Here is a 72,089-nt window from a genome sequence, read left to right as displayed (position 1 = left end):
ATGCAACAAAGCCACTGCAGTGCCCTGTATAAAACAAGATTCCCAGAACCAAGAGACAAACCATATTTGCATTAAGTTTTCCAATTTCCATATAGGCATGGAAAACTAGGGTTATGAAGCGCGAATGAATAAAAACCACAAGCACGCACAGCCTGCACCACATCCCAGAAGGGTGGATGGTTGCAAGAACATACTGTTCCCCAACTCCCCCCAACTGATACAAAATGAGACAGGAAAGTACCAGCTACCCATCAACCAATCCCTTACCAAAAGAATTGCAAAACAAAAGTTCATAATTGATAGTTCTTAGAGACTTCGAGATGCAAAGGGGGGCGTGTTTAAAGTTCCTTCAATTAACTTTCTTTAGTTTAGACTTTTAGCTATCTAACAACTTGGAGTCTTTACTCTAACCCACAAATATGTATATATATATATATATAGAGAGAGAGAGAGAGAGGATACATGGATAAACAGTATGATTTATCCCATCAACACCAATAAAATGGTTGTTACAGATTTTAATTAGTTTAGCAACAACCTCCTACCTAAACTATATTGTTAACATTTACTTTTGACATTATAGAAAGTATGAAAAGCAGACCAATTAGTTGATATCTTTCAAATCAAAGAATCGTGTGTGTCCATGAATATAAGTCAAATGAAACTGAAAGTATAGGATCCCTATAATACAAATTTGCCACAAACATTACCTTTTAAAAATAAAATGTACAGAATCATAAAACAATTTGAAAAAATTATAATAAAGGGAGAAATTAAAAGTTGGGCCTAATTTTGATCCGCCGTTGATTCACAGCTCTTTTATACTATCATCCAATCATCTGTCACATCATTAAAAGAGTTTGACCTCCCAGGTTGTTGTTATCATAGCCAAATTATTTAATGATGGAGTCATGTGACAAAACATAATTAGATGATAATGTAAAAATGTTTTATATTAACAGTAGATCAAAATTAAACTCTTAGCAATTAAATTCACCAAGACTTACTTGATGTAACATGAAGGACTCCCCCCATATATTGAGCTCAACATAATCATATCCAATTGATGTTTCCAACTTCCCACAAGAACAATGGAAAATCTTTCTGAAATGGGAAGCATTTAATCTGTCTGTCTCATCCGGTTCATATAACCATCTTGCACGAATCACTAAACTAGAGTTTTGACCGTTCAAACCATTGGATTCACACTGCTCTGAAGAATTGTGGCTCTGTTCCTTATCACTTAAAGTGGTTGGTCTACCACTCACAAAATCATCAACCTCACTTTCCTCACTCTCTGATTTACAAGCTGATCCCAAACTAGATGATCCTGTTCTGTCAGACATGCCACCATTTCCAGGTGATTGCCTTGCAAGGAATTTTTTCCTGTACTTAGACCGAACAGTATAATTATGGAAAGGATGCTCTCCCTACAACAATAATATCAACAGATACAAAAGTAAATAAATACCTAATTTTAAATATCTTATGCATGGATGATCCTCTTAACTTGTTAACAATACATAAAAAGTTTCCTGTCACAATTAAGCTTGTCTCACACGAACATAAAAAATACGTAAAACAGAGTAAGAACCTCTGCTTGACATAAATCTTAAATAAAGGGATCAACGTCCAGTTTGATGATGGTGATAACTACAATACCTCTTCAATACTTAATATTTTGTTCCAGCTCATGGGTTCAATGAGACAACAGAGCAAAATGTAACTGACAGAAATGTAAAGAAAAAGCCACTAGAAGAAGGTTAGAGGAGAAGGATTTGGGTAAGAGTGCAGGAGGTCAAGGTTTGATTCTTTGAGCCATCATCTACCCAAAAACGAAAAAAGATAAATACAAAATAATTAATAAAAATTTCACCATTATTATGCACATTATATACATCTTGCACAAGAAAATAAGGCTAACATGTTCATTATTTGGAAAGAAGAAATAAACTTGATCAGCACATAAATTTAAAGAGCCACAAAGCAAAATCTTTCAACTAGGAGCATGCTTACAAGATTCTAAGCTTACACAAGCTGACATGTAAACTAAAGAATTCAAATTCAGAAAAAACGACACGTTATTCAATATAAGCAATGAGGAGAGCTCTCTATCTTAACTAAGGTTTATCGTAACTAAATATAAATTTTAATTATATAAGACAAATGGATACCTACACAACAACAATAAAAAAAAAAAAATCAAACGAAAAAGAGTATACCTCAAAAACACCGAGTATACTATTGAACTCTGAAATATGAAAGTCAATTTCATCCTCACTAAAATGACTCTTGATTCCTATTATATCAGCAGGGAGGAGATAAGAATATTTCCGCATATTGCACTCCCTTCTAGAATCAAATCTCCTAAAACAAGCCAAAACTATAAAGTTAGAAACAATCATGAGAGAACATTAATTAAAAATCAAGGAACACTTTTAAATTGTGAGCCACATGAAAAACAATGAGTCATAACCAATAGTCCAAATGAATCAAAAAAAATTATTATTTTTTTTTTTTTTTTGTATATGCGGGCACGCACCCGCATAATCCCATGGATCAGCTCTACCCCCACCTAGTGGGATAAAGGTTTTGGTTGTTGTTGTAATCCCAATAAGTAATAACATTTTTAATCTGAACACTTGCATACAAACACAACCATAGAGGCCTCCATATAAGAGTTGCATGACATGTGAAGCAAATCGGGGATTTTAATTTTCTAACTGATTAGTAGAAGTCATAGTTTTGTGGCAGATACTAACTACACATTAGGCACAGAAATAAGAACGAGATCATATATCCTTACATGATCTTAGTTGAGTACTCAATTCTAAACTACTTTTGCTACATTATCAATTTCCTAGTTACAAACACTACTATGGCACTCCTTATCAAATATCTAATAAGTATAGACAAAATAATGCCGGAAAAAAATCTGTTTGATTTATAGGAGCACATGAATGTATAGCCACTCAATAATCAAGAGTTAGGAAGAGACCAATAGTCTTACTTCGTTGAAGGCAATATGCTAAAAACTCTGATAGTATTAGGAAGATGAGAGTTAATGTGGTTTGCAAGCAAGATGCCATTATCGTCTCCTCTCCATGCATTCTCAGGGATTTCCATCTTAAAGGATATGGTTGTTGCCAGAGAGTGGACCTAGCATGTGCAACATCATAAAAGTGAAGAGAAATCAAGATATATAAAAACAAATAACAAAAACCAATTTATATAATAAAGGGAATAACAAGAAGTATACTCCTTTATCAGTTCTGCTACTTCGGCCCCATTTAACTTTGTTAAGATTCCCAAAATTACTATCACGGATGCCACCGGCCTTGAAGATAGCAGTTTCCAGTTCTTTCTCAATAGCTACATCATGTCAAAACTCTAAGTGTAGGCCAATAGTCAGAGTTTACATTAAACTTTGTTCATTTGGAAAGAGAACAGAACCAAATTCAAATAACAAACACACATTAAAATTTCAGTACAGGTACTTACTAGATCATAAAACCAGATAAACCCTAACATTAGTCTATGCATCAAAGAAACATATCCACTTTCATCATTTTAAACTCATGTATGAACTTCAAACTCTTAACTGGTGATTTTCTACCGTATTCAACAAGATAACAAAGAAAAAGGGTCTTACTGGATAATCTATGTTCATCTTGTTGCTTTTGCAGACCTGCAAATAACATCAACAAATCAAATTACCACAAGATTTTAAAAAAATAAATCAAATTCAAAAGAAGAGGGAAGAAAAAGGAGAGGGGGTTACCTCTATAATCGGTTCCAACGTATCCGACTCTCATTAGTACCTTTTTCTTGAGAAAAGGGTCCCAAGAAGGCGAATGGGTTGGAAGGGACTGGGTGGAACAACAGAAGCACCTGAACAGTGTTGGAGGCAGAAGCAGAACCGGTGTGTTCCGGTTTCGGGTCGGGTTTGGGTTTATCGATGGTGACAGTGGGAATGGCAGAGAAGAATTGAACGCCATTGCTAGAAAACTGGGTATTCTGTTTTCTCTTGCAGAAATTGGAACCGCAGGAAAATGAGGCAACCAGAGAACACAGCTACTCATCACTTCAACTCTTCCAACTCTATCTGTTATGCATTAGCAACAACGTTCTTATATCACTCTCTTTTCAATATTAATTTATGTTTAAATATTATGCTAATGTTACAAATTAATTTGACTTCTTATTTATTGATAGGCTACTATGACATTTTAGAGTATAAAAAAAATGCTTTAATATTTCTACCGTAGATAAGCTATTTATGTTCCTTTTGGATAAACATAGATAAGTTATTTATGTTTATTCGCTTAAAAAATTATAATGAGAGCTCAATACTCATTATGAAAATGATGTCATTTTAAGTTAAAAAATTAGAATGAGAGCTCAATCAACGTGAGTAACTTATCTACGTTGACTACGAGGTTTCATAAAATGAATTTAAATATTAACTAATAAAATCACGTGAAAAGAAATATAGGCAAAGACTCTTATACAAGGTTTCATAAATTTTGATATAATTCACCTATTTCTTTTTGTATGTAGACAATTCTTAATATGTGAACATGGGAGAATTTATTTCCGGTGTCAAAGAATGTATGCTTACTATTTTTTCATGCCAGATAAAATAGTTTGATAAAGATTTGATTTCTAAAATTAGTTTTAGTTACTTTTTTATTTATTTTTTTGGTAAAAAAATAGTTGGAATTGCATAAAACAAGGAGCAAGTTCGTTATAAGTAATGAAAGATTCATGCATTAAGTTTTGACTTGTTCAAGAAACGGGTCTTCTTGTGTCTTAAACGGCTCCCAATGATCTGAAAGAAGTGTCAAAAGCATCGTGCACATGACTAGTTCAAATTGGTGAATTCGACTTGGAGTGTCATATGTTACAAATAATTGAGTATTAATTGGATATGATGAAGTGCTTTTAGAAGGTAAAGCTTTAAATTCTGTTCCACATGGCATTTGTGAGTTGACATGACTTTCGAGAGTTACCACTTCAACAAACAAATTCAACAAGTTCGTCATTAGCAAAGGGCCATTGGAGGGGTCCTGTACTTAACAGCACAGGCAATTAGGCCGCATGGGTTGGATTGCTAAAGTTAAAGGGTTCAGAGCAGCATTACAATCCCGGGATAATGCTTCTTACATGTTTTTGTAATCATATGAGAATAAGGTGGTAGAATCAAATTATAAGTCTGCACAAATTTTAATAGGTCTAAACTATAATCAGATAATAGAAACTCTGCATGCGTGATGTGATTAGCATTATTCACTATTGGTGATTATAGAAAAGAACTTACATACTGCCAGGAATTATGGAAAATCAAGTTAAATTGAAAAAAAAAATAAAGACTAAAAAAAAGTGTTCAAATAATGAATCATACAGTCTATGGTATATTTTAGTCAGAAGATAATTTGTCAGTGTGACATGAAAGTATACTTCCGTTTCAGAGGGTAAATGATTGCCTGTACCAAGTCAGAAGCCTCCCATCTCTTAACCCAACATGGAAAGATTATTTGTAGCTGTTTGAGGAGCCTGAAGACAATGTTTTCATTTCCTAGTGAAATTTTGTCAGCCTCTGAAGTTGTAATATCCTGCTCGGATGTTCCATTTGATGAATTCTTGAGGAATCATTTCCACGGGCCATTCAATCCAATTAAAACACATCTTTCCTCCCAAATTCTTCCATAACACCAAATAATGAGCCAGCATAATTGTCCATGGATTGATCCAAGGCCAGGTAAGCTGAATATTCAACTCTAGTACAGAAAATAAATGGACACTTTCCTGTTTTTCCTGCAAACCAACCCCACAATGTATACATGTGGTGCAGGACAATCAGAACAAATGTGAAAATGAATTCCTTCTCCATACAATAGCAAGAAACAGATAACCAACCAAGTGTTTTGGCAAGTGCAGAAAAAGAAAAATGCAGGTGCTGGCCAATGGAAGCTTTAATTAAAGCGTGTTAAGGGACCAAATTCAGAAGAAACTGATGAAAGGATAAGAAGAGTAATCATCACCTTTTTCCCTTCACTTACGATGGATGAGCACTAGTTGTACTTTCGAAATTTTCTTTCAACAAATTCCAAGCCTTCCTAACCTCATCCAACTGATCATTCGGTATGCTTGTGTGAGCATCCAATTTCTCAATCCAATCTTCCCAAGGAGATCTTGATGGATCCAAAAAATTTGAAACTTGAGGTAACATAGTTGATGTGTAAAAATCATTAACTGCTTTAATAATTTCTTCTGATTCAACAATTGTCATCATTTCAGGCCTTGTTACATTTCCTGGCCGTGTTCTTATTGAGAAGCTGTTTCCCCTTAATATTAGAACTTCTGACGGTGCAAGGGGTAAAATAATTCTCGAAAACTTTGCCAGTGACAGCATTATAATATCTTTTGGTAGTAACTTGCGTTTTACTGCCACAGCTGTCCCAACCATTTTTCTTATCTGGTGAGAGCGTATAATGTCATATCATGATGCTTGTGAAAAAATGCAGCAGAACACAACACATTTAACCAATTTAATTCATCTCCATAAGAAGCAAACAAAATGACAGTGGAGGACCTAATTTAAGAGTTGACAGATGAGGACGTCTAAAACAAGAAAATAGAGGTTTGTATTGTCAAACATTATCATTCATTGTTGAAGAATTGGATATTGCAACAAATGAAAAGGGAGAAAAGTTTAGTCATAGCATTCATTGCTTTACCAGTTGTCACTATGAACATTCAAATTAAGTACTTAGATTGAAATTTTCAAATAGGAAATAAATTCAACTTGATTAATTAGTATTGTGGTAAATAACTGTTTGGATCAAAGGAGCAAAGTTTGGCAGACTTATCATATGCATAAAAAGTTTACCACAAAATATGCATACCGGTATCTATTTATACAAACATAATCATGGATATAAGTTCTCTGAGGATAAAAAGTTTAAAGAAGAATAAGATGGAAAAATAAATAAATAAATACCTGATGTAACATGAAGGACTCTCCCTGTATGGAGAGCTCTATGTAATTATATCCAAGAGATTTTTCCAGCTTTCCACAAGAACACTGAAAAACTTTTCTAAAATGGGAAGCATTTAATCTATCTGCTTCATCAGGTTCATATAACCATTTTGCACGAACAACCAATCTAGAGTCTTGATCATGCAAACCATTTCCATTCTTATTGCTAGAGCCGATGACAGGTTCACCAAAATCACAAGTTTCTGAAGACTTTTGGCTTTGGCGCACTATATTTTCTGTTGCCTCATCAATTTTAAAATTTTCTTCCCCATCATTGTCCTCACATTCCGACTCGTAGTCTGATATACTCTCTATTGCTGATGTATCACTCCTTGATGGTGACTGCCAACGAGGAGACTGTTTCCTGTACTTGGACCTAGCAGTATAATTATGGAAAAAATGTCCCCCCTGTGAAAGGCAATTATAGATAGTAACTGAGATCTATCATAACAAATGCTAATATGCTAAACTGATAGAAACTGGTTAAGAACAGCAAGAATTACTGAGAAAGAATATATCTTTATAGAAGGGACCTCCTCTGGACAGCAAGAATGAGTCTTGCTTGCAGAACAGATATCAAATTACAATGGATATCTCTCAAGAAAAAATTCTCTGGCCCTCTCCTCTATACTGACTGTCTCAGTCTATCATTCCCCTCCTTTATATAGTGTCCTGCCTAAATCACTGACAGTCTAACTAATTTTCACAGTTCAGTTACAAGTCAGTTGGAATAATTCCAACTACTAACAGCCCACATGGCTGATGGCCCACATGCTGCTTATTTCTTCTAAAAAATATTTTCCTATTTAGGGGTTGCTAACACTAAGCAGGTCCATAAACAGCAGAGAAACAACACAAAAGATCAGAAAACCTCCTAATGTTGTCTTAATCTAAAATTTCTAGCATGCTTCCTGGAAATATATAGCCAGGCACAACTAAAAAATCTTGTACTAAAACTGACAACGGCTAGAGGAAGAGCCAGTCAATATCTTGTTTATGTGTAATACTTTTATATTGAACAGAAAATTTTGGGTGCAAAGACAACAGTGTGATACATAAAATATATGAATATACCATCAGAAATTAACTAATATTAGAAAAAAAAAGTTCATATTTAATACAAATTTCAGTAATTATGAACAAAATAAATGGAGAGTTCACTGTGAAATAGATAAGGGAAAAAATAGAGACTAGAACACCACACCTCAAAAGCATTAAGAATATCATTGAACTCTGATATGTGGTAGTCAGTTTCATCATTGCTAGACTGGCTCTGAATACCAATAATTTCAGCTGGGAGGAGGTAGGAATACTTCCGCAATATGCATTCCTTTCTGGGATCAAAGCTCCTGGATCCAAGAGACAAAATCAAACAATTTGAGAGGAGGACAAAAGAGCATCAGAAACACAGAAATCTATAAAAAAAAGAACATGCAAAACAAAAGTAAATATATAAATAAATATACAGTTCAGAGATTACTGTATATTATGAATACTTAACAATGAACTTGGTTTGAAGCCTTACCTTTGTGAAGGCAAAATACTAATAACTTTGATATCACGAGGAAGATAAGAGTTAACATAACTTGCAAGGGCAAACCCATAAGGGTCTCCGTTCCAAGAGTTCTCTGGGATTTCCATTTTAAAGGATATCATTGTTGCAAGAGAGTGAACCTAATATATAATACAACATTAAATAGGATGGAATAAGCAATCATACCCTGGCTGCATATGTACCAATATCAGAATAGAAAGCAATTTAAAATTTAAAATTAAAAGGAAGGGATCATGAATTACTCCTTTGTCAGTTCGGCTACTTCTGGCCCATCCAATCTTCTGCAAATCCCCAAAATTACTGTCACGGATGCCACCAGCCTTGAATATGGCATTTTCCAGTTCTTTCTCAATAGCTACATTTTTGAAATCATAGCATTTTAGCAACAGTATATCCAAACTAGCTAGGCAGATTGAATCACACACACGTGTATTCTACATTATATATCAGCAGAATATATATTACTTGTAATCACAAATTCACAATGTGTGGACAATAGAGTAACCAGTTCTGTTAACTTATGTGATGGCTTTCCACTTTCCAGTTTACCTTACCACTCACAAATACAAACTTTTCACTAAATTTTCCAAGAAACTCCAAAATCCTAAATATTTTCTTTTTTTAACTCTTTCAATAATTTTGATGGCCCTCACTGCTAGAGCATTTCTACAAACATCTTAGGCTCCAAAAACATACATAGTGAACTGTTTTTCTTCCCCCACCCCCACCCCTTATATATAGGGCACCTACCACTACCAACTAGGCCAAAGTAATTAGAGCAAAGAAGAAAAAGAAGCATACTGGAGAGTGCATGTTCATCTCGTTGCATTTGTAGACCTGAATGAAAAGTTGACACACAAGACATGAAAAACAAGGGATTGTGGGTTTAAACAAAAACAACAATAACATTTGATGGTAACGTTTAGAACGGCACGCGTGAAATGGGACCTCGGTAATTGGTGCCGACATATGCGACCCGCATAACAACCTTTTTCTTACGAACAGGTTGCCATGATTGGGGAGGAGAGGAACAAAAGCAACAATGGAACCTTCTCCTTCTCCTTCTCCTCCTGTCAATAGCAGGTGTAAGTGTAAATGGAGCATTTTTTAGCAGAGGAAACAGTGTCACTCGCAGAGATAAAGTAGCCATTTTCACAGTTCAGAGCTGATTATGTAAAATGGAACATAATATAACTGAAAAAAAAAAAAAAAAAACCAATGATTTCTCTTAGAATTATTTATTTTTTATGGATTTTTTTTATCATTTCCTATTATGTTTTCTATGCACTCCGTGAATTAAATTAGACTTTTCATTTTACAATATAAAAAGATGGGATTAATTATTTTCTACCCACATAAATAAAAATATGTGGGTTCAACTTCATATGGGATTATATAAAGAAAAGAAAAAAAAAATATAAATCTTATATATTTTCAAAAAATAAAATTAAAATATTAAACGCCTCTTTTTGCACTAATTGACATTACCATGATCATACGCACCGTTGAGAAATGTCGCAAATTACATGCCTACCCTCTAGGTTTTAGACCAAAATCGAAAAATACCTCACATTCTCTAAAGTAGCTGTGGCAATCACATTGTGCACCTATTCACATTTCTCAATTTTTTGAGATAAAAATTTTATAATGATTACATTAAATTAGTTTTTTAATTGAATTAGATTATAGTGAAGATTTCTTGAAATTAAAAGGCATTAGCTTTTTTTTATCCAACTTCACATTAAATTATACTATTTTTTCCTTGTATAAAAAAATTATTGTAGAGATAAGAATTCTATACTGCAATGTTATTTTTTTATTCAACTCTGATTGTTTTATAAAATTTATATTAGATTGTCAAAAAAACTTTTCATCCCAACAAAATTGAGATAAAAAGTACAATGAAAATTGCAGTTAATAACTAATTTCTATCTTCCAATAAGATAATATTCACAATATTGTTAATAAGAATGAACGCTTAGAACTATTACTTTTCTAATTACAAATTTATATATATATATTTTTTTTGGTAATCAAATTTATATATCTTTAATAAAACTAATATGTATTTTATTCATAATTATTTTTAGTAAGAGTTAAATTTAATTCATGTTATTTGTATTTTAACTCAATTGTCTTCTCATTTAATTTTTCTAGATTTTCATTTTTTATTCGTGGTCAATTTTCTTCTCATCAGTGTGAATTTGCTCATAACTTTAAGCGTAATATTGTTGAGTATTCACACCAATAAACCAATCTATTCTTCTTCTTTTTTGTAGACAAAAGGGCTTAAAGCCCAGACAAACAAACAAAGAACTGAAAACTAACTAAGAAGAAGAACATAACGAACTCTCTCAACTGATACAAGATTAGCCAAAAACAAAACATGAATTTCTCTCGGAGGGTTCTCAAAAAATAGCCGGTTAGCTTGGTCTGTGTGATCTAGCAGGTAATTAGCCATCTAATCTGCATACATGTTTCCTTCTCTGAATGTATGATGAAGACGAACCTCCCACTCTTTATCAATCAATGTTCGTATACAGGTACATCTCACGAACTGCTGCACCACCCTTGGTGAGCCTAGTGATTGCCACTAAGGAATGACTTTCAACAATAACTTTCCTGTAATCTGCATTCCACGCCTCCTCTAAGCCATGCAAGATGCCCCAAAATACAGTTCTAAAAGTTGTGCAAGTTCCCAACCTAATAGCAAAACCTCTTAACCATTGGTCTTGTGAATTTCTCAACACACCACTGCATGCAGCCAAACCAGAGTTACCATGAGCTGCTCCATCTGTGTTGATCTTCATGTAACCCTCCTCTGGAAATCGCCATGTAATATTTATATGACTGAAACCATTTCTAATATGCAAGTTCTGTCAACCAAGAGCAACATCCCGCACTAAACTTTTAATGATCTCACACTTATTCTCAAGAGAAGGAATCTCTTCCCCATGATTCACCAAGTTCCTCCAGTACCAAATTTTCCAACAAGTTTCTAGGAAGATAAACCAATCTACTCTTTAATATATGTTGGTAATGTTGGGTTTGCTCTTTTACTAAAGCCCAAATGGGTTATTAGTATGAGAAGAGCCCAATGAGCTAGGGTTTCTTGGAACCCATATAAATAGTATCTCTTAAGTCATCAGCCTCCTAAGGTCTTTTTAGTGAGAAAGAGGCAAGCTCAGAATCTAATCAGTGCCCACACACTTTCCCTTCCTCCTCGAGAGATAGTTTGGAAGATCTGCCACAGTCCAGCTTCAAGGAGGTTGTTCGTGCTGCGGAGCTGAGGTGAGCTGTTCGTGAAGAGGAATCCTACAAGGGAAGATTCTACACGAGACCTGCGCACCGAGAGGTAATTGTGAAACAAGGATGATTCGGTAAGCATACCAATGTACTAGGTCCTAAACCGCTTCCGCATAAATCTAAGATTACCTACAGGTAACTCACATTTTTTCATTTTAATTTTTAAACCCGAAACAAAAAATATATTTACATATAAATTGATTACTTAAATAATCTTTAATTGTATTTTTAAAATTTAAGATATTAATATATTTATCAACTCAAGTCAAGTTAGTTTTATTAAAGATATATAAATTTATAAGAGGAAAAATAATAGTTTGAAGCGTTCATTTTTGCTAACAATGTTGTGAATATTGTTTTATTGGAAGATCAAAATTTTCATTGTAATTTTTCTTTCAACGTCCTTGGGAAGAAAAGTTTTTTTGACAGTTTGGTATAAATTTTAAAAATAATCAAAGTTGGATAAAAAAAACTACATTGTAGTATAAAATTATTATCTCTACAATGATTTTTTTTACAGGAAAAAACGGACAGTTTAATTTAATTTTTAATAGAGTTAGAAGATTGACTTAATGAAAAAAATCATATAAGGTAAATGATAAAAAAAAAGTAACTATAAGGTGATAAGTGACTCTAAGAGAAACTATAGGGGTTTTTTGAACTTTTCCCTTTATTATAAGAGAAATATTACTTTCATTCTATATGAGGTAATTATCTCATGTTATCTCGTTTTGAAAATCTTGTTCACTCTTTTTCTTTTTTCTTTTTTATCCTTTAATAGTGGGTCTCACGTGACTTCTCTATGTAACATGAGAGAATTACTCTCATGTAAAATGAGAATAGCATTCCACTTATTATAATACTAAGGCAAATAATCAAACAAATAATCAAACCCTTAATTCCACTAGAATATGTAGAATTTAACTTAAATTGAATTACTCTTTTTATTTTAACTCAAACAACTCCTCATTTATTTGAACTTTTCTAGATTTTCCTATTTTGTTCATGGTCAATCCACTTCTCATATGTGTGTATCTGCTCATAGCTTTTAGCGTAATGTTAGCGAGTATTATATATCAATGGACCAATATACTCCTTAAAATACTAGTATTTTTCTAACATTTTTTATTTTTCTCTGTTATCTATCTCTGTCTCATATTTTTTCATTTTAATTTTTAAACTCGGAATAAAAATATATTTTCAAATAAATTAATTATTTGAATAATTTTTAATTTTATTTATTAAATTTAAGATATTAATACATTTATAAAACTTAAGTTAAGTCAGTTTATTAAATATATATAAATTTGTAAGAAGAAAAATAATAATTCTAAATTATGGTTCAGTCTTGCTAACAATGCCGTGATTATTATCTTATTGAAAGATTGAAATTAGTTGCTAACTTGTAGTTTTTATTGTAATTTTTTTCTCAGCATATATAGTTGGGGCAAAAATAAATTGAAAAATTGGTATGACTTTTAGAAAACAATGAGAGTAATTTGATGAAAAAAATAGCATTGTAGTATAAAATTCTTATGAAAAAATAGCATTGTAGTATAAAATTCTTATCTCTACAATGATTCTTTTTACAAGGGTAAAATAGATAGTGTAATTTAATTTTTTTCAGATACAACAAATCAATCTATACTATGTAAATTAAAATAACTGTAAGAATCCAATAAATACATCATGATGCTTGTAGTAGCCAAAAACTTCTCATCATATTCTCTCCTGTGTAAATACAATTTCAATGTTACATAAGTTGGCAAATAATTTGTAAATGTAGAAAAAAAAGATAATAGAAAAAAATTTAAAAAAAAACTTTTTATACTTTTTGTTTTTTCTTTAATCCATACTTATAGGTAGGGGTGTGCGTGGAGCGGTTCATAACTGGTTTTAACAAAAATCGAACCGAACTGGTTTTAAATGGTTTGGTTTTCAAATCGAACCTTTTTTTTTAAACCGGTTTTTAATTTTCTAAACCAGTTTGAAACCGGTTCCAAAACCGGTTTATGGTTGATAACCAGTTTTAAATCAAAATCGGTTATGAACCATAAACCGGTTATCAATTTCAAAATCGGTTTTTTAACAAATTCAAAATCGGTTTTTGATTAATTGTGCTATTTTTATAAGTAGTCGTTTGTTTATCTCGATTATAGGTAGTTGGCCAACTATTTCTTGGAAGAATCTTCATTGTTTTGGAACTCTCAGTACGAAATGATTCTTATAGAAATTATTTCACGTTGTTTTGAGAGTGATTGATAGAAGAACAGTTGAACTAATTTAAAATTATAAAAAAATTGCTCTTCGTTCTCTTAAGATTTATGTTACTTAGAGTTTCATTTGAATTAATGGAGGAAGGTATGGGTAGGGGTGTTCAAAATATCCAAAAGAACTAAACCAATCCATAACCAGACTGCTCCACATTTTAAAAATCGGTTATTTTTAAAAATCAGTTTCATATGAAACTGTATTTTATTTTATAAACTGGTTATTTACCAAACCATAAAAATAATTGGTTATCCATAACTAAACTGCTCCATAATTAAAGAACAAATAAGTAAATCCGTTGTGAGTTGTCCTTTTAACGATGCTGATTCATCATCTTAAACATCTCAGAGATGTTAAGTCAATTGATTAATTTCGTTGCCCTTTTCGTTTATGATTTTTTAACTTCATTTTTGCCTTGTCAAGTTGTGAGTTTATCCGGAGGTCTGTATGTGGTTATTTTTTTTTGGGAAAAAAAGTTGTTACGTTACATAAGAAGTGCTTTCTTAGGATGCGACCTTCCGATTTATGTGTAATTCTTTTTAAATAAGTGTTTTCTACTTGTGCTGGTTAACTTTTTTTGCTAGTTTATTGTTTGGAAGTTTGAGTTAATTGACTAATATAACAGGCATGATAAAAGGTAATATGTATTTGTTCATTAATTGTAAAGCAGTTTGGTTATGGATAACCATGGATAACCAATTATTTTTATGGTTTGGTACATACTTGGTGTATAAAATAAAATGTAGTTTCATATGAAACCGGTTTTTAAAATATAGAGCAGTTTGGTTATGGATTGGTTTGGTTCTTTTGGACATTTTGAACACCTCTACTTATAGGTAGCCAATCCCCACCATATATTGAAGCTTGGAAGGTATATTTAGCCAAGCTAGAACGATAGACATATATAACTCTTACTCCAGCACTTAATGTTGATTCTGATGGTACTGTAGAGATTGGTACCTATCTCATGCCAATCCCAAATGTACTATTGGTGGGGGATCAAATATAAGTCTTTCCACAACCTACTCAGTAATGCTATTAAAATTAGCCTGATTATTGATCCAGTCGAGGTACTGGATCACTGGTTCAACCAATAGGTCACTGGTTGAACCGCATAACCCAATGATGATATACAAATCTATAATTTATATTAAAAATTATAAATATATTTAAATATCAGTAAAAATAATATCAGTTCTAAATATTTTAAATTTATTAATAATAAATATCATCGTTCATATTCCAAAAAAAATATCACGTTTAAAATGAAATTTACAATTGTCGCTGGCTAAGCAAACTAGACAATATAATAAATCCAATCTATTTCATTCCACTTTCCAAGACAATATAATAAATGCAAACCCATCTTATTCTCATTTCCCACTCTCCGTTCTTTTCACGCTTACCCTTCTTCTTCTCTTTTTAGTTACTGAAAAGGCAGAAAAAAATGCAAAAAACCCCCTCTTCTTCTTTACCATTGTTGTCATTGTAGCCATGGCCTCAAGCATCATCATTTCCGCCTCGTCGCTGCTACGCTCACCTTCGTTGCCTCTGCATTGACCAGGATCTCTGGCAAGACATCTATACCGCCATGTGGCCTTCCCAGGTGGACCCCATTGCTGGCCAAGTCATCTCCACCATCCCCGATGGCCGTTTCATTTTCCTTGTCGCTTTCCCTTCTCTTCTGTTGTCTGTTTTTGACCCGGCGAGTCACTGACTTTTGTAAAACCTGCCGGTTCACACTGAATCATACCAATTTGTTTGCATGTCCGATCCATTAGTTTTCGGTTCGAACTGGCTGGTTCGGTTCTTATAACTGGTACTCAGCTCACATGCACCAACTGAACTATCACCATTTGGTACTACTATGAATAATATTATTTTATTAATTTAAAATAAATAATATGAGGCATGTAGGCTTATAGGCCCGACATGTAAAAAAAAGTCTATGACCTGCTTTTGAAATAAGATTTATTAAAGGTCCGAACCTGTTCTATTTGACTATATGTAACAGGTCAAATTTGGCCTAATATAGGCTAGGCCGTAAGCCCGTGTAAGCTGGCCCAACCCACTTTTACCCTATGACCCTACCCGATTCCAAAAGCTCTATATTGCTTGCACCACCTTGTCAATATAATAAAAAGTTTTATTCTCACATTTAAAAAACTCAATACAACATCAGGAGATATAAGGTTACAATGATTTTGGGTAACTTGGTATAAATAAAATAACCTCTATTTCCTAACATTTTATATGGGATATTATACCTAATTTACAAAATAAAGTAACTATTGGTTGTATAAAAAAGAAAGTAATAATTCTTTTGTTATACATGATTAAAAAGAATAATCAAACATGCATAAATAAGCAATAAATAATATTGGCCATCAGTCGTTTAATATTGCCCATCCTACCTATATATCTCAAACTTGCAAAAAGATTTAAAAAAATATTAGCCAACAAATAATGCGTGCACTCTTTTAATTAGCTCAATAAGCAATGAAATATGTATCTAGCTAAAAGAGATTGACTTAGATATGCTACTTTTATAATATGATTACTGAATTTAATTAGGTGCACTATTTCAACTTATTTCTTTAAGTGGACAATTTTTTATCACAAATAAAATAAGTTATTAACATATTAAATGTGGGGGTAATAATAATAATAATTTTGATATAATATGTGGGTGTAATCATATAATTTTATTTGTGAATTATTTTAAATTTAAATTAATAATATAAAAATAATTCTTTTATTGATTATTGAAAATAATAATAGTATCAAAATTATATTATAAAAGTAGCATATCTAAGTCAATCTCTTTTAGCTAGATATAGATTTCATTACTTATTGAGTTAATTAAAAGAGTGCACGAATTATTTATTGGCCGATATTTTTTAAAATCTTTTTGCAAGTTTGAGATATATAGGTAGGCGGGATGGACAATATTAAACGAGTGACCAATATTATTCATTGCTTATTTATGCATGTTTGATTACTTTTTAATTCATACATAACAGAAGAATTATTACTTTCTTTTTTATACAATCAATAATTACTTTATTTTATAAATTAGGTATAATATCTCATATATAAAATGTTAGGAAATAGAGGTTATTTATGTCAAGTTACCAAAAATTGCTATTGTCTTAAGATTGTTATTAAAAGACAGTGGCTGAAAATTCACCTATAGATCTGAATCTGTGTATGATACCAGAGATAGTAATTAACGGTATAATTAAAATGCAATAAAAATTTAAGAACAGACTAATTTGATCAGAAATAGAAGCATATGCAGAATATGATGAGGAATTCGAGCCTAACTAAAGTTATCTCCTTAAGATAATTTGTTTCCTAACTGATGCCGAAGATTGATAAACAGTTGTCTCCCAGGATAAAATGGATTGACGTTTTTAGAACGATGACACTATCGATCAGAAGCCCGAACGAACACAACAGGATGCCTGAGAAATCACACCAGAAAGTATGGATGTATGCGTGCGCAAATGGAACAAAAATTCTGCAGAGTAACGGTTCAAAAAAATTTCGATGATTTTCTGAAGGGATCGGTGTCTATATATAGACACCGAAAAGATTCGATGAACCGCCGCGACTGAAGGCAGTCAATCATTACAATCGGTAACCGGTTCGATTCAGACTTAACCGAACGCATCGGTTCAGTCCAAAACGAAACTGGCGGGAAGCAACGAATTGGCAGAAAAAATCTTGAGGGAAGCAACGTTTTGGATGGGGGCATTTTGGACAAAAATAAAAAATAATTTTTTATTTCATACACAACCGAGCCGAACCGGCCGGACGGTGGCGGCGCGTGTATGGTGGACCAATGGCCACCTAACTCCTCTCTTCTCCACAAAATGTGTAGTGCTCCAAGGGAAAATCTAAGAGTGTGAGGTAAGAGCTTATATACCATTCCACCTCTTACTAGTTGTCCAATGTGATACTTCTTTTTTTATAACCCACACAGACCTTTTCATCTTCCCTTCTTTTTTTATTTTTTTCTTTTAAACCAATTCTTATTCATAACCCATTGGATTTTATACATAAATTCTAACCGTCACTTCCTGGTTTGGAATAGCTTTATGAGGTATACAATCAGAGAGCTCTTTAAATAAATAGAAAAATTAATTTTTCTACAGAACCACAATAAGAACATGTGTCTAAACTCACTCAAAACAAATCATACACATGGTAGATTATTATTCTTGAATTAAAAATATAAGTGTAATAAGTCATTAGGATTGATCTAATGATGAGAGATTTGATTAATTCCAATGTGATTATAGGTTCGTACCTTCATATTACCATTGTATAAAAAAACTATAAGTGTAATAATTATTTTAAAAATAAAAGCAAAAGATTTTTTTTCCTTTTTTTGGTTATTTTATCATGAGGTATCCTCATTTAATCACCTCCAGTCACTTTGTTATCGGAGTACGGCCCTAAGGCTAGCTTTTGGACATTTGTCATCATTTGTCATCAAAGAGGATATGTGACTAATCCCCCAAGCGAGACTTTGAATGCAAATGTATACCTATGGCCTCAAGATCGGATTCTTGGGGGCACAATTATATAGCACTGACACTTCAAATGTTGTGTCCGACACTCTGGCACGTTTTAACATCTATAATATTTGAAATTTAATTATATATCATGAAAAATTAATTGATGTTTTGCAAAATTGATATAATAAAATTAATAAGTGATTTCGAATAAATTTTATTAAAGTGCATAAGAGATTTCCAACTTAAAAATATAATAATAAATATGTACATCTTATGTTTTTTTTATAAAATTGATAAGAATTATAAGAATTTAATTTAATTTTTTTATTAAATTATTAAATATTAAATATAATATTTACTTCATAAATAACAAATATTATTTAATATTAAAACGTGTCAAAATATATTATTTTTTAAAATTAATACGTGGTATCGCATCGCGTGTCTAGCAAACAAGTGAAACAACGTAGGGGCACAAACAATTCACCATCAACTGTGCGCTGTTAGAATTTGGATATCCACACAGATGCAAGTGACAACCACACAAGTATATCTATGAAAAACTTTCTGTTGTCAAATCTATTCTCTTGATCTCTTGATCTATTTGATCTACTTGATCTACATTTCATACAAACTATCAAAGGCTATTTATAAGCTATATAAAACTGACCAACATAACTCCACACATAACACCCTCATTACTTTATAACTGACTCATTAATATTCTAACTGACACAAGAAACTAAAACCAAAACTGCTAAAAAACGGACATTTAAAATTTACCCCAACAAAACTCCCCCATAAATTTTAAATTATTCTTTCTTTCTTCGCGTTGCTTCTGCTTTTCTTCAACTTTCTGATCGCGCCTGTTTTCTTCAATCTTGATCACTGACAAAAAACATCTAACATTTTCCAACTTAATTAACTCAAAGAAAATATCTCCCCTGCAATTATTTTTCTGAACATATTTTATTTTTGTCCGGCGGTTCCTTCATTGGTGGAAGATAGACAGTCTTGAATTTTTTTCCGTCGACCTCATCCTCCGATATACTTCCACATCCATTCTTACACGTATGATCATCACACAAGCCATCATACTGATCAGTATCTGTATCACTATAACGTCCCATTAGTTTTATAACACCTATGCCAATTTTAATACTTTCAGATTCAACATGTGCTACATTAATAGCACGTTGGCCTCTTCAACCACAGTAACTCCATCACTCATTGAGGACCGTTGATTCCCATCATCAAGCAAATAACTCAATGCATCATTTTCTGATTCCGCCCCACGATCTTCTTCTGGTTTACGCTTGAGCCAAAATGATTCTGCCATAAAAGTAACTCTAGGCTCCTCATCGCCGGGTTCCCTATCCACAATCACACCTTCCATTTTTCCGCTCTCAGTTTCTTCATCGCCGGGTTCTTCTTCAACAAGTCCAGCTTCCACGCGCCTCATCGATAGAATCTCAGACAACCGTCCTCCAGGGAAATGGTCTCTTTTCGGTGGAGTCGACATCTTCCACTTCCACCATGAATTCAATGCAGTCTCCGACTTCTGACTTCCAACCCGAACCGTGCCTATGTCGGTCTCCGACATCAACCTCATCACGCCGGGGTCGAGCTCTTCTCCAAAACATGAACTCGGTGATTTTGCCAGGATCTCCCCTATCCCGGTTATCAACACGGAACTCAGATTCACGGTCTCCTCCATGCCGGTCTCCATCAAGCACCTCGGCTTCTCAATCTTCTTTTCGATTTTCGACTCTGTCTCCAGACACTCAGGTTCCACGAAGTCTTCTACCTCGACAATGGACTCGTCGTTCCCGTCCTTCTCTGCTTCGATCTCGGCTCCTTCGTTCTCAGTCATCTCCATCGTCTTCTTCTCCGAGTCGTCTCTTACGCGCTCCGACACGTCAATCTCCTCCGCGGATGCGTTGCCGTTGGCAACCTCGGATTCTGCCATCTCGGTCTCTTCTTCATCCGCATCATTTTCCTCATCTTCATCATCATCATTGAAGATTTCATCTTCTTCATTAATCAGATCAAAACGTCCAGGCAAGTATTTTGTTACGAAGGCCATTAGAAAATCCTTCCACATATTATTAAAGTCGCGGCAGTTCCATGTACGGAACCATTTGATTGCGCTTCCTCTGAGTCTTCTCATGGCCACCTGCCATTTGTCCTCCGTCCAGGTTTTTTCTTTCCGAAAATGTTCCTTCAAACAGAGAAGCCAATCTAATGCTTCATCCTTATCTCCATGGAAGAGTGGCACTTCCATCTCGTTCTTTTCCTCCATAGCCCAAGCTCTGATACCAATTTGTTCTCATCAATGGAATCTCAGACAACCGTCCTCCAGGGAAATGGTCTCTTTTCGGTGGAGTCGACATCTTCCACTTCCACCATGAATTCAATGCAGTCTCCGACTTCTGACTTCCAACCCGAACCGCGCCTATGTCGGTCTCCGACATCAACCTCATCACGCCGGGGTCGAGCTCTTCTCTTTGTTAGAATTGAATATCCACACAGATGCAAGAGAGAACCAGACTTCTGTATCTACAAAAAAACTTTTCTTTTCTATTCTTGCTTTCTTGCTCTTTCTCTTTTTCTCTTGATCTACTTGATCTCTTGATCTACATTTCATACAAACTATCAAAGGCTATTTATAAGCTATATAAAATTGACCAACATAACTCCACACATAACACCCTCATTACTTTATAACTGACTCATTAATATTCTATCTGACACAAGAAACTAAAACCAAAACTGCTAAAAAACGGACATTTAAAGAGCACCCTGGGGTTAGCCGTGTGTGGAAAACGGGAAGGAAAAGAGTGAAAGAAGAAACTCACAAATAAACATACTAAAGTCTTTAGATTATAAGACTTCACTTCTTACTTCGTTTCCTCGAAATTTAATTTGAAGAAAGGGAGTGCTTCCCTCGTCTAAGCCTAAAAGAGTGAGTGGCTCTTGACTTGAGTCAGCGAAAGCAGTCATCGTCTTAAAAGAGGGAACAGCTTGTCATTTCTCATCCTAAGATAAAAATGATGGCTCTCTGTATCCCTGTAGTGGCAATTCTTACTCACTTGAGAGAGAACATGAAGCTCGTGGCTGTTCAAATCCGGGGATGGCCGAAGCAGCCAGAGGTATGGAGATTTGTGGGACTTGCTTCAACTGTTGTTGGATTGCTCTGTTATGCTCTCAGCTCAGCCTTCAACCATTTATTCGAAAAGTGGTACTCATGGAAGATCTCTCTTTATATCGTTGTCAGTGTCTTCATCTGTCTCTTGATTTTGTTTCCAGGGATATGGCAACGCTTCTTGATCAGTCCCCGGTTCAAAACTCATTCACCATTTTGGGTTGTTTCCTTCACCTCTGTGTATTCCTTTTACTTTGACAAAGCCGTATCTGGGAAATCAGACGTATATAACCTGATTTCGTGTGCTGCCTTTTCCATCATGTCCCTCAGCTTGTCGAGACGAACTCATTGTGGATTGGAAAAAGATCTTTTATATTTCTTTCTGGGAGTTCTAATAGTACGACTCATGATGATTAAAAGAGCTTTAGGTATTCTTGGAGTATGTTTCGGCTATTTCCTTCATTATCTTTGTTTCTCAGGTGCTACTCCAGTAGAGTATGTTGAACTTCAATCCATAGTCATTAAATGCGATCCATCACAAGCGTCAAGTATGTCTAATCAACTCAGGACTTATATGAAGGAGCTTAAACAGGTATATTTGAACGTCACCTTCTCGCTTTTCGAATTTGTACCACAGGAACTGGGAGTGCCGGAACAAAACTACGTGATGGAAGCGCTGCCCTCGAGTTTGATCAGTGATCTTCAAAAGACTGTGAAGGTGATGATGGCCGCTGGGTTAAAGAAGGAGTGCTACGATGTGTACATCAAAAGACGGAGGAAATGCTTGGTGGATTGTATAATAAATAAATATTTGTATGGAGGGGTCAACATCGAGAAGGAGAAACCTGCAGAGTTTGGAATCGAAGTTCACATGATTAGAAGATTGGCTGAAGCTTTGAAGGTGTCTCTGGGGATACTATATTACGGGGAGCAGCGACTTTTCGATGGTGTCTTCTCGGGATTCTCTGATGCATCTTATCCTTGTTTACTACAGATTTGCGAAGGACCCACCGTTAAGCTCTTGGATCTTATTGATGCAGTTGTGAGTGAGAGCCCCTCCTTAGCCTCCTCCAGAGATTGCGGTTTGGTATTGTCCGACATCCTGTACTTGTTTAAGACATTGCGTGATTTGATTCCGAAATTTCAATTGTTTTTTCCTAAGGCATTGGTGAATCAAGCAATCAAAATACTCATTCCACTTTTCTAATAAATATTTAACGAATGGATTGGCTTAACTTTTTAATTTTTAGGTGACATATAGTTGCTTATCACTTATCATCCTATTCCTATTCCTATTCCTATTCCTACCTCATTTCTACTTGTTATATTTGTGATAATTGATAATTGTGTAATTGAAATGCAGAGCTTTCAATTGGACAAACGGACGGGGAAGAAGTGTTACATGGTTTCCGCCAGAGATCTCTCGATTTCTTGGGTCGAAAATCCTGATTACTGGAGTTGGACAACCGTGCCCGAGTCAAGGTCAGCTCTTATTATTCATAGTTTCTTTCTTATATCTTTCTTTGCCTCATCATGTCATTATTCTTGTATATATTCATTTCATTTGTGAACAGGTTCCAACAAGTTGCTGAGCTTCTTAAAGTGTGCTGGTTTGATATTCTTGGGACGATAAGTACCCTTGAGTTATCCTCAAATACTCATTATGCAGCTTATCTTGTGTTCAACATGATCGATCCTCGTGGGTTTGGCCACTGTCTTGTGGAGTTATCAGTAGGCATAACAGGAGGCCGTAGCTCAACCAAAAATGTTTGTTTGGACCCATACTTAGAAGAGAGCGAACTGGATGATAGATTCAAGGGACTGCAACGTCCAAATGTGAGAAATGATGGATGGTTGGAGATCGACATGGGGGAGTTCTTCAATTCAGACAGAGGAGATGAAGTGTATATGAGAGCTTGCGAGACACAGAGTCATATGTGGAAGCGCGGTTTCCTTCTTGAAGGAATTGAAGTTAGGCCTAAGATGTCTGATGGTACGTGAGCTAATAGCTAGTAGCAAGCCAATTACACAATCTATGATGTAATGTAATTAATGGCTTAGAAATTTAAACTAGAGTTTTTTTGTTATTATTATATGAAAGCTCAAGCCTGTATGACATTGAATCTATATGGGTTTTTTTTTTAATTAAATGAATAATTATACTCGAAAGTTATTCATTATTATGATATATGATTATGGATATATTAATAACAATGTAATGATATTAACAAAATGAAAAAAGATACTTTATTTGAGTAGGTACATAATTTAAACTATTTTTTTTTTCAAAAATGTTAAGATTGAAATATCTAATAACTTAATTTGAGTATGCAACCCATTTCGATTGGTCTAGATGAAAAATTTGATCAATTTACATGAGATAGTACTTTCAAATCTTAATACCACAATTATATATTTACACCAACTATCTTGTGTGAACGCAAGTCCTTCATTGTTTTGGTTTTTATGTAAACTGAAATCATTTCACGTAGAAAAAATGATTTTATATCCAAAATATTCTTTAAAATTTTAATTGAGAAAAGTTACTCATTTAAAGCATGCGAGTTTTAAGATCAACGACGGTCTCTACACACTAACACAAGACTCTCACACAATTCTTGAAATTTTTCTAGACGGTTACACATATCAGAATTGCTCCAAATCAAACACGCTTAACTATGGAGTTTTTAAGTATGAATCTTGTTAGTATAAGTAATACATATTAATTCCTTTTAAGCTACTGTAAAATCTCATACTTGCACAGCCTCTGGATCCTTCTCGTTCGGATGATTGATTCGATTTATTCATGTACCTCTTCCGCTGGAAGCCTAACATGAGCTACTTCTTGTTCGTGCCTCCTTTGTATACCGATGATCACTTCCCGACCTCATCAACCCTTAAGATGTTATAACTGAAGTTAGAGTTCATAATAATTAAATGAAAAAAAGAAAAATACGGGTTCATTTTTTATGTAGTTAATGTAGATAAATTATCTACAATCAACCAAAAATGATTTCGTTTTAGTACGGAAATCAAAGTATTTTTGCAATTATAATTTATTTCAGGGTTATAATAATTTTTTATTATAAATTTTTAATTTTTCAATTCAAAATAACATCGTTTTGAGACTGAATGTAAATAATTTATCTACATTCACGATAAAAATATTAAAGTCAAAAATAATTGCACGTGGAGAGAAATAAATAAAGTAAATATGCATTTAATTATATTATTCATAGCTTATATCCTTATTTGGTCCAGGTAAGCTTCGGATATTTTTTTATACTAGCACCGAATTCAGTGCATCTTTTTTCTATATAAAAAAACTTTTATCTTATGATTTTTCATAGCAAATATTTTTTGCTATTTTCCTTTGATTTTTCATTTCCCCCCTTTTTTTGGAAGGAAGTATCATACACCTGATAATTAGCGTCAATATGGGACAATATATTTCTATGTACAGAGAAGAAATGAAACAAGAAGGAATTTTTTTAATATAATATTAATAAAAATAAATTTTCAAAAAATAATAAATTACTAAATTTACAAAAACGTCAGTGGCTTTCTTTTTTCGGAATTACCCAATCCTAATTATCTCTTTGAGACGAGTTGGCTCCCTCCGGTATCCCCACGAGCTTCGACTCTTTGAGCCGGCTATGAGACTAATCCGGAGTGCGGGAGAACAGTGATGGCTAAAGGTTCAGCCCCCTCCCCAAGAATGCATTCAGCGGGAATCGAACACATATCCAACCCCACTAACTCAGCGCCAAGTTACCAATTGAGCTGCACTCATTGGGTCCGTGAGTGGCTTTCTACCTGAATATATACAGGGACAATATTATTGCGCGTGTAACTATGCTTTTAAATATATATAGGGACAGTATTATTACGGTCAACGTAGATAATATACTTACCGTGAATCTAAAACGACATAGTTTTGAGGCGAAAATCAAGAAATTTTTATAATTATAATTTATTTCAAGGGTATAATAATAATTTTCATTATAATTTTTTAATTTTTCAACTTAAAATGACTTTGTTTTGGATGCAAATATAAATAACTTATTTATATTCACTTTAGAAATATTAAAGCCTTATTTTATTGAGTAAAATTTATTTTGGATCCCTAACAAAAATACATCTTCATTTTTGTCCCTAAAAAAAAGTCATCTGGTCCGTATGAAATTCAAAATAGATCTATTTTAGTTTTTTGAGGGACTAATGTGGGTTTTTTTTAATTTATAAGGAACAATGACTTCAACTAAATTGTCCACTTTGAATTTTTTAAGAATCTCGAGACTAACTTTTTTTGTGAGGGACTAAAGTGGAGACCATAATTTTTGTTAGGGATCCAAAATAAACTTTGCTCTATTTTATAATAGTATAAATTACATAGTCGATCTAACAGTGAAATTAATTGATAGTAATATTGATAATAACACTTATTGATTGTTATAATATCTACCCCTTATTTAAATGAGAAATTATTAAAGTTACAACGTGAAAAGTAGTCAAACTCAGTATTACCAAAATTTACCAAAGTTTCATTCACGACCGGCATTACAAATTTAGCTACGGTTTATTCAAAATAAAATTTAAATCTTATCAATTTACAACACATGACAGACTTGTAAATGGGTCAGTCAGCCTAACAAGAGCGTATAACTTAGCTTACCATCAGATTAAATTTTGCCTATTACTATATTACATATCATCAAATAGAATAGGTTCAGGCATAAAAAAATAGTTTATTTAAAAAATAGATTATAAATTTTCTTTTACACGTTGAGTCTACAAGTCTACGGTCAGCTTATATTATATTAATTATTTTAAATAAAATAAATAAATAAATTATTTTAATAATTTTAAATAATAAAATGATATATTTTTTTAATTATTGAATACCTAATTAGCTTAAATAGACTAATAGGCTTAGACCAAAAATTTTATTTTTTAAATATAGGATAAACTAAATTATAAATTGAGCACCTATACAAGCTAACAAATCACGTCAAATCTAAAGTACTTTTCACATGCCTAACGTATTTAAGTTAAAACTTAATTCATCCCAACTTATTTATACCGCTAGTGGCAAGTTGAGAAATGGGTGGAAGTAGTTTCGCATAGATAGATTGCGTATCAAATTGGTTTATGTTTGAAAGTAGAGAAGGGTTTCTTTCTTTACTCCAATGTAATATTAAAAAGTTTTACTCCCTATTTATTTTAGTAGTTCATTTTCGGTGATATGGTGGTAGTATATTAAGAATTTATAATTAATTAATATAATTTAATAAACTACAATCGTTAAATAGACAGAAATCAATAACTGAGATAAAAAAATATTTTTTAATCTAATATTGAAATACAAAGATCTCTCCTCTTGAAAATAATATTATTTCACAATGTTTTGTTTTTTAAAAAAAGAAGCATAATAGGGTAATTATCTTTCTCACTGCTTTCATGCCTCATACATCTATCTTTTTATTTTAATTCTTTTAAGGTGTTGAAGCAAGCCTTAAAGCAGTACAGTTTGACTTGGCATCATTGAAGACTTTTCCAACTATCTATTCTCATTTGTCTAAGATTCCAAAGATACCCAGTAACACTGGGAAACAAAACCTATTGGCCAAGCTGCTGGCAAATGAAACATCGCCACTTCCTGGTTTGAAATTGCTTTATGAAGTATGCAATGCAATCAGAGAGGTCTTTAAAGAAATAAAAAATTTAATTATTCTACAGAACCACAATAAGAACACAAGTCTAAGCTCAATCAAAATAAATCATATACTTTGTAGATTACTATTTTTGAATTAGAAATATAAGTATAACAATTCACTAATATTACTCTAACGTGAGAGATTTGATTAGTTTTGATTAGTCTCTATCAGGTGGTCATAGATTTAAACTTAGAGGTGCGGGGTGTCAATATAGGTTATGACACATGAATCGACCCGAGACACGATACGAAAATTCGTGTTCGGGTTGTGATACGAAAATTCGCAGGAGATAGTGAACGTTGAAGGGAAATGTTCTAGGTACTGCCAAGCGATTCGAGATAGTAACAAAGGCAAACGGACGATTTGTGAGACAAATGGTCTGAAATGAAAACTGAGGGTGATAATATGGGGGCTGAAATTGAAAGGTTAAACCCACGAAAGCCAAAGGGCAGGGGCATTGCGGTAATTGCAGAGTGGACAAGACAGTTGAGAGACGTTTTTACAGAAGCATTAAATGCTAAGGCGGCAAGAAACGCACGAAGCCACACGTTGAGCCTATTGGAATGGAGTACGTGGAAAAGTAATCATTAGAGAGAAGGGAGACTGTTTCTCACTTCAAAGCAATCATCAGGTAGCAGTTAAATACAACCATTCTCTACGTTGCCGAAATGAGTGACCGAGTCTCTAGTCTAAGAAGGTCGCATGCCCTAAAACCCGGCAACGTAACCCGGATGAAAACTTTCGTAGAACATCCCGGAAGAAAATATGCTTGTAAAAACCAGGGAAAGCTTTCCCTCTCGAAGCCAAGTGGGGAAGCTGAAATAACAAACCAACATGGTGACCAACATCTGAACTAAAAGCACAACAGTCGGCTTGACTTGGACATCCCGACAACTTGAAGACTCAGTCTACCGGGATGGGGGGCAACTGTTATGGACCAGGGAAAGGCCCACGACAGCAAGAAGCCTAACCTACACAAGCCCAAAGGTAAGCTCTATAAATAGGGGCTAAAGACCACAGGTATGGCTGATCTCTCTAATCCTATTTTCTTTCAAGCACGACAGCGCACACACACACCCATTCAGGCTAAGGCCATCATACTGTGTGTAGTGATTTGCTGTCCCCAAGATACCTAATCCATAGGTATCTAGAGATAAAGCTATAGATCCAACATCAAACAACTGACTTACGGTCGGACACCTCTGTCCACGGCAGAACATATTCAAATGATGCTTATTACTAGTCTGAATAGTTTATCTCTGCTACTCAACCTTGTTTTCATATCCATCACCGTAGATATTCACAAAATGTCAAATGCACTATCTTATTCCCCGGTTATATCTGGTTGTGATTGATTCATCATAGATTAATTACAATTATTCATGTTCCAAGCAAAACCTGGGGCTGGTTCTGCAAAACTGTCAATGGTTAACAGCTTATCTTCATATTTCTACAGTTGTAACCATATCAATTGAGTCCCAGTAGACAGACTATCTAACTTGAAATCCCACTCTTGATTTTGCAGGCATATGCAGCTGCCAAATTTGCTAACTCATGCCTCCGTGGCATATGCAGCTTTGACTACCCAGTACCCATGGAGATTAGCTGCAGGCATCGGAAAATTTGCTGAGGACAAAAAATGATATTTACTCTAAAATTAAACTCTAACATTATAATTTTTTTGTCTACAAACTCTTTCAAATTACACTATTTATTCTAGGAAATACAAATATTTAAGTATATATTTCTCGGATTATATAGTGTAGTTTGTAAACAAAAATATAACCTATCCCTAACTATTAAGCATGAAAATCTGCATAATATTTTGTGGGTAACCGTGTGTGTAAAAGAGGAAGGAAAGGAGTCAAAGACAAAACTCACGAATAAACATAGTTATTAGAGAATAATATACATCATTAAAAAAGTAATCATTTAATGTCTTAAGATTTTGCATTGAAATGAATTTTTATATGTTATAAGAGCTTTCTTGACTATAAGGTGCGTTTAATCCTTAACGCTTCCCACTTTATAGTAGAATTAAAATAAGCACAAAATAAACCAAAAATTAGACCTTTGTAATATCCTTACTTTAAGCTCAAAAAACTTTTGAACCAGACGTGTTAAAAAATAATATAAATCATTAAAAAAAATTATATTAAAAAGGTCTTACGTGAGGAAGTGCTTCACACGAGCAATTATTGAGCGATACCGGCTCACTAGAGTAGAAACAAAAACAAAACAAAAGAGAGAGAGAGAGAGGAGAGAGGAAAGAGAGAGAGAAAAGGACCAGAGAATTATTTTCCGCTTCACACATGCTTCACATATCTAAGTCAAAAAGAGTGGCTCTTGACTTGTGTCTGTGAAAGCAGCTGGGAACTGATTCTCACCCTAAGATAAAAATGATTGCTCTCTGTATCGCTGCAGTAGCAATTCTTACTCACTTGAGAGAGAGCTCGATGCATGTGGCTGTTCAAATCCGGGGATGGCTGGTATGGAGATTTGTGGGGCTTGCTTCAACTGTTGTTGGATTGCTCTGTTATGCTCTCAGCTCAGCCTTCAACCATTTATTCGGAAAGTGGTACTCATGGAAGATCTTTCTTTATATTGTTGTCAGTGTCTTCATCTGTCTCTTGATTTTGTTTCCAGAGATATGGCAACGCTTGTTGATCAGTCCCCGGTTCAAAACTCATTCACCATTTTGGGTTGTTTCCATCACATCTGTGTATTCCTTTTTCTTTGACAAAGCCGTATCTGGAAAATCAGATGTATATAACCTGATTTCGTGTGCTGCCTTTGCCATCGTGTCCCTCAGTTTGTCAAGACGAACTCATTGTGGATTTGAAAAGGATCTTTTATATTTTTTTCTGGGAGTTCTAATAGTACGACTCATGATGATTAAAATAGCTTTAGGTATTCTTGGAGTATGTTTCGGCTATTTCCTTCATTATCTTTGTTACTCAGATGCTCCTCCACGAGAGTATGTTGGACTCCAATCCGTAGTCATTGAATTAGCTGATGATTCCCCACAGCCACAAGCGGCAAGTACTGATATTAATGCTAGTATGGCTCATCAACTGAGGACTTATATGAAGGAGCTTACACAGGTATATTTGAATGCCACCTACACGCTTTTCCCATATTTTGAAGAGTACGATGAACTGGAAGTGACGGAACGCAACTACGTGATGGAAGCGTTGCCCTCGAGTTTGATCAATGATCTTGAAAAGACTGTGAAGGCAATGATGGCCGCTGGGTTTAAGAAGGAGTGCTACGATGTGTACATCAAAAGTCGGAGGAAATGCTTGGTGGATTGTGTAATAAATTATTTCTTGTTTCGAGCTGTCAACAACGATAAGGATATAGCTGCAGGGTTTGGAATCGATGTTCTCGTGATTAGAAGATTGGCTGAAGCTTTGAAGGTGACTCTGGGGATACTATTTTACGGGGAGCAGAGACTTTTCGATGGTGTCTTCTCGGGATTCTCTGATGCATCTTATCCTTGTTTCCTACAGATTTGCGAAGGACTCACCCTTCAGCTCTTGGATCTTATTGATGCAGTTGTGAGTGCGAGACGCTCCGGTAGACATTGGCGTCCCTTGTTGTACGCCATCCTTTACTTGTTTAATACATTGGGTGATTTGATTCCGGAATTTCAATTATATTTTCCTGAGTCATTGGTAAATAAAGCAATCGAAATGCAGAACAGATTGGAAGAAGCAAGCAGAGATATTTTCATGGACTTGGGGAATAATCTGATTTCTCGTAGCCCAACTCTATTCAATGTCTCGCATCATCCAATGACCACAGAAGCCATGGACTGCATCGTTCAAGGATCACGGGAGATCCAGAACCAAATTTTTGAACACTACCTCAAGGTTAGTAATAAATTGGAAAAATCTTCATCATTTTATGATTTACAGAAAATCAAATCTTCCTGTGCTATACCAATGGCGTGGATGTTACGACAATTACAGACAGAGTCCAAAAACATTGAGGATCCTGCTTGGCAGAATTTCCTCATGTTGTCAAGTTGGTTTAATGTAGAATGCATATCAATAGAAAAGGGACTCAAAACCTTGTTGGGTGAAGCAGACGCAAAAGTCGTAAAATACCTCGAACTCTATGTAAGAAACTCATGGGAAAAGGGACTCGAATTTTTGAACTTAGAGAGCTACAATTCCATGGACCCCAATATTGCATCAGAGTCCATGATAAACAAGCTCACATTGTTTAACAAGCACTTTCGGGACACATGCACTATTCAGTCTTCATGGTCTGCCTCTTATAGGGAACTCGGGGAACAAATGGTAATATCCATTGAAAACATCTTGTTACCGGCATATGGAAAATTCATTGACAGGTTCCACCATATTATCGGTAAGCGTTCTTACGAAGAATATATTAAGTATGGAATAGATGACATTCAAGATCGACTCCATGATTTATTTCGTGGAATCAAAGCTTAGCTTTTTCGCTGAAAAGGTCTTCATCAGAATAGCTCAAAGAACTTAATCTTGATTTGTGTTCTCATGTTATGCAATTGTATACTTTTTCTCATAATTTCAAATTTATGTTTCCTTTTTTATTTTAATATTTTAAATTCATTTGTTTCAATTATAATGAATATAAAATTTTAGGCATAGTTAATTATAATTGCTTTTTAACTTTTATAGTTCTTAATTCATTTGACGTTATTAGTTTTTTTTAGATGTACATACACATTGCTTTTGTGATTTTCACTCAATTGTGGTGAAAACCAAAGATCTTCTCTCTATAATATTTCTCCAAAAATATATTTTTTGACCTTGGGGTTTAAACAACTACTTTAATTACGGTAACTTCGGTTCAGTCAGGGGCAAGCCATATTAATATAATTTATTAATTTATTAAAATAAAATAAAATAATTAATTAATTAATATATCGATATTATATGTGCCTACCATAAGCAAAGGCATATGTATAGAATATGGAAGGCCTGACCGACATCCATTGAATTTTCGCATTATTAGTTAGGGTTCGTCGTTTCTCCTTGATGATAAAAATTGCAGCAAATTATTAACATTAGGATACGGGGTTGTATCCTGGCCTAACAAAAAAAAAAACACATCAGGATTCGAACGCGTATCCTGATAAAAATAAGTGTTGCTGCACTTTTTTTTCATCTGCAGTGACAGAAGAAGTATATAACCCTATTAGTTACAGTTTATTTCTGAATTTGCTTTTTTGAAATGGAGTTTTCACATTTCGAATTAAATTCTAGAAGTCCCAACAAAATTGTAGATTTGAGCCCGGAAAAGGAGCGTTGAGACACAATTAATTCAATCTAAACCAACCAAAAAAAATAAAAAAAAGGAAAAAAATAAACTTCTGTTTCTTTCCATGAAAATCACTTTACTGATAGTGTTTCGGATGGCCCACTTCTGAGCGGTCCAACGATTTGGGCCTAAACCCCTTTCCCTTCTTTCACGTCAGTCCTGTTGACTTATCGCTACCAACCCCCTATCCATCCTGTCTCCTGGGCGATTACGCCCCTAGGTGAGACACCAAAAAGTCTCATATTGGGATTTCAACCTTTTGGGAGGTCACCCCAGATACCATAAATAGTAACCCCCAGCATCAGATGCTGACACCATCGATGCAGAGACTGTATCACTGTTATCGTAACAGTGTCAACCACCCCCAACAGCCCCGAGGAGGTTTGACCCCCTCTCACCAACCCACTCAGGGCAGAAACCTCACTCCTGTATAAATACCCCTTTTAAGACAGGTTGTATCCCATAATCCTCGAGTCACACACACATACCCCCCATTATCGTCTGTTAGCATTCATAATTGGGATAGTGCTAACTTAATCTCTACCTGTGCTAGAAGTATAACCCATAAAGTAACTCTTATCCCTGAAGGGAATATAGTGGACTTATAGATCGTAATTGGAACTTATGCTAGTAGTTGCATGGGCTTTATGGAGTGATATAAATTTGTTGCTGTTCCAGGACATACAGAACTATCATGTGGATGTGGTGAACAAAGCAATCAGCTTCTTCGAAGAGTATAAGAAAGATAAGCTAAAAATGGTGCAAACACCTATTGGCAGGCCCCACCCCATATGCATGGTGTTTATAAGATGAATACCGATGCTGCAATTTTAAACCAGCAAGGGATTGGCTGCTTGCTTCATCCCGCCGTTCCTTCCCTCACATGTCCAACGGTACAGGTAGCTTCGGGTGTCATAATCCAAACCGCGTGTTATCCCAAAATTCTGAGGCCTTCTCTTTCCATGAAAATGGTTAATTCGTTTAAACAAGTATTTCATACGAAAATAGATCATCTCACGTGTAATTTAACATGATTATGTCATGGAAAGATCTTAACCATTAATAATTAAATCAACGGTGATGATTGTGTAACTTAATATCTTTATTTTTTTTTTTCTCTCCTCCCTTATCACCATTAACCCACACATATATAGTTATGATTGCTCCACATAACATACTCATGTTAATTAACACACGACAAGATCGACTCTCACTCCATACGTACATTTATACCAGCCAGAGCAATGATTTGATATCTCTCCTCAATGGAAATTAATTCGCAGTTGACGAAGACTTTAAACCCAAGCCTCGCTCCTGACCCGTTAGACTATAGCCCGCGACTTTAAACCCAAGCCTCGCTTCCTTGTTATACTTTTCAATTTCCACACGATACATGTGGCACGACTTCTATGCATCCTAATAAAACATTTGTAATTATTTTATTATTAATTTAACAATTTTTTATTCAGGTTAACATTTATTTAAAATATAATTTCTTATTTATTCATATACAATTAATATTGTTAGAAAAATACATTACAAAATTTAAAGTATTAACCTGTCTTCACGTAATAATTTAAATTTTTGAATTGCAACGATTCATTAAAATCTTTGTGACCAATTAATTACAAGCTCAATTTTCAACGTCCCATTAAATGATCAAAACAACAAATTGGTTAACATCATGTTTTTTACCCATTCAGACAAAGCAAGGAAAGAAATCATAAACACCAATTCATATCACCTAATTTTTTTTATACAATAATAGAAATTGAATACATAACTTAATATAAATTATCTAAATCCTTTATCACTAGGTCAATCCTAGTGGCTTATCACTTATCTTTTTCAAACTATATTAACATGCACAAATTTCTATTTTTAAACTTTTATAAGAAAACTCTCAATTTATCAAAACTGACTTCGATCTTCATTCAAATAGACATACATATTAGAATTTATTGGTGATGTTGATTAGAATCACAAATGAATTTATTGGTAATATTTATACTTTGTTGGCACATTTTTTTGGGACCTTGTCAAACATTTATTTTTACAAAATGAACTATTTTACATGAAGGGGGTGTTTGGTTCAAGTTTTTGGAGAGGATTACCGGTAATCCTTCTTTGGTAAATGTAATTACCACGTTTGGTAGAAGGAATAAATTACGATTCCCGGATATCCAAGGATTACCGGTAATTTGATTTATAAAGAAAAGTCACTATTCAGATTACCAAAAATAATATGGTAATTCGGAATACCAATCAGAATACCAAGTAAAGGGAAAACACAACAATAAATTTTGAGACAAAAATAGCCCAATACACATAAAAATCTAGACCCAATCTATCAATTACAAAAGTAAAAATAGTTTAGGGTTATTTTTGTAAAATAACCTCATATTCCAAGTCATATTTCGTTCTAAACCAAATATGGAATCAGTAATTTTTACCCAGTATTCCCGGTAATATTTTGACGAACCAAACACATCTTTCGTAAGATTCCAAGTAAACTCAATTTCTACTGAATTCCCATTAATCATGATTCCCGGTCACCAAAAAATTTCTCCTGTACCAAACACACCCGAAAGCTATTCATTATACAAACTTAAACAAAAAGTCAAGAGTGAAACATCAAACGACTAACAACTTAAACAACCTCGAGCATGTTATCAAAAAAAAAAAAACAACCTCGAGCACGGCAATCAATGATGAATTAATTAAATTTTATACAAAGCATGGCAATGATCATAACAACCTTTTGCTTACGAACGGGGTGAGGTGATTGGTGATGACAGGAACAAAAGCAAAAGTGGAATCTTCTCCTTCTCCTCCTCTCAGTAGCAGGTGTAACCCTAAATGGAGCATTTTTTCGCAAAGGAAATTATAAAGAGTCACTTTAACTCAAAATCGGTGAGAATTTTTTTAATAATTTATATTATTATATAATATATCTCCTCACCTAAGAGAGATGAAATTTGGTGCTCCCCGAACACAAGAGATTGGGTGGAGTGGAGGAGAGAGAGTGAAAGAGAGATCGAGAAGAAAGAAGAGAGGAAGAAAGAAAAGAAAGAATCCACGTGTCACTCCCTTAATGGGAGGACCATCATCGTCCTGGTCCTGGAGCATTAAAATTTTCCCATGTAAGAGCATGTTAAGTATTGTATAAGCCCAATTTTTTTGTTAGTTTGACAACCATTTATTTAATTTCACAAGTGAGAGTGGTGATGATCGAACTCGTGACCTTATGGTCACTAAAGCTTTAATACCATATAAAGAATCACTTCAACCCAAAAAACATTGGACGAGAGTCTTTTTAATGATTTATATTATTCTCTAATATAAATGAGGGAGGTTATACTTACAATCTATTTTTATTTACAACTTCTTACAACCATATCTTCACCGTTGATTTCCGCCAATCAACGGTTATCATTTATTGCAAATTAATAATTAATTAATGAATTTAATTTGTGACTATAATAATCGTTGATTGCCTGAAATCAACGGTTAAAGATATGGTTGTAAGAGGTTATAAACGAAAACAGATTGTAAGTATAACCTTCCTCAATATAAATAATATCACTCGCACAGATAAATTGTAGCCATTTTCACAGTTCAGAGCAGATTATGTAGAATGAAACATAATATAATTGAGTTGAGGTTTTTGAATTTTAATATTTGAATAATACATAATGACAAGGGGAAGGATTCGTTTACAAATTTTTTTTACAAATTTTTGTAAATTACACTATGTACTCCGGGAGAACTTACTGTTCTCCCGAGAGTAATGTTCTCCCGAGAGTACATAGTGTAGTTTGTAAACAAAAAGTTTGTAAATATAACTCTTCCCTGATAACAATACTAAAAAAGTATATGCATGAACCTACTATATATATATATATGAATAATATTTCTTATATGGTAGGGGATAAATTTTATCTCCTACACACACATAAAAATGTATGAGATCTAATTTTTCTTTTTCTTTTTCTTTCTCTTTTCCTCACATGGCCCTATATGAGTCTCATTTATGTATGTTAATAGATAACATTATCTCATTCAACATAAAAAACATTAATCCGTATATTTAAAGTCCATTTTCATACTATGTTCATGTTGAAACTTTTAATGTTGTATTATTTAAGGGTTTTATTAGTCTCATTTAACATAAGATAATTATCTTATGTTGTAGAGAAAAATAAGTGGGATCCACCATTACAAGAAAAAAGAAAAAAAAGACAAAGGTGGGATACGAAAATCGAAGTGAGAGAACATGAGAGAAGATATCTTATGTTAAAGGAGAGTAATATTTTCCATTATTTAAATGATAAATTAGCAAAGTTACAACTTGAAAAGTAGTCAAACTCAGTATTACCAAAATTTACCAAAGTTTCATTCACGACCGGTATTACAAATATAGCTACGGTTTATTCAAAATAAAATTTAAACCTTATCAATTTACATAACATGGCATAGATGTAAATGGGTCCGCGGGTCTAACAGGGTAAATGAGTCCGCGGGTCTAACAGGGGCTTACGACTCAACCAACGTTAGGTTAAACTCGATCTATTACATATCATCAAATAGAACAGGTTTAGGCATAAAAAAAGTTTATTTAGAAAGTAGGTTATAGATTTTCTTTTACATGCTCGGTCTACAAACCTACCGTCGACTTATATCATATTATTTATTTTAAATAAAATAATAATAATAAAATAATTATTATTTATTTGAATGATTTTAAATAATAAATAATATTTTTTTAATTATTGAATACCTAATTGATTTAAATAGACTAACAGGCTTAGGTCAAAAATTTTATTCTTTAAATATAAGTCACACTAAATTTATAAATTAAGAACCTACATAGACAGATCAAATCAAATCTAAAATATTTTTCATAGGACTAATCTATTTAACTTAAAACTTAATACATCCCAGCTTATTTATAGCACTAGCGGCAAGTTTGTATGAGAAATGGGTGGAAGTACTTTCGCATAGATAGATTGCGTATCAAATTGGTTTACGTTTGAAAGTAGAGAAGGATTTTTTTCTTTACTCCAATGTAATAATATTAAACAGTTTTACTCCCTATTCATTTTAGTAGTTCATTTTCGTTGATCTGGTGGTAGTTTATTTAGAATTTATAATTAATTAATTAATTAATATAATTTAATAAACTACGATCGTTAAATAGACAGAATGACTGAGATGAAAAATAATATTTTTTAATCTAATATTGGAATACAAAGATCTCTCCTCTTGAAAATAATATTGTTTCACAATGGTTTGTTTTTTTTTTTTAAAAAAAAAATGCATAATAGGGTCATTGTCATTCTCACTGTTTTCATGCCTTATACATCTATCTTTTTTATTTTAACTCTTGTAAGGTGTTGAACTGTTGAAGCATGCCTTAAAGCCTTACACTTATTTACACAAAAAAAAAAAAAAAAAAAAAAGCCTTACACTTTGACTTGGCATCAGCTTGAAGACTTTTCCAAGTATCTACTCTCATTTGTCTAAGATTTCAGAGATACTCAGTAACACTAAGCCATTAGACTTTGTCTTGTAGCCAGTGCTTTTCTTTGGTTTATTAAATCACTGGGAAACAAAACCTATTGGCCAAGCTGCTGGCAAGTGAAACATCGCCACTTCCTGGTTTGGAATTGCTTTATGAAGTATGCAATCAGAGAGGTCTTTAAATAAATAAAAAATTTAATTGTTCTACAGAACCACAATAAGAACACAAGTCTAAGCTCACTCAAAATAAATCATATACTTAGTAGATTATTATTTTTGAATTAGAAATATAAGTATAATAATTCACTAATATTTGTCTAACGTGAGAGATTTGATTAGTCTCTATCAGGTTATAGATTTGAACTTAGGTGCCATTATTGTATAAAACAAAAAAATATAAGTGTAAAAAATTGTTTTAAAAATAGAAACAGAAGTTTTTATTTTTTTTTGTCTCGTAAGAGAGTGAAATTTGACTTAACTATTAAGCGTGAAAATCTGCATATTATTTTGTGGGTTAACAGTGTGTGGAAAACGGGAAGGAAAAGAGTGAAAGAAGAAACTCACAAATAAACATACTCAAGTCTTTAGATTTTAAGACTTCACTTCTTACTTCGTTTCCTCGAAATTTCATTTGAAGAAAGGGAGTGCTTCACACATCTAAGCCTAAAAGAGTGAGTTGCTCTTGACTTGTGTCAGCGAAAGCAGTTCTCATCATAAAAGAGGGAACTGATTGTCATTTCTCATCCCAAGATAAAAATGATGGCTCTCTGTATCCCTGTAGTGGCAATTCTTACTCACTTGAGAGAGAGCATGATGCTCGTGGCTGTTCAAATCCGGGTATGGCTGAAGCAGCCAGAGGTATGGAGATTTGTGGGACTTGCTTCAACTGTTGTCGGATTGATCTGTTTTGCTCTCAGCTCAGTCTTCAACCATTTATTCGGAAAGTGGTACTCATGGAAGTTATCTCTTTATATTGTTGTCAGTGTCTTCATCTGTCTCTTGATTTTGTTTCCAGAGATATGGCAACGCTTCTTGATCAGTCCCCGGTTCAAAACTCATTCACCATTTTGGGTTGCTTCCATCACCTCTGTGTATTCCTTTTTCTTTGACAAAGCCGTATCTGGGAAACCCGACGTATATAACCTGATTTCGTGTGCTTCCTTTGCCATCATGTCACTCAGTTTGTCAAGACGAACTCATTGTGGATTGGAAAAGGATCTTTTATATTTTTTTCTGGGAGTTCTAATAGTACGACTCATGATGATTAAAACAGCTTTAGGTGTTGTTGGAGTATGTTTTGGCTATTTCCTTCATTCTCTTTGTTCCTCAGGTGCTACTGCTACTCCACCACAATATGTTGAACTCCAAGGTGAACCTTCTCCACAACTCCACTCCGTAGTCATTGAAGCTGATGATTCCCCACAAGCGGCAAGTACTGATATTGCTGGTATGGCTAATCAACTCAGGACTTGTATGAAGAAGCTTAAACAGAAATATCTGAATGTCACCTACACGCTTTTCCCACATCTCGAACATAACTATCAACTGTCAGTGACGGACCACAACTACGTGATCGATGCGCTTCCCTCGAGATTGATCAATGATCTTCATGAGACTGTGAAGGTGATGATGGAAGCTGGGTTTGAGAAGGAGTGCTACGATGTGTACACCAAAAGACGGAAGGAATGCTTGGAGGATTGTCTAATAAATAAACTATTGTTCGGAGAAGAGATCAACATCGAGAAGGAGAAACGTACAGAGATTGAATTCGAAGATTTCATGATTAGAAGATTGGGTAAAGCTTGCAAGGTGGCTCTCAGGATACTATTCCCTGGTGAGCAGCGACTATGTGATCGTGTCTTCTTAGGTTTCTCTGATTCTGCTTATCTTTGTTTCATAGATGTTTGTCAAGGAGCCACCATTAAGTTGTTGGATTTTGTTGACGCGGTTGCTAGTGGGAGCCCCTCAGCTTGGCGTTTGTTCAAAATCATAGACATGTTTGAGACATTGCGTGATTTGATTCCGGAATTCCAATCATTGTTTCCTGAGTCAATGGTAAATGAAGCAATCAAAATACAGAACAGATTGGGAGAAGCAAGCAGAGATATTTTCTTGGACTTGGGGAATCTGATTTCCCGTACTCCGGGAAACTGCTGGCTTCTTCCAATGACCCAAAGTGTCATAAACTGTATCATTGCTGCTCGAGAATCACGGCAGATTCTGGAGCAAATTTTAGAAGAATACCCCAAGGTTGGTAATGAAGTGGGAAAATCTTCATTTTCTGCACAGATGGAATGGATGATAGAGCTATTAGAAAGAAAATTGATAGCAGAGTCCAAAAACTTTGAGGACCCTGCTTCGCACTATTTTTTCATGATGTTAAATTGGAGTTACTTAGAACAGAAGGCAAAAGAAGAGGGATTGGGAACCATGTTGGGTGATGATTGGTTCCCAAGAAATGAAGCGAAAGTCAGAAAATACCTTGAGCTCTATCTAAAAAACTCATGGGAAATGGTACTGGATTTTTTAAAATTAGAGAGCTACGAGTCAGTGGTCCCCAATGTTGTTACATTAGAGTTCATGAAAGAAAAGCTCAATTTGTTCAACAAGCATTTCCGCGAGACATGCAACGTTCAATCTACATGGTTTGTCTTTGATGAGCGACTGAAGGAACAAATAAGAAAATCCATTGAAAACATCTTGCTACCAACATATGGAAAATTCATTGGGAGGTTCGAGGATGTTCTCGGTAAGCATTCCGATGAATATATTAAGTATGGAATAGGTGACATTCAAGATCGACTCCACCATTTATTTCTTGGTAGTAATGGGATGAATCAATAGCTCAAAGATATTAAAAGGAAATGCTACAAGATCTTGATTTGTGTTCTTGTGTTATACTTATACCGTTGTATCTTTTTCTCACAATTACAAATACATGTTTCTTCTTTTTAATGTTTTAGATTGATTTGGTTCACTTATAATGAAGATAAAATTTTTGGTATAGTTAATTATAATTCTTTTAACTTTATAATTTTAAATTCATTTCGCATTATTAGTTTTTTTTTTAAGATTTTTACTTTACGTTTGCAATTTTATTCCTATTGTGATTAAGTTCAAAGCTCTTTCCAAGAATATTTTTTCTGTGATCGGACTTTTGACATTAGGTTCAAACAATTTCTTTTAATCACTACCACCGACATCCATTGAATTTTCACATTATTAGTTAATTAAGTTTACTTCTGAATTTGTTTTTCCGAAATGGAATTTTCACATTTCAAATTAAATTCTAGAAGCCCTAACAAATTGTAGATGCGAGCCCGGAGTATTGGCGCAGAATTAATTCAAAAATCTTGCATCCACTAAACCAACCATAAAAAAATGGAGAGAAAAAAATAAATCTGTTTTCTTTCAATGAAAATCACCTTAGTTTAAAACTAGCTTCCTGGTAGCTTCATATGTCGAAATACAAACCACGTGTTATGCCAAAATGCTGAGGTCTCTCTTTCCATGAAAATGATTGATTCGTCGAAACAAGTATTCCATATATGCATTTAATTTGTACCGGCCAGAACACTGATATGAATATGACATCTCTCAATAAAATTACTTACTTCGCAGTTGACGAAGACTATTTCAAACCCAAGCCTCGCTTCGATCCTTGTTATATACCTTCTAGTCTTCCACACGATACATTAATTGGCACGACTTCTTTGCATCCTATTAAATATTTGTAATTATTTTATTATTAATTGAATAATATTTTATCGAGGTTAAAATTTATTTAAAATATACATTTTTATTAATTCATATACAAATAGTATTTTTTTTTTTAAAAATATGTTATAAATATAAAATTATTAATGTACCTTTGTCTAATTTATTTATTTATTTGGTAAATCCGTTGTCGAATAACTTAAATTTCTAGATTCAAATAATTCTTTTTATAATATCAAAATTTGGACCAAATTAAATGGTCAAAGTTCAATTTTCACCACCATATTAAATGAAGGTCAAAACAACAAATTGGTGAACATAATATTTTTTACCCATTCAAACAAAGTAAGGAAAAAAATCATAAACACCAATTCATAGCACGTATCTTTTTAAATCTATATTAACAAGCAAAAACTTTTATTTTTAAACTTTTGTAAGAAAACTCCCAATTTATCAAAACTAACTTCGATCTTCATTCAAGTAGACAGAACGTATTAAATTTTATTGGTGATGTTGAGTATATATAGAATCACAAATGAACCTAATATTTATACTTTGTTAACACGTTTTTTTTTTTTGACCTTGTCAACACATTTATTTTTACGAAATGAACTATTTTACATTAAAACTGTTCATCATACAAACTTAAACAACTTAAACAAAAGTCAAGAGTGAAACATCAAACGACTAACAACTTAATTAATTAAACAACCTCGAGCATTGCCAAGAATGAAAGAATTAAATTTTATACAAACTATCCCGCGTGAACTGATTTTGATTTTTTTTTTTTTTGGAAGAAGATTCTCTAAAATCATAATTGAGGACAATTGACTCATGTCATAGACTAGAAAATGTATCACTTAATTTGGTCCAGGCTAAGCTTCGAAGCAATTTCGTTAGAAAATAATCACATTGAATAATTCTATGCTATCTCGGTAGAAGCTTTAGTTTGACTTAATTCCTTTATATATATCCTAATCCTATGGTCTCTCCGAAATGAGTGGTGTAGCTAGCGAGAGCTTAATTAGGGTCGAAACTCATATCATATAAATAGTTGTAGTTACACTTTTCATCCCAAGAAACACGATGGACTTCCAAGCCTTGCCCGAAGGATGCATTGCTCACATACTATCTTACATCGATATTCCTGCGGATCTATGCAGACTCTCCCTCGTTTGCTGGGCCTTTTGTTCTGCAGCTGAATCTGATGCTATCTGGGATCGTTTTATCCCTTCCGATTTGGTCTCTATCATTTCTCGATCCCATTCCGAATCTTCATCCTCTTTGCTAGCCACCTCTTCCTCTAAGAAGGCTCTCTATCTTACTCTCTCCGACCATCCCATCATCATTGACCACGGTACAAAGGTATTCTTCTTGCTCCTGCTTGCTTATTATAAGGGTTTAGTGAGTGTCGTTTAAGAGGACACAAGTTGTATTCTTTTAGTGACTTACACAGAGTATGACCGGTCATACTCTGTGTAATTCTGAAAAGTTGCTTTTTTTCACTTTACAAGTAAGCGATGTGACTGAAGAGAGAAAAAAAAAAAAACTTTTCAGATTTACACAGAGTATGACCGGTCATACTGTGTAAATCATCTAAAAAGACACAACTTGTGTCCTTTTAAACGATACTTCTTTTTCGCTTATTATAATCCTGCTAATCCTATCATCTCAACTCTTCTTCTTATATTTGTGATAATTCATAGCTGTGTTACCGGTTCCAGTATGAAAATAGTCCCTTGCAAAAAGTATAAGAAAAAGACTGCTTATTATCGACCCTCACCCGTATTCTCGCATGTGAGTGATTTTTTGTGTATTAGGGTTTGTCCTTTAATTATTAAGTTAATGAATTATGCAGAGCTTTCAATTGGACAAACGGACAGGGAAGAAGTGTTACATGGTTTCCGCCAGAGATCTCTGGATTTGTTGGGTTGAAACTCCTCAGTATTGGAATTGGACAACCATACCAGAGTCAAGGTCAGCTCTTATTGTTCAAAGTTTCTCTAGTTATTGTTAGGTATGAATTATATTTTCAGTTCATATGATTACTCTTGTTGGCGGAAGATAGAGAAAACCAACTAAACCTATTTATATTCACCTTATAAACTATGTGTTTTGTAACTAGCACTCTGAGGAGAATATAGCTCGACATAGCTCAAATTAGATGAATCAGGATAAATATGTGTCTTCATTGTCTTTTCCCTTCTCTCTTTTCTATTTTCAATTTATATGAGTGATTTTTCGGTACAAACACTTATCCTCGCGTCATTCTTGTATATATTCATTTCATTTGTGAACAGGTTCCAACAAGTTGCTGTGCTTCGTGCTGTGTGTTGGTTTGATATTCGTGGGGCGATAAGTACCCATGAGTTATCCTCAAATACTCATTATGCTGCTTATCTTGTGTTCAACATGGTCGATCCTGATGGGTTTCATCACTATCCTGTGGAGTTATCAGTAGGTATAATAGGAGGCCCTATCTCAACCAAAAATGTTTGTTTGGACCCATACTTAGAAGAGAGCGAACTGGACGATAGATTCCAGGGACTGCAACGTCCAAATGTGAGAAATGATGGATTGTTGGAGATCGAGATGGGGGAGTTCTTCAATTCAGGCATGGGAGATGAAGTGCAAATAAGAGTTAGCGAGACACAGAGTAATATGTGGAAGCACGGTTTCCTTCTCGAAGGAATTGAAGTTAGGCCTAAGATGCCTGCTGGTACGTGAGCTAATAGTAGCAAGCCAATTACACAATCTATGATTTGTGTAGAATCTATGGTTTTTTGTAATTATTATATGATTTTTGTAGTTTAAAAGCTATTCTAATTTCTAAAGCTCAAGCCTGTGTGACGTAGAACCTATGGTTTTTTTAGTTGTCAACACGTTTTTTTTTGTTTTTTTTTTATGAATTAAATATTTTTACTCGAAAGTTATTCATTATTATGATATATGATTATGGATATATTAATAATAATGTAATGATATTAATTAACAAAATGAAAAAAATAATAGGTACACAATTTAAACTATTTTTTTTTTAAATGTTAAGAGTGAAATATCTAATTACTTAATGTGATTATGCAATCCATTTTGATTGGTCTAATTATAAAGAATTTGAACAATTTATATGAGATATAAAGTTCAAACCTTAATACCACCATTATATATTTACACCAACTATCTTGTGTGACCGCAAGGTCCTTCATTGCTTTGGTTGTTATGGAAACTGACATCATTTCATGTAGAAAAACTGATTTTATATGGGGGGGGAATTCTTTAAAGTTATAATTGAGAAAAGTTACTGAAGTTCGAGTTCATAATAATTAATAAATGAAAAAAACAATTGCACGCGGAGATAAATAAATAAAGTAAGTAAGCATTTAATTATGGAAAATGCTATTCTCATTTTATATAAGATAGTTATCTCATATTCTCTAACTTCGAAAATCGCATCTCCTCTTTTCTTTTACTTTTTTTGCTTTTAATGGTGCGCCTCATTTGTATTCTTTCTATAGCATAAGAGAATTACTCTCATATAATATGAGAATAATATTTTTCTTAAATTATATATTATTTATGGGAAATCATACCTTATGTGGCATGAGATTGATCTCTTATTTCACTCTCACTTCGAAAAATGTGCTTTTTTCTTTCTTTTTTTCTAAAAATTGGTGAGACCCTTTTTATTTGTCTCTTAACATGAGAGAACTTCTCTCATACTACATGAGAAAAGTAATTCCCATTTATAGCTTATATTCTAATGTGACGGGTTCCTTATCCACTAAGACTCTTAGGGGCGTTTGGTTCGTGTCATTTTGTAGGATTTTTAGGAAACTGAATTTTTCTAAATTTTTAATTTGTGAATATTATCGTAAACTGAATATAAAAGTTATATTTTTAAAAATTAAAATTCTAGGATAAAAAAAAATTCTCCTCTATCAAACATCCCCTAAAGTGTTACATCCCATCAGCCAGACCGCTGATTTGGTCCAGGCTAATTAGCTTCCAAGCAATTTCGTTAGAAAACAATAACATTGATTAAGGCCTCAATGTGGGACAATACATTTCTATGTAGAGAGGAGGAATGAGACGAGAAGGAAAAAAGTTTACTATAATATAATATTAATAAAAAATAATAAATTACTAAATTTGAATTACTTTGTGCGTGTACAAAAACGACAGTGTCTTTTTACATGATGCCGCGTGTAATGATGCTTTTAAATTTCGTTTATATATATATATATATATGGGGAGGGTTCTTTTGACTCCAGAGTAAGATTTATAAGTCTTACTCTCAATCTCAGCCGTTGATGGACGGAAATCAACGGTTGTCATTTATAGTGTAATTAATAATTAAATAATTAATATAACTCCCTAAATTATAGCCGTTGGATTGACAGAAATCAACGGCTAGGATGAAGAGTAAGACTTATAAGTCTTACTCTGGAGTCAAATGATCCCTTCCCTATATATATATATAACTTTAATGTTTCTAAAGTAAATGTAGATAAGTTATCTACATTCGCTCCCAAAACGATGTCATTTTAGGTTGAAAAAATTAAAATTATAATGAAAAAGACTGTTATAATCCCGAAATAAATTATAATTACAAAAATATCTTGATTTTCGCCTCAAAACGATGTCATTTTAGACTCAATGTAGATAAATTATCTACATTGAATGTAAAAAAAGCGAACCCTATATATATCAGAACAATATTTCTGCAGTTACTGCAGATAAGTTATCTGCATTTACTCCCAAAATAACGTCGTTTTGGGATTGAAAAATTAAATAATTAGAATTATAAAGACTACAATAACTCTGAAATAAATTAAAATTATAAAAACACCATGATTTTCGTCCCAAAACGACGTCGTATTAGGCTTACTGCAGATAACTTATCTGCAGTAACTGCAGAAAAAATGAACCCTATATATATATATATATATATATATATATATATATATATATATATATATATATATATATAACTATATAGGTATAAAAATAATAAATCTTATACTTTATCTTAACTGTTGAATTCCATATATCAAACCATTGTAATTGATTAGGTTATTCTTATTAATTCCTAACAAAGTATAACTCCCTTATGTATAAAAATTAACGATTAATATTGAATGTAAAATTTATTGTTCTTACTCAGGTATAAAAAGATCCTATATATATATATATATATATATAATTCTCAATAAATGATAATCGTTGATTGGGGGAAATTTGACACCAAATCCTAATCATTAATTTTCACCAATCAGCGGTTATTATTTATTGGGAATTATATATATATATATATATATACATATATATATATATATATATATATATATAGGGTTTGGTGTTTGTCATTTTAAATGACAGAAAGTTATGTCATTTTAAGAGAGATACAGACACAGAAAATTTGAATTTTAAATTAAAAAAAACCACCCACTTTCTCTCTCCCATGATTTCCGTTTTTCTGTGTCTATCTCTCTCCTAAAATGACATAACTTATGTCATTTAAAATGACAAACACCAAACTCTATATATATATATATATATATATATATATATATATGGAGAGAGATCATTTGACTCAAGAGTAAGACTTATAAGTCTTACTCTCCATCCTAACCGTTGATTTTCGTCCATCCAACGGTTATAATTTAGGAAGTTATATTAATTAATTATTAATTATACTATTAATGACAACCGTTGATTTCCGTCCATCAACGGCTGAGATTTGGAGTAAGACTTAAGAGTCTTACTCTGGAGTCAAAAGAACCCTCCCCTATATATAGGGGAGTGATCTTTTGACTTTGGTTTAAGACTTAGTGCATGTTTGAATCCTCGTTTTTTTTAAGTTAGAAGCTACTTATAAGTATAAGCTAGGCCAAATAGATTTTAAGAAAAGCTCTTATAATGAAAAAATCTTTTTTTTATCATGAAGAAAAAAGCTAAAAGCTCATAGCAAAAGCTTTTTTAAAAGCTCTTAGAGCCTGTTTGGATCCTCTCGTTTTTAAACTAGAAGCTACTTATAAGATAAAGCTAAAAAAAAAGAAAAAACTAAAACTATTTGGTAATTACATAAAATGATTAACTTAAGGGGGCGTTTGTTTCACGGATTCTGCCCAGAAACATAGGCAAATGAAAGCAAGGCATCTACATACACCACGTTTGGTTGGAGTTTCTGTCACACTTTCCCACCTAAATGAGTTGCCTACATAACCCAAAAGCATAAGCATCAGCTTCCATTTAGCCGGCGAAGGATGTTCCTTGGCGATGTGGTATTATTGAAAACCTACCCAAATTAGTCACTGTACATCCTTTACAAAAGACCAGCTACTTTCGTGAAAGCTGATGCAATGATGTGAAAGACCAAGTACCCTTGGCCATGATGTGAAAGCTCAGTCTCCCTCTCTCTCTCTAATTTTGTTCAGAAGGTTATTTTCGTAACTATGCAATGATTTTCCCATCTATATTTTACGATCAGCCAAACATAGACTTTACAAAAGTTACCTAGTTTCTCCAGTAAAATATTTTCCAACCAAACAACTATTTTTACATTTTCCTACCAAACTCAATTTCCACCCATTTCCCCACTAATCACATTTGCCTATGATTCATAAAAATTTCTCCCCAACCAAACGCCCCCTAAAGGTTACTCAAAAGCACGTATTTCAAGAAAACTATCTTTCTCTATATTTATAGCTTTTCATTTAAAAAAACCACATAATTCAAGAAAAGTATATAAGAGCTTAAAAAAAAGCTCCTCATAGGAACTTTTTACTTTTAGCTTTTTTCTTCATAATAAAAAAAGAGTTTTTCATTATAAGTGTGGAACTAATGCATTCAATGTAAAGAATATGAAGATTGTAGAATTTTGATGATAACAAACAATCATGGAAAGAAAGCTTCAAAGTGACAGAATCAAAAGAAGTTTAAAAAAGATCAAGACTCAAGCTTTAAGAGAAGACTCTAAGTCCAAGCAACCTCAAAGTAATATATCTTAGGACTTAGGATTATTTGAAAGAGAAATTGATTTCTCACGTGAACAAAGCTCAAAGCATTTTTTCAAATACATGTATCAAATCATCGTTTGACATTTAAATTCATTCCTAGCATGAAAATATGTTTTTAAATGTTTATCAAATGATTAAAAGTATTTGAAACTAACTTAGATAATGAGAAAACCATTTTGGGACAAAATTCAACCATTTAACAGGTTGGTAACCGATTACCCTAGCAATGGTAATCGATTACCCTTCATGGTAATCTACAAAGCACAGATACGTTGTTCTTTTAAAAAAATATGTGTCGGACACCGACACGCGTCCGACACGTGGTCAATATTTTGAGACACGTTGACTATCTCGACACGCGATTTTGACCGTGTCCGACACGGTCAAAGGGCAAAAATGTAAAATTTTCAAATTTTTTATAAAATTAAAATAATTAAAAAAAACAAACAACAAACCCAAAGCACCAGCGATGAGGGAGCAACAGACCCAACACTTCGACGATTTGGTCTTGAAAGCACAAGTCCTCCAGGTGATTGGTCTCCTTCGCTCGCTCGCTCACAGCTACGGCAAGAGCTACAAGATGGTGGAGGAGATGAAGCACCGATTCCAGATCTTCTCCGATAATCCTAACTCTAGAGTTTTATGCGATTTTCAGAACAAAATATTTAGCAAGATCTGAATATGGTGGTGTGAATGTTCAGCAACAACCTTTATCGTTTCAGAACAAAATGTTTATCAGAAGGTTAAAAGTGAAACGATAAAGGTTGGTGTGATGGGAAACAAGTCGGTGGGAAGTGGGCTCTAACTTTTAATATTTTATTATTTTGTTATTTTTGAGATAAAGGTTGTTTTGGTGTAAAAGAAGATGGTTTATACCCAAAAAAAAATAGTTGCAGAATAAAATACGTACCATTTTACTAAATAAATGAAAATATGAAGATTGGATTAAAAATCAAAAAAATAAAAATTATAAGAATATTTGATTGGATATATGATGTTTTATTATTTTCTTTATATTTATGTTATGAATTTTTTTTATTAGTTATATATTTATTATGGACTGTTATATGTATTATATGTAAACTATATTATATATATTTTCACCAAAAAAAAACTATATTATATATATTAAAAATATTATTTAATATCAAAACGTGTCCTAACATGTCGAAATATGACATTTTTTAGAATTAACGTGTCGGCGTGTCGTGTCATGTCGCGTGTCGCGTGTCCGTGCATCATTGATGGTAATCGATTACCCAATATGCAGAAGACAAAAATAACGGACATAAAACGACTAGTTTGCAAAAATGAGTGGATAAACACCCTTGTGGACCCTCTATAAATAGGAATAACTATTCCATTAATTAGACTCTTCTTCTTGGTCATTATTCTTCATTTAAATTTACTTGCTTTATTCTTGTTTTCTTGATCATAAATACTCTTTAAGCTTTATTCTTGTGAGAGTGTCAACACCCATAGTTCTTCAACTTGTATAATATGTATTTTGAGAGTACTTAGCTATTGTTAAACACCTCCATTTGATTTCTTGAATGGTCAGGGGAGTGAATCCTTTACACTTGAGAGGTCACCAAATTCCTAGGAAACTTTGGAGTGAAAAGTTGTAAAGCATCGAGATCCCGAAGTCTTGAAAGATTGTAGTGGTTTGTCAAAGACCCTCAAGCTTGATAGCTAGTGAAAAAGTTTGATCGAGTGACTTCAGTTTGGACGTAAGCCACGGTGGTGGTGACTGGACATAATACATCTAGTTTGTAATTTCTCTAACCTTAAACTCCTTATTTTAGTTTTGAAATTGCATTTTTAGATTGTGTCTATTTATTTGCTTGCTTACTTTAATTTATTGATCACACACTTGCTCTCACAATAATTTTTTTTCCTTATTTGATCATTTATGTAATTTTAATATTTTATATGTGCAAGAACAATTTTACGATCCATGTTGATTTTGCGATTTACAATCTTTTTACCCCTCTCGATCTTAAATAACATGTCGATCTTAACAACGTTACTCGGACGAGAAAAAACAGCAGAACGGCTAGAAGTGTCTCCTGAAATTATAAAATAAAAAAAACTCACTACATAAGCCACGTATTCTATCATAATAGTGAGGAAATGCCTACAAGTTTTGAATATTCCTTTATCACCCACATATACAATCATAATAACGACGAATACCCCAAACCTTTTCTTTCTTCTTTATCCTCTTCTCTTCTTCATCTCATTCATTTTGGTCGTTAAACCCTATAACAACTCACTCTACACTCTACTCTCTGCACTCAGCAGCCACCGCACGACGTCGTTTCAGAGGGAACCATGAACCCCTCCACCCTCACCCCTTCCCCTTCTTCTTCCCACATACACCGTTCCCTTCTATTACCCTCTCCCTCTCCCTTCCTCCGAACCCAACGGCGTCGTTTCAGGGTCTCCCTCCCTCGCTGTTCCTCCGACGCTCACCACCCTCCTTCATCTTCGCCGCAGCTGCCGCTTAAGGACCTCAAGGGAATTGAGCTCCTCGTCGACAAGTTGTCGCCGCCGGCCAGGCTCGCAACCTCCGCCATCATCGTTGCCGGCGCCGTGGCCGCAGGGTACGGCCTTGGGTCCCGTTTCGGCGGTAGCCGAACCTCAGCGCTGGGCGGTGCCGTGGCTCTCGGCGCGGCCAGCGGTGCTGCCGCTTACGCTTTGAATGCGTCTGCACCACAAGTTGCAGCCGTGAATTTGCATAACTACGTGGCTGGGTTCGACGACAAAACCAAGTTGAAAAAGGAAGACATTGAGGCCATTGCCAGCAAGTTAGTCTCAATTGTTCCTTTTTTTCTCCGTTAATTTTGTTATAACTTTTACAATGGTTGATTTTGAAATGGTTAATTTTTCAGGTATGGTGTGAACAAGCAGGACGAGGCGTTCAAAGCTGAAATTTGTGATATATATTCCGAGTGAGCAATAAATTAGTTTTTTTTTTATTTTTTTATTTATTTTGTGTTAGCGTAGCTTGTGTGATAATGAGTTATGATTTGGCTATTTAACTTCTGCATTGAATGATTAGTTTGCGTTTAACTTGTTGTTTAGGTTTGTATCTTCTGTGCTTCCTCCTGGTGGTGAGGAACTTAAAGGTGATGAGGTTGATAGAATCGTCAACTTCAAAAATTCTTTAGGGATTGATGATCCAGATGCTGCTGCTATGCACATGGAGGTATTCTTTTGTTAATTGTGCTTGTACCTTTAGAGATCGAGTGTATTTATTGTCAGGAGTGAAAGCAGTTCCATATCTTATTCGTTTGGTGCTTGTTGACCCCCAGATTGGTAGGAAAATTTTCAGGCAAAGGCTGGAAGTTGGGGATCGTGATGCTGATATCGAGCAACGTCGGGTAAGTATGTTGTAAGATTGTTCTAACCAATAGATGGCAATACCTTCTGGGCTTTAAATAAACACGAAATACTTCGAGCTTGACCATTGTTAGAGTCTCCAGTGCAGGCGTTTCAAAAGTTGATATATGTGTCAAATCTTGTATTTGGAGAGGCATCATCTTTCCTTCTACCTTGGAAGCGCGTCTTCAAGATCACTGATTCCCAGGTATTTATTACTTATTTGTCAATTGGTATGCCTGGCCTGAGTAATGTGAATTGTATTTGTAATATGCAATTAGGCTAGGAGTCTAGGACCTAACTGTGTATAAGTATTTTCATGAAAAGGAAGAACTAATTTGCTGAGTGAATTTCACTTTGCCATGTTTGTTAATGGTGACATACTGACAGGATTTGGTCTCATTTCTTGATAATTTAATAGGTCCTCAATGCCATTTCTTCAAATCTTAGTTTTTTGTTATTTTTCATTTGACTAGTTCCCAATAATCTATTTTACCAGATTGAAGTAGCTGTTCGTGACAATGCCCAGCGATTGTATGCTTCCAAGCTGAAATCAGTTGGCAGAGGTAATTGTGTAATCAGTAATGCATCTTGGCCTTTAATTGGTCTTAATGTAACAAAAGTGGTAAACTAGCTCATGCTTAGTCATCATGTCTAGTTGTCATAATTTTTATAGGGAAGATAGTTTGGCACACTTTTCACTGTCCAATGTATATTAGTGGAGAAATGATTGTAAGTTATACTGTAATACTCTTCTTTGTTAATTGTGCTTGCATTTATCTTATTAAATAAAGCCTTAAAATTTCTGGTTGTATTTAGCTGATGTGCTGGATATTATTCGGTAATTATCTATAATTACTTTATCCAAAATAACAAATTCATTATATAGCAATTTTTGGAAGTTGTAAATGGGGTTTTCTTCTTTTAGTGCTAACCAACAATTTCTTGCCAGATATTGATGCAGGACAACTTGTTACACTTAAAGAAGCACAACGTTTATGTTGCCTTTCTGATGAGGTGCATTTTCCTTATTTCTTCTTTCATAACTCTCAACTTCTTCTCTGGGATAAACCCCTTTCTCTTGCCGTCAAAGAGTTCCTTGGTGTAGGATAGTCTATTTATTAATTAAGGGAAATTTTCCTTTGCAGCTTGCTGAGAACTTGTTTAGAGAGCATGCAAGGAAATTGGTTGAGGAAAATATTTCAGTGGCACTTGGCATACTTAAATCTCGCACCAGAGCAGTGTAAGATTCACAACTTTCCTGGCTTGAAATATTCTTTGTTTAAGGGATCAAGTCATTGCGGGTTTTCATTAATGATTGAGCTTGCTTAGCATGTTAATGTTGCAAAAGATGGTTCCATATTAATTATTGAATTATGGACATGCTTTTTCTTGCCATTTGTTTCCGTAGTGTTACTGTTCATTCCTTATTTTTTTGCATTAGTAGAATTTTCCCTCTCTAATCAACTTTGTTTTCCAGTCCTGGAGTTAGTCAAGCAGTTGAGGAGCTTGACAAGGTATTGGCATTTAATAGTTTACTCATCTCATTTAAGAATCATCCGGATGTAGTTCACTTTGCCTGTGGTGTTGGTCCAGTTTCTTTAGTGGGTAAGTGTCCTTACTGGGTGGGTTTTATTTTCATTTATTTATTTTTGGTTTTTCTAGTTTTAAATCTAAATTCTTGAAGTTTAATTTAATTCATTATTGGCTTAGGTGGTGAGTATGATGGTGACAGAAAGATGGAGGACTTGAAACTCCTTTATAGGGCATATGTTACGGATGCTTTATCTGGTGGGCGCATGGAAGATAACAAGGTAAATGGTGATAATATTCAAATATAAGCCATGGACTTGTTCACATGTCTTTTCTCAAATAACTAAGATATTTTGAAGTTGAGCCTGGGTTAGTGTTTTCCTGAGGTATGTTTTGGTTGAATAATTTATTTTGTATGAAAAATTTATGGGACTATGTAGAGGCTATTTATACTTGGACTAGTTGAATGGCATTATAGGATATTGGTGCTCTATGCCTTCTTATAGTCTTATCTTCAAATTTGGCTTCCAACACTTCCTACGGGTGCAGATTCAACTATTAATATAGATTGAAGCCTTGCTGTTTAGCCTTCCTGGGAATTATAGTATGACTGCAGATTCAACTGTTAATATAGACTGAAGCCCTGCTTTTTAGCCTTCCTGGTCATTCTTTATTGTCTATAATGCTTCATCTTTCCTTTTGATATATTACCAAAGCCTGATTGAACAGGTTGTTTGGTACATGCTACCAAATCTTTATTGCCCTTAATCTCTACGTAAATATTTAAATTAGAACAATATTATTTTCAGTACAAGGTAGTTTACTGTGTTTCAAGCCTACTCGATTTTCACTTATAGGAGCATTTTAGTGTTATAAAACAATTCTTGGCTCCTTGCTTAACACTAACAACTTAAGCTTTTAGGTCAGGTGTTTTGTTGACTGTTCAGATGTACAAGCATAAGATTCCCCCTTAATATAGATACACATTTGTTCTCTAATTTTCCTTTCATGAATTGGCATCAAGGAAAGCAAAGACACACAACAATGTGCTGAAAAATATATGTTATCATTCGCATTAGAGAGTTGTTATTGATATGAGATATGAATCTTGATCTGTATAAACACTCAGTTTTTAACATAAAAGATTATTTTTTAACAATTTATATTTCATTTCAGCTTGCTGCACTAAATCAGTTAAAAAATATATTTGGACTGGGTAAACGTGAAGCAGAAGCCATTTCTCTTGATGTTACATCGAAGGTGTATCGTAGACGACTTGCAGAGGCAGTTTCAGATGGTGAGTTAGAAATGGCGGATAGCAAGGCAGCATACCTACAGAATTTATGCGATGAACTCCATTTTGATCCACAAAAGGCCAGTGAACTTCATGAAGGTAAAACTAGTCATGTTTACAGTTGGAATTTTACCATATGTGAGACCTGGATTGTTAAAAACTTTATGTTCTGTAAGTTTATATTTACGTGATTCTTAATCTTAAGGTTGTTAACTTGTAATAATAGTATTCAATTATGTATCTGTTTTCTTAGTTGTTATGATAGTTAGCTTTTTACAAGGTGTGACTGTTGTCTTTCTTTATGTTTTATTTACTTCATTATAACACAATCTAACAATAGTTTGTTATTTTAAGAAATTTATCGGCAAAAGCTTCAGCAATGTGTAGCTGATGGGGAGCTTAATGAGAATGACGTTGCTGCTTTGTTGAGGCTGCGTGTAATGCTCTGTATACCTCAACAGACTGTTGAAGCAGCTCATTCGGATATATGTGGCAGTTTATTTGAGAAGGTAATTATATTTCTTTTTTCCTATCTAATTTGTTGGTCGTTTGAAGGAGTCAAATTATATATTTCCTGCTATGCAGAAGTGCAATCCATGCATTCATCATGAAAACTGATAATGTGACTTAATCTCGTTTATGGTGCAATCCATGCATTGTTGTTTTAGGATGTGTTTGGGCTCTTGTGGTTCTTCCTTCTTTTGCCAATCTCATTCTTCTTTCTATTTGAATATTGGTAGAATGAGAAGTTATATTTTAATGTATTAAACTGGTAATGATGCTTTCATTTACTAGTAGCATAGAGATGGAGACCCTGATTCTCTCTCCAGCATTTTCTATCTTATAATGAGGAATTCGGATACTTATCTGTCATAGTGTGCCCACTTGATAGAATTTGTTAAGAATTTCTAGAATGTGTCATTTGGGATTATTAGTCTGAGATTCTTTAAATTATCAAGGTTACATCTTTTAAATTTGTAGTCCTGTTTCTACTTACTATTAAATCGTTTTGTTGGTTTGATTATCTTACATCCAAGTTTTACAGAGAAAACTCTAGAACACTTAGTTGATGATGACATTGATATGTGAAGAAATGGGGTTATTCTTTTTATTTTGCTGTGCCATTAAGTATGTTTCAATCTCTGCCAGACATACTGAAAAATTTATTGGGTCATTTCTAATGCATGCACCTTCTTTGATAGATTGTCAAGGATGCAATTGCATCAGGGGTTGATGGATATGATGCTGATGTCAAGAAATCAGTAAGAAAAGCAGCACATGGCTTGCGACTTACCAGGGAGACTGCTATTTCTATTGCAAGCAAGGCGGTGAGTATCCATTTGTCAGGAAATTTAATACTCATTTATGAAGATTTGAATAAGCCTAAATTTTGCTATGCTGTTTTTATGACTTCAGGTAAGGACGATATTTATTAATTACATAAAACGTGCACGAGCAGCTGGAAGTCGTACAGAGTCTGCAAAAGAACTGAAGAAGATGATAGCTTTCAACACCTTAGTTGTGACTGAGTTGGTGGAGGACATTAAGGGGGAGTCGGCTGATGTTTCAACTGAAGAACCTGTGAAAGAAGACATGACACTAACTGAAGATGAAGAATGGGATTCACTTCAGACACTCAAGAAAATAAGACCAAACAAAGAACTTGTGGCAAAGTTGGGAAAGCCTGGTCAGACAGAAATTACTCTTAAAGATGACCTTCCGGAAAGGGATAGGACTGATCTTTACAAAACATACTTGCTTTTCTGTATAACTGGTGAAGTGACAAGGGTTCCATTTGGTGCCCAAATCACTACAAAGAAGGATGATTCTGAGTATGTTCTTCTGAATCAGCTTGGAGGGATCCTGGGATTGAGTGGTAAAGAAATAGTAGAAGTACATAGGAGTTTAGCCGAGCAAGCTTTTAGGCAACAAGCTGAGGTAATTTTAGCTGATGGACAGTTGACAAAGGCCAGGGTGGAGCAGCTTAATAACCTGCAGAAGCAAGTAGGCTTACCTCAAGAATACGCTCAGAAAATAATCAAGAGTATAACCACTACAAAAATGGCAGCTGCTATTGAAACTGCTGTAACTCAAGGGAGGCTCAGTATGAAGCAGATAAGGGAACTTAAGGAAGCCAATGTTGATTTAGACAATATGGTATCCGAGAAATTGAGAGAGACCCTATTCAAAAAGACTGTTGATGATATTTTCTCATCAGGTACTGGAGAGTTTGATGAGGAGGAAGTATACGAAAAAATTCCATCTGATCTCAACATTAATAAGGAGAAAGCAAGAGGTGTTGTTCGTGAGCTTGCACAAAGTAGACTATCTAACTCACTCATTCAGGCCGTGGCATTATTAAGACAGAAAAATCGTGAGGGAGTGGTAAGTAATTTTCTAAAGCTTCATGTTTCACTTATACAAACGGAATTTTAGATTTGGTGGTTGTGAATCGCCAGGTGTGATCTTGCTTCTTGCCTTTTGTGCAGGTTTCTTCCCTCAATGACTTGCTGGCTTGTGACAAAGCAGTACCCTCACAGATACTCTCATGGGAAGTGCCAGAGGAGCTTGCTGATCTATACACCATATACTTGAAGAGTGATCCAACTCCTGAGAATTTGTCTCGTTTGCAGTATCTGTTGGGCATAAATGATTCCACAGCAGCTGCTCTTCGGGAGATGGGAGATAGATTACTTAATATTACTGAGGAGGAAGAGAAGTTTGTATTCTAGTGTTATAATCAAATGTGTGGCATTAGGCATATTGGAGAGGCCGCGAGCCCCCGCCATTCTGCCATTTTGTTTCACGGTAAAAAGAAAAAAAATATCATGATATATGCTTCTTGGAATAGAGATGAGTGCCGTGTTAGACGTTGAAATCTCCGATAACATTTGTATTTGGACAATTGAATTAATTGCAATTTTGTATGAATAAAAATAGAGTTCTGTTACTCTTTTTTAACCGAACCAGCGAAGATTTTTTTTCATGACCATGAAGGGCCCACGTTTTATCTTGTTTTGCTGTTTGGGAGTTTTTGAAATGATCATTTCCAGGGCTGTACAGAAAAGGTATGGGATTGCACGTGGAAAATTTTAAATATGATTTATCTTTCTCATGAAAATTTGAAACTGGGACGGTAAGGATGTGATTTTTGAAGTAAATTTTTTTTTGAGTATGGTCTATGTGATTTCTCCTTTTTTTGGTCTTCCATACAAGGCCAACATCAACGGTATTTATCAAGGGTTTTATATCCATGCCTAGTCCTGGTGTTTGAAATATGCATGATTTCATTTCTTAGAGTACCTTATTTGTTCAAAAAAACAGGAGCAAAAACTTTTGACCTATGAGAGGGTACTGATGCGTTGTAGATCCAACCCGCCGTATCCCCACATGAAGCTCGGTGGATTATGAAAACAAGATTCCGGACGAAGAGTACAAAGAAGTTTTGAAATTTGTGTTCATTCAATTTTGCTGTTGTTTTAGTTAATTCAATTTCTATCTTTAATTAAAGGGTAATAGTTTTCTTATGTAGTAGGAGATAATAATTATCTCTTACTGACTCATTTGTATAAGTGGGGTTCATTACTTTATTTTATTTTTTATTTTTTTTAAAGTAGTGGACGGACATCACCATAAACATGTTTCTAATATGGCTTGTCGGACTTGGCTTTTTCTTCAATTATTTATGTCATAATATTAGTATTTGAATTTTGAAAATCTTGCCAGATCATATATCATATTATCATCAGGAGCTTTGGTTTATGTGATTGGAGCAAAAACCAATTCAATCTGCAATATAATATAAGATAATTAATTCCCTTCAAATATATATCAACATGAGTATCTTACTCGTTTTTATATAAAAAAAAAAAAATAGTAACATTTCGGTACAAATGAATAAGAGAAAAAGGAACAATTTAGTCAAATTTGTGGTATAGGGGTCAAAACGGTATAGAATCCACCAACCCAATAATTATCTCCCCACCAGTTGATGCAAGTCTTGTAAATTGATAGCTGCTTGCCCTGACAACAAATACTACACCTTCTTGGATCGACTCTTGATTAAGAAAACCATTTCTTGTTTTCAAAACCGGCGAACACCTACAGAATCATATCAGATTAGTGCTTACCATTTTCAATATTTTATATATTGGAGTTAAACTTCGAATTTTCATGGTTCTTAAATTAATAATAGTAAGTGGAAATAGTAAATTGTTAATAATAAATGTAGAGGACGGTGAAAAAGTTTGAGAGAAATTATATTATTAGTTGATTTTCGCTTACGAGTTAATGTTTGGGAAAAGGGAGAAGGTTTTTTTTTTTTTTTTAAAAAAAAACAGTTAAGGGAAAAGTTTAAACCGTTTGTTATGCAATTTTTTGGTTCGAATATATATGAATGATATAAAAATAAATATAAACGAAGGATCCAAATTATTGGGATATAAATATCTTGATATCCTAGTATACAGTAGCATTGTAGTTGGTAATCTTGCATTCTTGCATATATTATTCCCAATTCTACTGCTTCCTTGCGAATTTTGCCTAATGTATGTATCAAAGGGGGAAGGTAAGAATCAATATTACCCCTTATCCAAAAGAGAGTCTAACGCTAGATGGTGTATATGCTGCTAAATGCTACTTAAGTGCTAATTAATTGGTTACGTTTATGTCCATCTCTTGGTTTAGAATTGATTTAATGGTGCAATTTTCACCTGCTCAGTTCGTCTCACAAACCATATTTAAACACACTTCGTTTACTTTTGGAATTTTTTTTTTTTTTTTTGGATAACTAAAAAGAGGTGCAACACGAGATGGAATTTTTATTATTATCATCATTTTGTGATGTAGACAGCAGACACTTAGAAGTCGTATTTGAAACATTTGGAACGTTATGAGGTTCGGCGGATTTAGAGAACTTGGTTTCCAAGTTTCTCAAGTAATTTTGTTGACTAGTTAAGATTCCTTTTATCGCATGTTCACACTCCAAACTTCCCAAATTAATATCAAATAAAAGGCATCACGGCCCTTTTATTAATTAGAAAACAAATGTGATGCCATTTGATCATATGATATATGAATAGATTTTAAGACTAATATAAAACTTTTAATTGGCAGCGCAGTTTATGTTCTATATATACGTGTGCGTGGGTAGTATGAAATAATGAAGGGAAAACTATTTTGTGCATTGTGTCGTTTTAATTTTTTTATTCTATGTATTTTTCGTAGTACATAATATGAAAAGTTTTTTTTTTCTCTCCTCAGTCACATCAGCTGACATGAAAAATAAAATAAAAAAGTAATTTTTCATGTATAACTATATACTACCGGGAGTATATAGAGTAAAAAAATTAAAAAGACACAATTTACATTCTTTAAAATGATAGACACTGAACCCAATAATAAAATACAAAATTTCTATACAGACAAATATCTGCGAGAGATGAAAAGAAAAAAAGAAAAAGAGAAAGAGAGAGTGAGACAGTAGTAAATTCCTGGATTAAATGTGGATTATTAACAAGAAACAATATATAGTGACGTACTGCACATAAAATATTGTTCAATATTTACATATTATTTATATATCCCTATTTTTTAATATTAAAATCACATAGACTTAACTCAGGAATTTCTATGTGCGAAGTCCACATTTGAGTAAAGATCCTCAAGTCCTTCAAAAATATAAAAAGGAAAATTTTCTTTTAAGTCCTAGTGCTGCTTTGATTCCTAATTCATAGAAAACGAAAACATTACCCAATTTATTAACGCACTACATATTTTCAACTTAAAAACACCAGATACTCGTAGCATTTTAATAATCAGTTATATAATTTTGATTCGTCAAATATATATATATATATATATATATATATATATATATATATGTGTGTGTGTGTGCATTTTGAAAGTTCTAACATATACTGAAATACGGAATATGATAGATCATATATACTTCCCGTCATTGCTTTTGCTGTTGTTCTGAAAACTTATACAACTGGTGCGAAATTCTTTTGAGAGCCTTCTAAACTCTTCTCTACAATCCAGATGATGTGTAGCCCCTACCATAGAGTGAGCTCAGGAATTCATAAAGCTGAAGATGCATTTTTTTGTAAACTCCTCCATCATAAAGTTCGTTCTAATATGCACTGAAAATGGGTTCAGTTGATGAGTTCGTTCAAATATGCACTAAAAATGAGCTCAGTTGATGGCAAACTAAAAACAAAAAATAGTTAATGATTGCAAACCAGAACCAAAATTAGATGAATCATTACAATAAGTGAGCAATTTGTGGACGACATAAATGGACCATATAGGCGACATAGCATTTTTACTAACACATTTGTGACAGCTTTGGTGAGTCAAAATTCATATTACTTCTCAAAACTAAAGTTAAAATTAATGGCTTCTTTATCAATATATGTCATGCACAGAATCCTTAGGTTATAAGAGATGCTATACTAAAAATCTCATTTAAGAAAAAGAGAATTGATATGGAATAATAGTAATATCAAGACCCAAATTAAAAGCCTTCATCACTAAGAAAGATGAAAGTCAACAAAGGCTACTACCACTTCTTTATCTCTTAAAACCTATTTCAGCAAAAGCTCCTCAATATTAAAGGTCATATGACAGCAAGCTACTTCTTCTACATACTTTACAGCCAAGAAAACTCAGCCACCCACAAGAATCAATAAGGAGAAATCTTTGCCTTCACCATGAAGAAAGGTATCTCGCAAGCTGGTCATCTCTCCACTATAAATACATATGTGTTAACCCAAGGTATACATCTTCTTCTACATAATTAAAACCTGCTTGAACCATATCTGACTTGAGCGTCGGAGCATCTTGCAAGTACACCCCATCTTGTTCCATTCAAAACCCATGAGTTAAAGCTGTTCCAACTGCAAGATGCTTTGAACCCAAGGCGGTTCCAAACCATTTGTGTAGAGGAAGATCACATGATCAAGTCAATTGTAAAACGATCAGGAATTAATATCATATGTAGCCTTGGTACGAAGGTTCAAAACCAAACCTAACATGACACTGAATCATATATACCATGAAAGTAAATTACCTAATACAACTTATAACCTAATCCAGCACTGGGCCATAAAAGTCCAACCGTAAGAAAGAGGAGGGAAAAAGTGAAAGAATATTTGACTAAAACTCAAAGTTGGTAGGATTTATAATTACTATTCATTGGTGAAGATTAGGCTCTCATACGAGTGTGCTGTACCGAACTAGCTTCTCGAGATAATGGAGTTCCAAAAGTGTATTTGTCAAAGCACAGAACCAAATGTGTATAAGAAAAGTAAAATAGAGCTAATACGATGTATCAGCGATGCTCCACCACATACATATAAATTCGGTATTGTTTTCCTTCTGTCAAATATTTTGCTCCATTTATCTTTTTTCTTATTAAAAAGGTAATTACATTTCTTTCTTTTGACATACGTACACCATCCTTTTTAAGAGATAAAATGTATTATTATTTAAGAACAATTTTGACTACCTCTGCTTACCTTACTGAGAAGTTTTTTACATCGAAATAGATTAAGATATAGGACATTTTTTCTTATGAAATAAGAGTATAATTTTTAAAAATAGAAGAGACAAACAATAATGTAATTGAGAATATCATAATCAAGGAAAGTATATTTTACCCAATTTAAAATAATCAGGTGTATAAAAATTTAGAGAAAAAAATATCTAACGTTGCTTTAGAAAATTTTATCTAATGTTCACTTAAATGATGTCGTTTTAGTGTTGAAAAAATAAAAAAATAAAATGATAAATGTAACACTCCGTTCTAGAACTGGTAGATTAAATTACGGTCTTATTAATAAAGGAAATGAGCACCATTTTAAAAAGAAAAATTTATCTGTATTCTTAATTGAACCAATGAATCAATGTGATTGTAACTGCGTTTAATATCAAACCGGTTATAGAACAGGGTGTTACAATAAAGATTATTATAACCTTGTTTGCAAAAAAAAGATTATTATAACCCTGAAATAAATTAAAATTACAAATATACAATAATTTCTGTCCTAAAACGACATCGTTTCGGTGAACATTATATAAAGTGATCTAAAGTAACTTTATAAAAAACGAACCCAAAAATTTAATTACGTAACTAAGTGAAATTCTCCCCACTTCTATAAAAGTAATGATGAGCATAGTAGTGTCTTTCCTTTTCTGGATGGACTACAAGTTGAACATAACCATAGAGAATCGCTCCATGTCGGGTCCAACATGGAGGGCTCATGCCTCACTATAAATAAAGTTTGAGGAGCAGTGTTTCCTTCACAAGTGCATTGTTAACTACTTGACTTACTTCACAGTGCTGGTGAACTCTCGTGTTTAACATAGACAATGGCTTTTCACTTATGTGGTCACATATATTGCTTCTCCATTTTGTTTTCCCTGTTTGCCATAGCCTCTCCTCAGCTAACTTCAGATTGCTATGAAACAACATGCCCCCAATCCCTCTCTATCATCAGATCCGCAGTGATCAGTGCAGTTTCCAAAGAGCATCGCATGGGGGCATCCTTGCTCCGTCTTCATTTCCATGATTGCTTTGTCAATGCACGCTTCTCTTCCTTCCTTCATCTCTCTCATTTTCAATCTCATGCATAAATTAATAAATAAACATTTTTATCAGAACTTCTTTTTTCATAAACTATATTTTAGGGAAAGAAGTATTATTTAAAAGGACACAAGTGTCTTTTAGATGACCGGTCATACTTTGTGTAAATCTAAAAAGTTTTTTTTTTCTCTCCTCAGTCACATTGCTGCTGTGTAAAGTGAAAAAAAGCAACTTTTCAGAGTTACACAGAGTATGACCGGTCATACTCTGTGTAAGTCACTAAAAGGACACAACTTGTGTCTTTTTAAATGATACACACTAAACTCATCATTTTAACAGTCTCATATGTGGGTCATTTATACTTACTACCATTTTAGGCTTACCATTCTTATCATCTGTTACCGTTGGATCAATTTGGCTTACCACTCTTATTATCTGTTTGGTTATCGTTGGATCAATATCAAATCAATATTTGAAAAAGAGAAAAAATAAACTACCGTTGATTTCAAATTGATCCAACGATAATCAAACAGGTAATAAGAGTGGTAAGGCTAAAATGATGATAAGTATAATTTTTCCCTATATATATTAATTGCATTATTTTCGGGTCTAACCTGACATGCATTTGAATGTATTTTTACGCATTCCTATGGATCTTTGAATTGTTTTGGCTATTCAAGGGGATGCTTAAACTCCCAAAAAAATGAGCTTAAACTTCTACATGAGCTAAAAATATTTCTTTACATCTTATATAGCTAGCTAGCATGCATTTCAATGCACTTAGAAGCATCAAGGAAAGAAAAGAAAAAAAACTATTGTATCTTTGTTGATTGTTAATTTGTACTCACGGATACAACTTTGTAGGGATGTGATGCATCTGTTCTATTAGATGACACTTCGACCTTTACTGGAGAGAAGTCAGCTGGTGCAAATGTGAATTCTCTTAGAGGTTTTGATGTAATTGATGACATTAAAACTAAAGTGGAGGCTGCTTGTCCTGGAGTTGTTTCTTGTGCAGATATTCTAGCTATTGCTGCCCGTGATTCCGTTGCTGCAGTAAGTTTAATACCATAATAAATATGAACAGATAAAATCCAAAATAATAAACAAGATAATATTATAATGATATGTATATTTGTTAGCTTAAAAAGTTACACTAATCTTATAGAACATGTCTCCTGTATTCTATAGAACAGAAACAACTTTTAGATATAAGATGTTGAGAGAACTGTTGTCTTATGTTGAAATTTTGATGCAGAAAATTCATATCTTAAATATAGATAAAATAATTTCATATTCTTTTTTCTGTAAATAATATGATAAGTAATAAATACAATTTTTATGACTTAACTTATACCTACCTCAGCCACGCCTTCCTTAATTTATAACTTCAATTGAGTGGTATATTTGTTCTTCATATCTCAGTTGGGAGGTCCATCATGGAATGTTGGGTTAGGCAGAAGAGATTCAACCACAGCAAGTAAAGATGCTGCCACTAAGGATATCCCATCCCCACTAATGGATCTTAGTGCCCTTATATCTGCTTTTGCAAATAAGGGGTTTAACACCAAGGAGATGGTTGCACTCTCAGGTAACTTAGAACTACATTAAAAGATCTCACCAAATTAACTACTCAATTATTTTAACTGGTCTCTGGCTAATTAATTTAACTATGTACCCTCATATAGGTAAGATCATGTCAACATTAACACAGGTGAATCTTGTGTTATCTTAATTTTTTTCTCTTTCAAATTTTCATGTATAGGTGCTCACACAACAGGGCAAGCCAAATGTCAGTTTTTCCGAGGCAGGATTTATAATGAAACCATCATTGAGTCAAATTTTGCAACATCACTAAAGTCAAACTGTCCAAGCACTGGTGGTGACAGCAACCTTTCCCCACTTGATGTCACAACCAGTGTTATATTCGACAATGCTTATTTCACGAATCTAGTTAAACAAAAAGGACTTCTACATTCAGATCAGCAGTTATTCAGTGGTGGTTCTACGGACTCTATGGTCACTACCTATAGCAACAACCCTCAAAGTTTCTATGCAGACTTTGCTAGTGCTATGGTGAAAATGGGAAACCTTAGCCCTTTAACAGGGAAAAGTGGCGAGATTCGTTCTAACTGTCACAAAGCTAACTAAAAGTTAGAAAATAAGATGAGCAAAACATGCTCATTTAGTCACAATACTGTTTCATGTATTATGGTATTTCCTAGTGTGTTTAGTGATAATGATCTAAGAATCTGAAGTATAAAGTGTTGTGGTCAGAAGGAAGCTCCAGTTCCCTCAAAAAAATGAGGGAAATAAAGGAAACTAGTAGATTGAAATACTGTGGTTCGATATAGTCTTGTATTAGCTTTAACAAGCAGAAGTTTACAACTGCATATTTATATACAATTATTATTTGTATTACCTTAAATAGTGCATTATTCGTGCCTCAACATTATAACGCATTAAAAAAATAAAATAAAATTGGTAAGACAATCACACGAATTAATGGGGGGGAAAATGGTGCAAGAACATGTGGTTACTAATAATTTATATCAACACATGAAGCAGTACTGCTTTTGCCAGCAGTTTCTAAATTGTTCGTTTGTTACTCTCCTAATCCTATCAATATTTGGCAGAAGGATATCTTCTTCTAATAAAGTCAGGGGTCTAAACAAGCAAAACTGGTCCATTATAATTGAATGTTGCATGCATGTAGAGTTGGCCAAGTAAGCTATTGTATGACCTTATCTTTATAATTGAGACTTCGTATCAAGTGCCTTGGTGAATTGAGAAAACGCATAAAGGAGAAAGTCAAAAGCCTTGCAAAAGTGCAGAGTATTAAGCACAGAGCAAATAGTCTAATTATTAAACAGTGCAGCAACATGAGAGCTCTGTCCTTTATTACCTCTGTTCTGTGGGGATGATAGAGATGTTTAGTCCTAGCCTAGTAGATCGACATTGGATCGAGTTCCCTCTCTAAGATATTTATGAAGTAAATACCTTAAGACGACGGATCACTGTATATAATTGATAACTACGTTAGACAAAGCGATAGTGTGTGTACAATGACAATATATCTGTTCGAGAGAGATTAGGTTATACCTATATGCTTTACCTTCTATTTATAGAATTTTACATGTGGGTATATTGTAACGCCTGACAACTTCCAAAGATGTCCCCACACACTAACACGAGACTTTTCAGCGTGCTTTGTCCTCACTCGCACACTTCTCAAAAAAACTTCTTGTAACGTCCGGCCGCTTCAAGAATCAACGACTATCCCCACATACTAACACGAGACTTTTCAGTGTACTTTTTCCTCACTCGCACACTTCCCGCGAAAACTTCCCAGGAGGTCACCCATCCCAGAATTGCTCCAAGTCAAGCACGCTTAACTATGGAGTTCTTCCGTTCCAGGGTACCGAAAAAAAGATGTATCTTGTTAGTATAGGTAGTCCCAATTAATTCTTATAAGCTATCTCAAGCTGTGTAGTCTCATACCTGCACAGTCTTTGGAATCCCTCTCTTTCGGGTGTCGATTCGAGTCATTCATGCATGTAACCCCCCGCTGGAAGCCTGTCAGAAGCTGCTCCTTGTCCATGCCCTTTCGCACCGGCAATCACTCCCCGCCCTCGTCAGCGCTCGGGATGTTACACTTCTCAGGAGGTCACCCATCCCAGAATTACTCCAAGTCAAGCACGCTTAACTGTGGATTTCTTCCGTTCCGGGCTACCGAAAAGCAGATGCATCTTGTTAGTATAGGTAGTACCAATTAATTCTTATAAGTCATTCCCAACTGTACTGTCCTATACCAGCTCAGTCTCTGGAATCCCTCTCTTTCGGGTGTTGATTTGATTCATTCATGTACCCCCGTCGCTGGAAGCCTGCCAGGAGCCGCTCCTTGTCCATACCCTTTCGCACCGGCGATCACTCCTCGTCCTCGTCAACGCCCGGGATATTACATATATGAATTCTGGGCCTTCTATTTATAAACCCAAATGTCTTCTTGCAATTGTTCTTTGTTGAGCCTTTAGATATATGAGTCTTGCGTAGGTCTATAACAAGCTCAAAATTATGTTCTGTCCCAAAAAGCTAAAGAATATATTCCTTATACTTCGTTCATTTGATTTGAACAGTTTAAATCAGTGGCGAAGCGAGCAAAAAATGTTAGCCCATGCCAAAAAATTTAGCCTATGACATCCTTTTATTTTAGTTTCTACCCATGCCAAATTCCGAAAAGTTAAAAACTATAGCTAGTCCCAATATGACTCCGCCAGCTTCTGAAAATGTAAGCAAAATATCTAATGAAGAGTTCAGGCAAATTACACGTTATAATTACGAGAAATGTTTTTCTTATGTTATTGGAGATAGTTATCTTATGTTAGTGAAATAAAATTATAAGAGAGACCCACAAATAATTGGAGAGAAAAAAATAGAGGTGGGACCCACCTTTGCTTTATCAGGCAAAATAATTAAAATATTACTATTTCAATAAATAATTACGAATACACAGCTGTTTCGAAACTATTTACGGATCTATTGCACTTATTCACGTCCAAATTAGGCGTGACTCCTAAGGCATTCACGCCTAATTTAATATAAAAAATAAATAAAGATTTGGTTTGTGATTTAAATTAAAAAAATTAAAAAATTATTATTATAAGGAAAACAAAATAAAGATTTGATTGTGATTTAAATTCAAAAACCAATTTGAAAGATCTATATTAATAAAGGAAATAATTAAATAAATATTCTAAATCTTTAAGGAAGAAAAATTTTATTTTTGAAAACCATTCATAAGCTTCCAACGAATCCAGCCATAAAGACTCAACCTTTGTTTTGTATCACGGACTTTTCCAAACTTTAGATGGACTAATCTACTTTGGTGCTATCTCTATATTACTATTTTTGCAAATTTAAACTTTATGAGAGATAAAATAGATCAAATGAGATGTCATTGCGTAGATATCAAAAAGTTATGTGGAATCAAAAAAAGAATTACGTGATTTGGATACCCGAGTTAAAAGTTATGGCCTTATGAAGTTTTACGGTTAAACTATTAATTTTTTGTGTCACGTGTCAACACCAGACGATTCACGCCTAATTTAGGCGAGTATAGTCATGCCTAATTTAAGCGTGAATAAGTGCAATAGATACATAAATAAATTCAAAATATCAACTTATTCGTAATTATTTACTAAAAATGTAATATTTTAATTTTTTTTACCTTATGTTGAATGACATAAATATAACCATTAATTGTAATGGTTGACGTTGACACGTTTTTTAAATTTCATTGCATGATGATGATTTACAAGTAGTTGGTTCTATATAAATATCATATTTAGCACTGAAGAAAATGGTATTTCGATTTTTTTTTCTTATATTTTAACAACTACCAACATATCAATTTGTTAACCATATTATTTCTTACGAATCAGAAAAAATAATATAAATCACCTATTTTAAATATAGAAGATATCTCACTGGACTTAAATATACTCTTCATCGAGCGTGTGAGAAGACGTCTGATACCAAACTTCACAAGTGAGCTTTTAGAATTTCCGTTTGACACAGCATTTGTAATTTTTGATAAAATTCCGATAAACTTCAATATGATTAATACGATTGTGTTAAATAGAGTTGCGGAAGCTATCAATGAAAAAATTTCATTTCGAGAAGCTTGAGATTTTCCTCGAAAACTAAATGGTCAAGAATGCATCGGCATGCAATGGGGGCTAATTAATCAATCATTCTTTCTTGGTAGAGTTCAATTTTTCAATTTCCAAACCAAAGATCAATCCCAGAAGTTTATAAAAGATCTCTCCTCACAAAGGGAAAAAATTTTAGTGGTCCTACTTTCATGTGCTCCTTCCATTGAGAGATTGACACTTATATATATATATATATATATATAGGGTTTTTGACCCTTTTGCCCCTAATTAAATAATTAATAATCAATTTGCCCCTCCCCCAGAACTATCCACCATCCTGCCCCCATTTAGTCGATTATGTTGCACTTTTAATCGACTAAATGGGCTAAACTCAGAAATTATGAAACGCGAATTTTAGTCGACTAAAAACTCATCTTAATCGACTAAATTGTTTGCACTTTTAGTCGACTAAGCACATTATTTAGTCGACTAAATGTCGCAGATCAGGTTTTTTAAAAACCCCCCATTTCGCAAAGGGGGTTATTTTCAAACCCTAATCGACTAAAAGGCTGCATTCCGTCCCCTCTCTCCAACCAAGTCCGAATCTCAACCCTTGAAGGTGCGATTGAAGCTTCCTTGGTTCACACTTGCGAAATCGACATTTAGGTAACGTATTCTGACTTGCATTTGGTTTTAAGTTTAGTTTTTATTTTGGTTTTCTTCATGCATTTGATTTATGTTTGCGGTTTTGTGGATTTAGGTTAGGGGTAGGGTGCTAAGTGTGTTGTGAGGGTGAGGGTTAGGGTTGATGTGGTGCCTTAGGCGGGTTAGGGTTAGGGTTAGGGTTTACGTTGCTGTTTTGGTTGGGTTGTAGTGTTTAGGGTTAGGAATGGGTTTTTGTGTTTTGTTTTAGGGTGTAGGGTTAGGGTTAGGGTTAGGGTTGAGGGTTAGGGTTTTTGTTTCTGTTTTAGGGTTAGGGATTGAGTTTCTAATTTCTGTTTTATTTTAGGATTAGGTTTTGTTTTTTATATTGAATTTTAAATTTTTTGATATTGTTATTGTTCATTGATTTTTGTTTCCACTTGCATTGTAGGTACAGTTGTTCTCATGGCTGGCCGTAGAAAATCGTCTAGCACTGGAAATGAGAGACGACAAAAGCTACGACAAGACCATCCGTCTTCGTCAAGGCTACAAGAGGAAGACCCCGCTGCTGTGGACCTCTCATTCGGATACTTGTTCGAGAATGACCCGGTGGTTCATGAATCTTTTGTCCGTGACTTTGTTAACCGACCGATTTGTGGGGCCAAATCACTTGATACAACCTTTTTTGAACAAGACGGTTTTAACATTGTGAGGTGGTTGGAGGAATCACATCTTAGGACCTTGGCTGAACTGTCGTGTTCATATTCTGAGCTGCATGTACGGGCCTTCTACCATAATCTCAGCTACCATCACGGTGAGCTGAGGTCTAGGGTCTGCGGGGTGGACATCATCATGACGGCTCCGGTATGGTTGGAGTTACTGGGGTATGACTTTGATTCTGCGCAGACTGTGGAATATGACGCAGACAGCGGGACCATACTTCCAGGATATACACGCGGTGATGCCGTGCAGGAGCAGAAGAGAGTCCGTGGGCAACACATTGCCTATACGGTGGGGTTGCTTACTGTGGAGTCCCGCATACTACACTATGTCATCACCCACATTTTGTTTTCGCGAGCGTTCAATCATTCCAGGGTGTTGGAGCATGACATTCCCATCATGTGGGCTATCCGAGATGGTACTTCGGTGAACTGGAGGCACTACGTGTGTTGGATGATGTATAAGGCCAAACACAAGGGTGCACTTCCATTTGCTTGTCTTGTTCAGAGGATATTGGAGCATTTTGATGTTCCCATGGGTAATGTGACCTTGAAGAAGACCACAGGGTATAATCATAAGTTTGGAAAACGTCTACTGGAGCAGTGCAAGATGACAAAGAACCCCCAAACAGGAGTGTGGCAGTTCACAGGTGCGGCTGATGTTGAGGTTCCTGATGTTGCTCCAGTTGTAGACATGGTTGACCCCGAGGTGGAGGATGATGATGACGATGATGATGAGGGTGACCAGCAGGAGATAGCTGAGCCTGAGGGTGGGTTTTCATTATGTGATGTCATGAAGGGCATAAACGCCACGCTGAAGAAAATAGGAAAAATGGCGCTGAAACACAAAAAATGGAGGAAGAGTCACGTGCAGAAGGGAAATGAAAGATTTAGACATATACAGGGACGGTTCAAGGGTGTTGAAGATAGGCTTGCTCGTCTAGAGCTTGGACGAGGACAGCAGATTGAGGATGTTGCAGGGCAGGGGGCTGATGTGTCAGATGAGGATGACGAGGAGACGGCATCCGAGGAGGATGAGGATTAGATTTAGGGTTTATGTTTCTATTTTACGTTTCTAGTGTATGTTGTAATGTAATTGACTTCGGTCTTCCTATTTTACATTTGTAGCTTATGTAATA

General features: G+C 34.1%; 7 protein-coding genes across 7 annotated transcripts in view; 5 read left to right on the top strand and 2 right to left on the bottom strand.

The window, feature by feature from the left end:
* The window catches only part of LOC133298934 (putative tRNA pseudouridine synthase), a 5,105-nt gene extending 1,016 nt beyond the window's left edge, over nucleotides 1-4,089 (bottom strand). The window contains exons 1-6 of the mRNA XM_061498323.1: nucleotides 3,782-4,089; nucleotides 3,653-3,688; nucleotides 3,260-3,372; nucleotides 3,011-3,159; nucleotides 2,223-2,367; nucleotides 1,008-1,430 (exon numbers count right to left, since the gene is read on the bottom strand). Of these exons, the coding sequence (XP_061354307.1) occupies nucleotides 1,008-1,430; nucleotides 2,223-2,367; nucleotides 3,011-3,159; nucleotides 3,260-3,372; nucleotides 3,653-3,688; nucleotides 3,782-4,082 (1,167 nt within the window). The 5' untranslated portion in view covers nucleotides 4,083-4,089. The remainder of the gene's footprint in view (nucleotides 1-1,007; nucleotides 1,431-2,222; nucleotides 2,368-3,010; nucleotides 3,160-3,259; nucleotides 3,373-3,652; nucleotides 3,689-3,781) is intronic.
* Nucleotides 4,090-5,303: 1,214 nt separating this feature from the next.
* LOC133298920 (putative tRNA pseudouridine synthase) lies at nucleotides 5,304-9,747 on the bottom strand. Its single transcript, XM_061498310.1, has 7 exons — nucleotides 9,546-9,747; nucleotides 9,399-9,434; nucleotides 8,840-8,952; nucleotides 8,568-8,716; nucleotides 8,247-8,391; nucleotides 7,004-7,450; nucleotides 5,304-6,478 (listed from the first exon to the last, which is right to left on the bottom strand). Exons 1-7 carry the CDS (start codon nucleotides 9,745-9,747, stop codon nucleotides 6,059-6,061), a joined length of 1,512 nt encoding a protein of 503 aa, XP_061354294.1. The 3' UTR covers nucleotides 5,304-6,058.
* Nucleotides 9,748-29,890: 20,143 nt separating this feature from the next.
* LOC133298932 (exocyst complex component EXO70B1-like) lies at nucleotides 29,891-32,196 on the top strand. Its single transcript, XM_061498322.1, has one exon. It carries the CDS (start codon nucleotides 29,962-29,964, stop codon nucleotides 32,026-32,028), a length of 2,067 nt encoding a protein of 688 aa, XP_061354306.1. The 5' UTR covers nucleotides 29,891-29,961; the 3' UTR covers nucleotides 32,029-32,196.
* A 6,766-nt stretch (nucleotides 32,197-38,962) lies between these two features.
* Nucleotides 38,963-41,323, top strand: LOC133298936 (exocyst complex component EXO70B1-like). The gene has a single exon (XM_061498326.1). It carries the CDS (start codon nucleotides 39,158-39,160, stop codon nucleotides 41,243-41,245), a length of 2,088 nt encoding a protein of 695 aa, XP_061354310.1. The 5' UTR covers nucleotides 38,963-39,157; the 3' UTR covers nucleotides 41,246-41,323.
* Nucleotides 41,324-43,124: 1,801 nt separating this feature from the next.
* Nucleotides 43,125-45,028, top strand: LOC133298931 (F-box protein At2g02240-like). The gene is made up of 3 exons (XM_061498321.1): nucleotides 43,125-43,483; nucleotides 43,977-44,095; nucleotides 44,419-45,028. The coding sequence occupies exons 1-3, from the start codon at nucleotides 43,205-43,207 to the stop codon at nucleotides 44,843-44,845; spliced, it is 825 nt and encodes a 274-aa protein (XP_061354305.1). The 5' UTR covers nucleotides 43,125-43,204; the 3' UTR covers nucleotides 44,846-45,028.
* A 6,305-nt stretch (nucleotides 45,029-51,333) lies between these two features.
* LOC133298930 (protein TIC110, chloroplastic-like) lies at nucleotides 51,334-58,284 on the top strand. Its single transcript, XM_061498320.1, has 15 exons — nucleotides 51,334-51,947; nucleotides 52,032-52,091; nucleotides 52,225-52,348; nucleotides 52,455-52,523; nucleotides 52,631-52,729; nucleotides 53,021-53,087; nucleotides 53,474-53,538; nucleotides 53,670-53,764; nucleotides 54,002-54,129; nucleotides 54,235-54,335; nucleotides 55,231-55,447; nucleotides 55,703-55,857; nucleotides 56,551-56,676; nucleotides 56,765-57,733; nucleotides 57,838-58,284. The coding sequence occupies exons 1-15, from the start codon at nucleotides 51,472-51,474 to the stop codon at nucleotides 58,078-58,080; spliced, it is 2,994 nt and encodes a 997-aa protein (XP_061354304.1). The 5' UTR covers nucleotides 51,334-51,471; the 3' UTR covers nucleotides 58,081-58,284.
* A 5,437-nt stretch (nucleotides 58,285-63,721) lies between these two features.
* Nucleotides 63,722-66,086, top strand: LOC133298938 (cationic peroxidase 1-like). Its single transcript, XM_061498329.1, has 4 exons — nucleotides 63,722-63,934; nucleotides 64,800-64,991; nucleotides 65,361-65,526; nucleotides 65,701-66,086. The coding sequence occupies exons 1-4, from the start codon at nucleotides 63,722-63,724 to the stop codon at nucleotides 66,084-66,086; spliced, it is 957 nt and encodes a 318-aa protein (XP_061354313.1).
* The last annotated feature ends 6,003 nt before the right edge of the window (nucleotides 66,087-72,089 follow it).

The sequence above is a fragment of the Gastrolobium bilobum genome, unplaced genomic scaffold, assembly GCF_033153095.1.
Source record: "Gastrolobium bilobum isolate Gb01-03AN ecotype WA unplaced genomic scaffold, APGP_CSIRO_Gbil_v1 utg21470, whole genome shotgun sequence".
In the NCBI taxonomy this organism is placed as follows: domain Eukaryota; kingdom Viridiplantae; phylum Streptophyta; class Magnoliopsida; order Fabales; family Fabaceae; genus Gastrolobium; species Gastrolobium bilobum.
This window is presented reverse-complemented; position numbering and strand designations above follow the sequence as displayed.

Coding starts and splice junctions, on each gene's coding strand:
- LOC133298932 (XM_061498322.1), top strand. CDS start 29,962: ATGATTGCTCTCTGTATCGCTGCAGTAGCAATTCTTACTCACTTGAGA.
- LOC133298930 (XM_061498320.1), top strand. CDS start 51,472: ATGAACCCCTCCACCCTCACCCCTTCCCCTTCTTCTTCCCACATACAC. Junction 52,524..52,630: donor CTGATATCGAGCAACGTCGG/GTAAGTATGTTG, acceptor TCTCCAGTGCAG/GCGTTTCAAAAGTTGATATA. Junction 54,130..54,234: donor TGGTCCAGTTTCTTTAGTGG/GTAAGTGTCCTT, acceptor TTATTGGCTTAG/GTGGTGAGTATGATGGTGAC.
- LOC133298931 (XM_061498321.1), top strand. CDS start 43,205: ATGGACTTCCAAGCCTTGCCCGAAGGATGCATTGCTCACATACTATCT. Junction 43,484..43,976: donor TCATTGACCACGGTACAAAG/GTATTCTTCTTG, acceptor TGAATTATGCAG/AGCTTTCAATTGGACAAACG. Junction 44,096..44,418: donor ACAACCATACCAGAGTCAAG/GTCAGCTCTTAT, acceptor ATTTGTGAACAG/GTTCCAACAAGTTGCTGTGC.
- LOC133298936 (XM_061498326.1), top strand. CDS start 39,158: ATGATGGCTCTCTGTATCCCTGTAGTGGCAATTCTTACTCACTTGAGA.
- LOC133298938 (XM_061498329.1), top strand. CDS start 63,722: ATGGCTTTTCACTTATGTGGTCACATATATTGCTTCTCCATTTTGTTT. Junction 63,935..64,799: donor TCCATGATTGCTTTGTCAAT/GCACGCTTCTCT, acceptor ACAACTTTGTAG/GGATGTGATGCATCTGTTCT. Junction 65,527..65,700: donor GGAGATGGTTGCACTCTCAG/GTAACTTAGAAC, acceptor TTTCATGTATAG/GTGCTCACACAACAGGGCAA.
- LOC133298920 (XM_061498310.1), bottom strand. CDS start 9,747: ATGGCTACTTTATCTCTGCGAGTGACACTGTTTCCTCTGCTAAAAAAT. Junction 9,435..9,545: donor TGTCGGCACCAATTACCGAG/GTCCCATTTCAC, acceptor CTTTTCATTCAG/GTCTACAAATGCAACGAGAT. Junction 8,953..9,398: donor AGATGAACATGCACTCTCCA/GTATGCTTCTTT, acceptor TCAAAAATGTAG/CTATTGAGAAAGAACTGGAA.